The sequence below is a fragment of the Amblyraja radiata genome, chromosome 2, assembly GCF_010909765.2.
Source record: "Amblyraja radiata isolate CabotCenter1 chromosome 2, sAmbRad1.1.pri, whole genome shotgun sequence".
NCBI classification, from domain to species: domain Eukaryota; kingdom Metazoa; phylum Chordata; class Chondrichthyes; order Rajiformes; family Rajidae; genus Amblyraja; species Amblyraja radiata.
This window is the reverse complement of record NC_045957.1, coordinates 121,498,338-121,558,139: the sequence shown is the minus strand read 5'-3', so window position 1 is coordinate 121,558,139 and position 59,802 is coordinate 121,498,338. Positions and strand designations below refer to the sequence as shown.

General features: G+C 46.4%; 2 protein-coding genes across 3 annotated transcripts; one reads left to right on the top strand and one right to left on the bottom strand.

Moving 5' to 3' along the window:
- The first annotated feature begins 6,877 nt into the window (after positions 1-6,877).
- LOC116985324 lies at positions 6,878-8,989 on the top strand. Its single transcript, XM_033040049.1, has 4 exons — positions 6,878-6,989; positions 7,032-7,466; positions 7,615-8,025; positions 8,493-8,989. The coding sequence occupies exons 1-4, from the start codon at positions 6,878-6,880 to the stop codon at positions 8,987-8,989; spliced, it is 1,455 nt and encodes a 484-aa protein (XP_032895940.1).
- Positions 8,990-18,275: 9,286 nt separating this feature from the next.
- rpp40 (ribonuclease P/MRP subunit p40) lies at positions 18,276-44,101 on the bottom strand. 2 transcript variants are annotated; one of them, XM_033014619.1, is made up of 8 exons: positions 43,954-44,101; positions 38,310-38,454; positions 35,720-35,788; positions 32,423-32,518; positions 29,331-29,456; positions 25,787-25,988; positions 23,701-23,835; positions 18,276-18,624 (listed from the first exon to the last, which is right to left on the bottom strand). In XM_033014619.1, exons 1-8 carry the CDS (start codon positions 44,071-44,073, stop codon positions 18,426-18,428), a joined length of 1,092 nt encoding a protein of 363 aa, XP_032870510.1. In that variant the 5' UTR covers positions 44,074-44,101; the 3' UTR covers positions 18,276-18,425. The 2 variants fall into 2 exon arrangements, with proteins under 2 accessions (XP_032870510.1, XP_032870516.1); XM_033014625.1 differs by having other exon boundaries at positions 25,787-25,985.
- Positions 44,102-59,802: the final 15,701 nt, after the last annotated feature.

The following is a 59,802-nucleotide window of genomic DNA, read 5'->3' as shown; positions in this document are numbered from 1 at the left end:
AAGAAAACTCGTAAATTGACAGAAAGTGGGAACAGAAAGGTTTGTGTCCTCCAAACACCATACTAAAAGTCGTAAAAAATCCTAGCATGGGAAAGTGGCGTAATTTGCATAATTTGCATAATATGCAAATTAGCTACTGCCATGAGAGAAAATTCATAATTTCACTATAACATCGTGAGTGGCGTTGTTGCACATGGAAAAGTGAATGTCACCAAGGCAAGATGTGTCGGCCAGGGGATTCTAGAGTCAATGGTTGGGGAAAATGTGAACGAGTACTCTTTCCAAAGGACAAATCAAGCAGTCCCACTTGGATCCAAGACAACTGTTGTCAATGGCGGAGATTCAGTTCAGGTCGATCCACAGTTGCTTTTCCAGCTGCTGAATGTAATCGCCAGCCGGGAAGATCAGGAAAATCCGGCAGCCGTGTTTCAATACGAGTCATCCCACAGCGTTATTTGAAAACGTTGGGCTGCCAGGAGAGCCAAACAAAGCGGCACTAGGTGATGCCCTTTGGGAGATGGTGAAATGGGATCAGACAGACCCTACTGGTGATGATCTATCTACATTACGTGCTTGACGGTGGTGCACTCTTGCAACGTCTACCATGGTCAAGAGGTCAAACCTTTGAGAGTATTTGTCATATGTATGTCGCATACGTGACAAATCGGTACGGAAAGTTAGAACGGGGACGAGGAAACACTTTTTCTCACAGAGAGTGGTGAGTCTGTGGAATTCTCTGCCTCAGAGGGCGGTGGAGGCAGGTTCTCTGGATGCTTTCAAGAGAGAGCTATATAGGGCTCTTAAAAATAGCAGAGTCAGGGGATATGGGGAGAAGGCAGGAACGGGGTACTGATTGGGGATGATCAGCCATGATCACATTGAATGGCTCGAAGGGCCGAATGGCCTACTCCTGCACCTATTGTCTATTGAAAGTCTTCAATGTTTACGAAGATGGGTCTGCCATCAAGGATGCTACACATGCAGACGCACTGGCAGCTCCAAGGGACCAAATGTGATATTCACTGGAGAGACTTCGCTGAAGCTGAAGAAAGTCTTCAAAGTAAACAAAGGTTTCTTCATATAGAAACATAGACAATAGGTGCAGGAGTAGGCCATTCGGCCCTTCGAGCCTGCACCGCCATTCAATATGATCATGGCTGATCATCCAACTCAGTATCCTGTACCTGCCTTCTCTCCATACCCCCTGATCCCTTTAGCCACAAGGGCCACATCTAACTCCCTCTTAAATATAGCCAATGAACTGGCCTGAACTATGCTGGGTTGCTTCCCTGAGAGGGCGGGCTGCACAACGATTCATGCCGAAGGAGACGCAGACATCCTGATCGTCAAGGCAGCAGTAGTCAGTGAAGGTTGTTGACACCATTCTCATTGGTGATGATGATACAGATCTGCTAATCTTGTTGTGTTACCATGGAGACGCCATCAAGAAGGAGCTAGTCATGAAACCTGAAACCAAAGCCAACACCAAAAAGCACAGGGTATGGAACATAAGGAAGACAATGAAGATCTTGGGAAAGAATATGATGCCCCTCGCTCTCAGGATGAGGAGCTGCTGCACGGTAACGATGCTGGGGTGCCTGTCGCATCTGTGGGCGAGGACGGGATGAAGGCCAGCTGTTCCGCTGGGAGCGACAAAACGTATTAAATGCATGTTGTTTCATACAACACTCGCGGTTTGCGAGTAGGACATTCTGCTACTGATAGATCCAGACGTTTGGTGGTGGACACACTGCTGGACCAATGTGACATTCTGTGCCTGCAAGAAACTTGGCTGGCGAAACAAGATCTGGATAAGTTGAACACTCTACACATGAACTTCCATGGGGCTGGAGAGTCCACTACCGACCTCAGTACGAGGCTGGTTCGGGGTAGGATAGCTGGTGGTGTAGCTATACTGTGGAACATCAAATATGACTCACTGGTGAAGGTGGTGCGTCTAAATGTTGACTGGGCCATAGGGCTGGAGTGTAATTATAATGAAAAGAAATTTACAGTCTTAAATGTTTATACACCGTATGAATCATATGAGCATGAGGACGAGTTTCTGAACAGGTTAGCTTTTATTCAGTCCTTTATAGAGGACAACAGCTCATCTTGTGTCTACGTCATGGGTGATTTTAATGCTGACATGTCAGATAGCAAATCTTTATTTGCAGCACACCTGCAGCAGATTTGTAATGAGTCTAAATTAATTCTATCGAGTAAAGCTCTGTTGCCTGACACAAGTTTTACCTATATTAGTGAAGCGTGGCACACAACATCCTGGTTGGACCATATTGTGACCACAGCTGATGCTCATGCCTCACTGGAAAAGGTGGAGATTTGTTATGAACTTGCCACCTCTGATCACATACCTATTGCTGCACGGTTAAATGTTGAGAATGTCCTCCTGCTGTCCAGTAATAATAATGCTGCTTCCTCAAGTAAACTGGACTGGTCAAAACTGAGCAGAGAGGTTATGGCTGGATACTCACTGCGAACGGAGAGTTTTTAAAATAATATTGCATTGCCTCAAGAGGCCCTAATGTGCTCAGATATGAATTGTAAGGACGTGCAACACGCTGAAAAACTCTGTGCCATGTATGATGTTATTGTGAAATGTCTCAATGCCTCCAGTGATCCCTTTTGTAAAAGTAAATGTAAGGTACCCAACATCAGACCTGGGTGGAATGAGTTTGTGGCTGAGCAGTACGCTGAGGCTAGAGAGGCCTTTAGACTCTGGTCAGAGGCAGGTAGGCCTAGACAGGGGGTATTGCTAGATATGAAAAAACGCACAAATGCTAGAGTTAAATATGCACTTTGTTTTATTAAGAAAAATGAAAACACAATGAGAGCAGACTCGCTTGCCAGGAAGCTACAGAACAACAACCTTACTAACTTCTGGAAAGAGGTCAAAGTAATGAATAACAGTAAAACACCCCTACCGTCTGACATTGAAGGTGTTAGTAGCCCAGAAAAAATAGCTGAGAGTTGGCGTGAGCACTACTGTAACCTTTTTAACTGTGTTAAAAGTAACCCAGTTAGAATCAATCATCAACATATTGATCTCTCTGTAGAATGGTAATTAGGGCAGCAGATGTCTATGATACCGTTAACATGTTGGATAACAACAAAGCCTGCGGTATGGACTGCATTACTGCAGAACATCTAAAATATGCCAGCTATAAGCTCTGCCCTTTGCTTTCCATGTGCTTTAATGGTTGTCTGGTTCATGGTGTCTTGCCAAATGCTATTATGTCTGTAATGTTAGTGCCTGTGCTTAAAGATAAGGCTGGTAAGCTCAACAGTATTGATAATTACCGACCTATTGCATTAGCCAGTATCTTATCTAAAGTACTGGAGAGAATAGTGTTGACAAAGCTAGGAATGTATGTCCTTACTACTGACAATCAGTTTGGGTTCAAAAGAAAACATGGAACTGACCTGTGTATCTATGCTCTTAAAGAGATTGTGTTCAGGTACACAAGCCTGAATTCATCTGTATTCCTATGTTTTATTGATGCGTCCAAGGCATTTGATAGAATTAATCATGAACAATTGTTTGTAAAATTGCTAGATAGAGGTGCCCCTAAATTCTTAGTGAGAATTTTAGTGTTCTGGTATGCCCATCAAACGTTTCAGGTTAAATGGGACAATGTTGTATCTGCTCCATTCTGTGTTAGTAACGGAGTGCGGCAAGGAGGAATTTTGTCTCCTATTTTATTTAATGTTTACATGGATGAATTGTCAAATCAGTTAAATAGGTTAAAAACTGGCTGTCTTGTGGGCAACATTATTGTTAATCATCTTATGTATGCAGACGACCTGGTCCTGCTCTGTCCATATAGTGCTGGGCTGCAGCAGATGCTGAAGGTGTGCTCTCAGTATGGCCTTGATTATGACATAAAGTATAACGCTAAGAAAAGCCGCATAATGGTAATTAGAAGCGCTGAGGACAGGAAATCAACTTTTCCGACCTTTTATTTGTCAGACAGTCCTCTTGCTGTGTGTGAGGAAATTAAATACCTAGGTCATGTCATATCCGATGACTGGACGGATGACAAAGACCTCTACCGACAGCGCTGTAAAATTTATCTTCAAGCTAACATGCTTATAAGGAAGTTTTCTATGTGCTCTGACTCTGTGAAGTGTTCCCTGTTCAGAACCTACATCACACCGTTATATACTGCTCAATTGTGGTCTAATTATAAGAAAAAGAGTATGCAGAGGCTCAAGGCAGCATACAATGATGCAATGAGGTTGCTACTTCGTGTCCTTAGGTGGCATAGTGCCAGTCAATTGTTTGTGTCCACTAGGGTGCCAACCTGTGAGGCATTCTTAAGACAGCTGATGTTTAGTTTTATGTGTCGCCTGGACAAGTCAGAGAACCACATAATTGAAGCCCTAGTCAGCCCTCTGAAAAGCTGCTATAGATTCACTTCTAGGCTAAGACGGCATTGGTGCAATAGCTTGTATATCTTATAGGCTAATACGCAATTTTTAATGTATTTTTGTATCTCCTTATACTGTTTGATGTGTTATATGGACCTGTGTCTGAAATAAAGCTTTAATAATATCTGTTCCAGACTACTCTTTGTACAACATCGAGAGTTTATATTGTAGGCAAAGCAGAAGCCCGAAAGCAAGTCCAGAACAATGTTGATTTCCAGCAAGTTGCTGGCCCATAGAAACATAGAAAATAGGTGCAGGAGGAGGCCATTCGGCCCTTCGAGCCAGCACCGCCATTCATTGTGATCATGGCTGATCGTGGCCCGTTTCCAAAAGAGGGTGCTGCAAAGGAAGATATCATTGATGCAGGAGAGAAAGCCCGAGTCTACATCTTTAATGGCAAGAAGGGTGGAGGTATAGGTGCTCTGTGGTACAAGCGTTTCTGTGAGAAGGTGGCAAAAAGCAACACATTCGTGGAGCCTCAGACATTGCCGCCAACATCTGCTGCTACACAGTATCATAGTCTGCGAGTATACTTTCAGATTCAGACCTGGAAAGAGATGACTGGACAACTGAAACCAGAAGAATGGGGATGGAAGATCACTGATGGTCAATTCATGCCAGGACACACACATCTCCCCGCTGCACCAGAGAAGTTGACCAAGATATTCAGGTGTAACTGCAAGACAGGGTGCAGCGCCAGTAGATGCGACTGCATGACTATTCCCATTGACTGCACATGGGTATGTGGAGTGTGTAAAGGTCTAAGTTGTGGAAATTCATCTTGGCTGGAGATAATGACAGCAGTGCTGCTGAGTGATGTTGCCTGAAATTTCACGAAGAACACTAGCCAAGTTATAGTTGTGGTCCACTAATTTGAGGAAGGACATTCTTGCTATTGAGGGAGTGCAGCATTGGTTTACAAGGTTAATTCCCGGGATGGCGGGACTGTCATATGCTGAGAGAATGGAGCGGCTGGGCTTGTACACTCTGGAGTTTAGAAGGATGAGAAGGGATCTCATTGAAACATACAAGATTGTTAAGAGCTTGGACACGCGAGTGGCAGGAAACGTGTTCCCGATGTTGGGGGAGTCCAGAACCAGGGGCCACAGTTGAAGAATAAGGAGTAAGCCATTTAGAACGGAGACAAGGAAACACTTGTTCTCACAGAGAGTGGAGAGTCTGTGGAATTCTCTGCCTCGGAGGGCTGTGGAGGCAGGTTCTCTGGATGCTTTCAAGAGAGAGCTAGATAGGGCTCTTAAAAATAGCGGAGTCAGGGGATATGGGGAGAAGACAGGAACGGGGTACTGATTGGGGATGATCAGCCATGATCACATTGAATGGCTCGAAGGGCCGAATGGCCTACTCCTGCACCTATTGTCTATAAAACGAATGTAAAATATGGCCATTCTCATCTTGATTGGGTGACACCACCTTAAATATTCCAGGTATTGCTGGACTATAGGTTCTTGCTGCTTTATACAATCTTTCATGCTTGCTTTCTTATGGCTTTATGTTTGGATGCCATTTTTTGTATCAGACACACAGAATCAAATATATACATTTTTATTTTCTCTGAAAAAGGTAAATCATGCAAAATGAATTATTAACCTGTTAACATATTAACCTGTGAATATGTAACATGTTCATATGTAATGTTCACAATTTTCACAGAAGTCATGGTTTTGGATACTTGAATTGCTGCATATATTACAAATGACACAGGAAGTTATGAATTCCTGTAATGGCAGAACTAATTTGCATATCATGCAAATAACATTGATACTGTTAATCTGAGAAAATGTCCATCAGGTTCACTCACAACGGAAACATGGGGTTTGACCTGATTTTTTCCCCCATCAGGTTGTTACATGCAAAGTCATAGCAACATTTTGAATTATCTGTTATGGCTGATTTGCATAATATGCAAATTATGTTCAAAATATTGATTCGCCAATGTGTCTGACCATGAAAACATGGGTTTGGATGCTTCATTTGTTTCAATCGGCCTAAAAGTTAGATGCAAATTATAGTGAATTTTCTCTGATGGTGGAAGCTAATTTGCATATTATGCAAATGACACCACTTTCCAATGCTAGGATTTTTTGTCTGGTGTTTAGGGGACCAAACTGCAGTAAAATAAATTATTTTGCAATTAGTGGTGGGTGAAGGTACTGCTTTAATTGGACTACAGGGACTGTGATGTATATGTAATGTAAATGCCAGCGCCCCTTGAGGCCAAAAGCAGAGGCTGGCAAATGTGCCCGTGCCTCATGACTGAGGTCAGGTGACCTTCTAGAAGTTGCCGTTGGTTGTTCAGATTAAATCTTTCTTACAAGATGGCGGACGTGTATACATCGCGCTAGTCACAACAGGGTCTTACAGTGGACATTACATGGTGTCAGAAGAAAAAGACTAAAGAAAAAGAATGGTAGGACTCAAGCCACCGGGACCACTCTCCATGCAAGGGAACTCGTCCAAGAATGATAAGGACTGGATAAGGACATTCCAGCTGTACGAGGCGGCAACAGAACTGACGAGTAAGCCAGAAAAGATTTAGTGTGCAACATTCCTCTATGTAGCCGGGCCGGCAGCTCAGGAGATTTATGAGACCTTTCGGTTCGCCCCGGAGGAGTGTGACAATATACAACCGCTGAAGAATAAGTTTCAGACATACTGTGAACCAAAAAAGAACTTAACTGTCACAAGATACATCTTTAATACACGTAATCAGCGGCAAAGGGAGACCTTCTCCAGCTACCTGACTGCAGTGAAGTCTTTATCTAATGATTGCGAGTTTGACATTATCCATGACTCGTTGCTGCGAGACAGAATCGTCTGCGGCATCAGCAGCCAGCCGCTCCGGGAAAAACTACTACAATGCCATGAGTTAACACTGGAAAAATGCAGTGACATGTGTCTGATAGCTGAAGCAGCAGCCGAACAAATGAAGCAGATTGCCCCAACCGCCATCGACACCGAAGAGACAGTTGATTACGTGAAACGGGACAGCGCCAGTTGGCCATGGGGCCGAGGCAGGGATTCGCGACCCAGACAACCATAGAAAGAAATCCGTGATTCTGGTAAGGATACCGTCTGCTGGTCATGCACCCGCGGGCATAAAGGCTACTGCCCTGCTCAGGACATGAGATGTCACACCTGCAGAGAGATTGGACATCTTTCCAGATCCTCCGGTAAATAGAGCGCCCAACAGCCGCCCACGTCCCCGACAACATGACCGGCTAATCAGACAAAAGGCCGGGGGCTGGAGCCGTGACGTCCGCGACATCGAGTTCCAGATGAACGCTTCACCGCTGCCTGAGCCAGTGGACGACGACGTAGATGTCTTCTACATTGACGCCGTTATAGAGTCGACACATGAAAGGGGACAGATGTGCAGCATCAACAATGTGAACATTGAGTTCAAACTTGACTCTGGCGCTCAAGTCGACATCCTGCCAGAGCACTTGTTCAGAAAGACTGGTCTTGCCTTACTGAACACGAACGTAACACTGAGGTCATTCTCTGGACATACAATGAAGCCTGTGGGGCAGGCAAAGGGGAATGTCAAAGTAGGTAAGAAGGAAGATCGAAGGTACACAAAATTCGATCTTCCAGCATCTGCCGTTCCTTCTTGAACACTTTGTCTACTCCACTGCGATATCTCCTCAAGGTATGCCTACTTTGAAGAAGTTCTCCTCCTCTCTCCGGAGACAGTTTCACAACCTCCTCTCTAACTGCACACCCTCTGTGATCCCCCCTGCCCTCCAACTGTACCTTGTGTCCGGATGGCATTAACATTGAATTCTCCCAATTTTGCTAGCCCTTGCTGTCTCCTCCCCTTCCTTAACCCTCTAGCTGTCTCCTCCCACCCTCCCATCCGCCCGCCCTCGGGCTCCTCCTCCTCCTCCCCTTTTCCTTCCTTCTCCCCCCCACCCCCATCTGTCTGAAGAAGGGTTTCGGCCCGAAACGTCGCCTATTTCCTTCGCTCCATAGATGCTGCTGCACCCGCTGAGTTTCTCCAGCAATTTTGTGTACCTTAGGTAAGAAGGAATATAGGTTTGTCTTTCAAATAGTGAGGAGGAATGTGAAACCCATATTTGGGAAACTAACGTGTGAAAAGTTAGGGCTTCTTGTGCGAAAAGAAGCGGTTGATGGCGTGAGTGCGAGCTCATCATACACTGCGAGGATCATTGAGGAAAATCGCAAGCTTTTCCAAGGGCTGGGAAGGCTAAAAATACATGAGTACAACATAGCGCTGCAAGAGAACGTGCAACCTAAGCAAAACCCGCCCCGCACTATCCCTTATAAGATCAGGGATAAGGTCAAAGCCGAATTAGAGCGCATTGAAAGCTTGGGAGTCATAAAGCCCGTGAGCGAACCGACAGATTGGGTGAATTCAATGACTGTGGTTAACAAACCTAATGGCGAAGTCCGCATATGCCTTGACCCACGTGACCTCAATGTGGCCATTCGCTGGGAACATTTACCGATGCCGACATTCGAGAACATTGCAGGCAGAATGGTTCTCGAAGTTTGACGCTACAAGTGGGTACTGGCAGTTCCCACTGAGCAATGGCAGCTCGCGTCTGACCACATTTAATACTCCCTTTAGGAGATACCGATACCTCGTGCTTCCATTTGGAATCTCATCCGCAAGTGAGATTTGGCAGCGGGCGATGCAGGAAGAGTTTGGCGATTTAGAATGGGTGGAGATAGTCGTTGATGACATTCTCGTTTGGGATGTGAACGCAGCACAACATGATGCAAGGGTGAAAGCCCTACTCGAACGGGTGAAAGAATCCGGCCTAAAGCTCAATCCCTGAAAGTCGGTAACGAGATTGAATATGTGGGACACGTCATCTCGCAAGCAGGCGTGTCACCAAGCCCATCTCGTGTCAGCAGCATGCTACAAATGCCATACCCGACAAACAAGGCTGAAGTGCAAACGTTCTTGGGGATGATGACACACATGGCCAAGTTTATTCCAATCCTTTCGGAGATCACCGCCCCACTTAGACAGCTAACAGAAAAGGGAGTAGCGTGGCATTTTGAGCAGAAGCACAGACAGGCAGTAGACCAGCTGAAGTCTCTACTCACATCGCCACCCGTGCTCAAACTGTACGATGTGAACGCGCCCGTTTCAATTGCCACAGACGCTTCCAACAGCGGATTTGGAGCGGTCCTGATGCAAGACGAGAGACCTGTTGCCTACGCATCACGATGTGTGAACGCGGCCCGGCGCAACTATAGAGAAGGAGCTGTGCTCCATATTGTACGCATGCAGAAAGTTTCATGACTTCATTGTTGGTCAGCGCAGTCCTTACTGACCACAAGCCATTAGTAGGTTTGCTCGACAAGCCACTACACAAACTAAGCCCCAGACTCCAGCGCATGCGAATGCACCTGCTACGGTACAACCTGGAAATACGGTGGAAGCCGGGACGGTAAATGTTTGTCCCCGATGCCCTGAGTCGGCTGCCCGGTGCACACGCCTGCGGGAAGAGTACACCGCCCTGCCGAACGTGATACATGCTGTAGAAGCTATCCTACACGTCAGACGAGCGCCTTGCGCAGTTCAAAGCTGAAACAAAACAAGATCGAACCCTAACACTGTTGTGCGAATATATAAGAAAGGGTTGGCCTAGTAACAGGCGTGATTTGCCCTCGGACTTGACTCCGTTTCAAACATTCCATGACGAGCTGGTTGAAGTCGATGGATTAGTCTTGAGGGAAAACTGAATCGTAGTCCCCCAAAGCATGCGGAGGCAGATGCTGTACGCGCTACATGAATCGCATCTGGGAGTAGTGAAACTTAAACAACGAGCCCGCAATTTATTTATGTTGCCTGGAATGAATGCACAGATTGAGGACACAGTGGGAACTCGCTCGATATGCGTAGTTTTGGTCTCCTAATCTGAGGAAGGACATTCTTGCCATAGAGGGAGTACAGAGAAGGTTCACCAATGGGATGGCAGGACTTTCATATGAAGACTGGATAGACTTGGCTTGTACTCGCTAGAATTTAGAAGATTGAGGGGGGATCTTATAGAAACTTACAAAATTCTTAATAGGTTGGACAGGCTAGATGCAGGAAGATTGTTCCCGATGTTGGGGAGGTCCAGAACAAGGGGTCACAGTTTGAGGATAAGGGGGAAGTATTTTAGGACCGAGATGAGAAAAACATTTTTCACACAGAGAGTGGTGAATCTGTGGAATTCTCTGCCACAGAGGGTGGCTGAGGCCAGTTCATTGGCTATATTTAAGAGGAAGTTAGATGTGGCTCTTGTGGCTAAAGGGATCAGGGGGTATGGAGAGAAGGCAGGTACAGGATACTGAGTTGGATGATCAGTCATGATCATATTGAATGGCGGTGCAGGCTCGAAGGGCCGAATGACCTACTCCTGCACCTATTTTCTATGTTTCTATGCCAGGCGACCAGGAAAGCACAAGCAAGCGAGCCGCTACAACCACACTTCATCCCCAGTAGACCTTGCTTTAAGGTCGGCGTAGACATCTTCCATCTGGATGGAGATGACCATTTGCTTGTAGTAGACTTTTACTCAAAGTACCCAAAAATAGCGCGACTGGCAGACATGATGTCACACTCGGAATGGTATTCCTGACTTGGTGATGACAGACAACGCAAGACAATTTGACTGTGCTAAGTTTCGCAGGTTCCAGGATGACTGGGAATTTGCCCATGTCACCTCAAGTCCTATATATCCACAGAGCAACGGGCAGATAGAGCGCTGTGTACAAACTATATAAAGTATCATGAGAAGAGCCAAACACAGCGGCCATGACCCGATGTACGCCATCCTCGAATACCGCAACACCATCCTTGATGGGACAGGCGGCTATGCCCCCTCACAGTGACTGAGCAGTAGACTGTTAAGATGCAATTTGCCATCGCCTCTATCGCTCTTACTGCCACATCATGTCCCTCCCACGGGACCACAACTGGCCGTCCGGCAAGACAAACAGGCAGCATACTTCAATGAGAAGGCGAGCGCCGAGCCGCGCCTGGAACAACAGGTGTGGTTTCGTGCCAAACCACCCGAGTGGCAACGTGGCCGGATTGCAAGAGAAAACCTGTCCCCTCGGAGCGACGTCATCTCTACACCGAGTGGTACTGAGTTCCGCAGACACAGGAAGGACATACGACCTGCGCACGAAGCAGCTGAGCCATGCCCTGGCAACACGCAGCAGACATGTGTGAACACTCCCCCACAAGGAGGAGCTCCTCTCCCAGAAGGAGCTAGTCTCCCAGACTCAAGAGAACTATCACAGGCCGCATCACGTTTCTGTGGTGGGGGAATCGGCTCAAAGCGAGCCAAGCCACACTCGCACACAACAGAAATACAACACAGAACGAGTTGGAAATATGACTTGCACGAGAAGTGGCCGATGGTCAAAACCCCCAACTCGACTAGTTATGTAAAATAGTTGGGCAATTATTTTATAGTTTTGTAGTATGAAGAGCAATGTGTTATTTGTGGTACTTTATCCACATTAAATTGATTAAAGGTTCAAGATATTAGTGTTGAGCCCAACGTTGAAGGGGGAGATGTGATGTAATTAAAGTGAAGGGGGAGATGTGATGTACATGTAATATAAATGCCTGCGCCCCTTGAGGCCAAAAGCAGGAGCTGGCAAATGTGCCTGCGCCTCGTGACTGAGGTCATGTGACCTTCTAGAAGTTTCCGTCGGTTGTTCAGATTAAGTCTTTCTTACAAGATGGCGGACGTGTATTCATCGTGCTAGTCACAACAGGGTGTAACAGCAGACATTACAGGGACAATTTACAATGATACCAAGCCTATTAACCTACAATCCTGTACGTCTTTGGAGTATGGGAGGAAACCAGTGATCCCAGAGAAAACCCATGTGGTCACACGGAGAATGTACAAACTCCATACAGACAGTATCTGTAGTCAGGATCGAACCTGGGTCTCTGGCGTCCCAAGGCAGCAACTCTACTGCTGTGCCACCCATTGCACCATTGTGCCAACGTGTGTACCAGCAGTGATATCAATAATATTTTCATTTTATTATTGATTCCAATTTAAAATATGTTGTAAGTGTTAGGAGCAGATAGAGCATTCAGCCTATCAAGTAAATAGAAATACAGAGAAATATGTAATTCATAAAATTGGTGGCAATTTAAGCCTTGTTTATTTTTATTCAGTCATAGGGTGAATGTCCGGCACTATTGCCTGTCAACCTGCTGTGTTTCAGAACAAGGGATCACAGTTTAAGGATACGGGGAAATCTTTTAGGACCGAGATGAGAAAAACATTTTTCACACAGAGAGTGGTGAATCTCTGGAATTCTCTGGCCTCTGGCACAGAAGGTAGTTGAGGCCAGTTCATTGGCTATATTTAAGAGGGAGTTAGATGTGGCCCTTGTGGCAAAACGGATCAGGGGGTATGGAGAGAAGGCAGGTACAGGATACTGAGTTGGATGATCAGCCATGATCATATTGAATGGCGGTGCAGACGCAAAGGGCCGAATGGCCTACTCCTGCACCTATTTTCTATGTTTCAGGTGAAATTCCCAGGTGTATGTCCCAGGCTACTAAAAGACTGTGCGGCTCAGCTGGCGGAGCCGCTCCAGACCATTTTCAACCTGAGCCTCCAGTCAGGGAGGGTACCAGGTCTGTGGAAAACATCATGTCTCGTGCCGGTTCCCAAAGCAGGGCGGCCGACCGAGATCAACGACTACAGACCGGTGGCCCTTACATCCCATATCATGAAAACAATGGAGCGGCTATTCATTCGTCTCCTGAGACCACAAGTCCAGCACGCACTCGACCCACTAGTTTGCATACCAGGAGAACATTGGGGTGGATGACGCAGTCCTCTACATGCTGCACCGGATCTACTCCTTTTTGGACAAACCCGGTGGCTATGTGAGGATTATGTTCTTCGACTTCTCAAGTGCGTTCAACACCATCCAACCCCTGATTCTGAATGACAAGCTTAAGAAGATGGGGTGGATTCCACATTTATCTCCTGGATAACGACTACCTGACGGGTCGACCACAGTTTGTCAAGCTGGGGGACAGTGTCTCTGGCACAGTGGTGTGCAATGTTGGAGCCCCACAGGGAACGGTTCTGGCCCCGTTCCTCTTCACCCTGTATACAGCAGACTTTAACTATAAGTCTGACACATGCCACGTACAGAAATATTCAGATGATACAGCGATTGTGGCATGTGTAAGGAACGGGCAGGAGGAGGAATACAGGAACTTGACCAGTTCCTTTTGTGCCTGGAGTGAAGAGAACTGTCTCATCCTGAACACAACTAAGACTAAAGAGATGGTGGTTAACTTTGGCAGGTACAAGCTCCCCCTTCAGCCGGTCAACGCTGCAGGGGCTGACATTGAGGTGGTGCAGACATATAAATACCTTGGAGTGCACCTTGACAACAAACTTGACTGGTCTGTCAACTCTGACTCCCTCTACAAAAAAGGCCAGAGCAGACTCTTTTTCCTCAGAAGGCTCAAATCCTTCAATGTGTGTAATGATATGCTGCACATGTTTTACAACACTGTGGTTGCAAGTGTTATTTTCTACGCTGTTGTCTGCTGGGGCAACAGCATTAGTGCAAAAATGAGGCACAAGTCATCCTGAAAAACCCCGGGCATCCCCTCCATGTAATTCTGGAGAGTCAAAAGAGCACTCGGAACAACAACCGGCTCCTCTCCCTGCCCTGTAGAACGGAGAGGTTCAGGAGATCCTTCACCCCTGCAGCCTTTAGATTTTATAATTCGGACCGCTAGGCTGTAGGGGGATGCATTTTGCAATTTTTAATTTTTATTTGTTAATTATTGGTCTTTTTAAGTATTTATTGCTCTCAGGTAGTGTCCACATTGTATTCTATGTATTTTCTGTCAGCGTTCGTTTTGAATCTGTGGGTTTGTTGGTTGGGGGCTTCTGGACATCTGAATTTCCCTGAGGGGATCAATAAAGTATTTATTATTATTATTATTATTATTATTATTAAATTCATGTTTACTTAAAAAAACCAAGTCTGATCTTTGACTAAGTATTTGTGTAGCTATCATTAAACGTGACCAGGTTTCAGGTGTATTTTGGGACAAGGGTTTTATTTTGGCAGATGAGTTGAACAGGTACTTTGGATCTGTCTTCACTAAGGAGGACACAAACAATCTTCCTGATATAGTAGTGGCCAGAGGATCTGGGGTGACAGAGGAACTGAAGGAAATCCACATTAGGCAGGAAATGGTGTTGGATAGACTGATGGTACTGAAGGCTGATAAATCCCCAGGGTCTGATGGTCTGCATCCCAGGGTACTTAAGTGGCTCTAGAAATCGTGGATGCATTGGTGATAATTTTTCAATATTCTACAGACTCATGATCAGTTCCTGTGAATTGGAGGGTAGCTAATGTTATCCCACTTTTTAAGAAAGGCGGCAGAGAGAAAACCGGGAATTATAGACCAGTTAGCCTGACATCGGTGGTGGGGAAGATGCTGGAGTCAATTATAAAAGATGAGATAGCCGAACATTTGGATAGCAGTAACAGGATTGGTCCGAGTCAGCATGGATTTACGAAGGGGAAATCATGCTTGACTAATCTTCTAGACTTTTTTGAAGATGTAACTAGGAAAATGGACAAGGGAGAGCCAGTGGATGTAGTGTACCTGGACTTTCAGAAAGCATTTGATAAGATCCCAAAAAGGAGATTAGTGGCACATGGTATTGGGGGTAGTGCTGACATGGATAGAGAAGTGGTTGGCAGACAGGAAACAAAGAGTAGGGATTAACGGGTCCCTTTCAGAATGGCAGGCAGTGACTAGTGGGGTACCACAAGGCTCGGTGCTGGGACCGCAGCTATTTACAATATACATCAATGATTTGGATGAATGGATTCAAAGTAACATTAGCAAATTTGCAGATGACACAAAGCTGGGTGGCAGTGGAAATTCTGAGGAGGATGCTATGAGAATGCAGGGTGACTTGGACAGGTTGGGGGAGTTGGCAGGTGCATGGCAGATGAAGTTTAATGCGGATAAATGTGAGGTTATCCACTTTGGTAGCAAAAACAGGAAGGCAGATTACTATCTAAATGCCGTCAAGTTGGGAAAAGGGGAAGTACAACAGGATCTGGGGGTCCTTGTACATCAGTCTATGAAAGTAATGCCCCTGTCCCACTTAGGAAACCTGAACGGAAACCTCTGGAGACTTTGCGCCCCACCCAAGGTTTCCATGCGGTTCCCGGAGGTTTTTGTTAGTCTCCCTAATGATCGAAAGTGGTTTCCGCTTCTTCTATGTTCTGGCGATTATTTAAAAAAATTCAAAACCGGCCGCGACTAAAAATAGGTTGCCGTTTTAAAAATCTGTAATTTTTTAGTCGAAGCCGGTTGCGATGCTAGTTGAAGGTGGTTGCCGGAGGTTGCAGGCAGTGGAAGGTAAGACATCCCTGGGTGAAAAAAATGTCTTACCTTCCACTGTTCTTCAGACTGAAGATGTTTCATATGGAATCAAGAGATATGGGTTGAAAGCAGGAACGGGGTACTGATTGGGGATGATCAGCCATGATCATATTGAATGGCAGTGCTGGCTCAAAGGGCCGAATGGCCAACTCCTGCACCTATTGTCTATGTTTCTATGTTTATCTTAGGAATAAGACATTTTCATCTGTAGCCCCGCCCTCACTGTAGATAGGATTATCAAGAAGGCTTTGCTTTCAGTACATTGGCCTTCATCGGTCAGGATATTGAAGTTGGGATGTTATGTTACAGTTCTACAGTATTATGCTACAGTATTATGTTGTTTTGGATCCCTGATATAGGAAAGATGTTAAACTGGAAACAGTACAGAGAAGATTTAAACAACACCTCCAACAGACTGGTTAACGGACTGTGCCCCCTCCCCATATATCATACACCAACACATCTAACCTCGCCCATACTTTGACAGCTAGGCAACTGTCAAAGCAAAGCCACTGTTCGGTCTGAACGTCTGTTTTTATTTCAATTATTAGGCTTACTTTTAGAAATGGTAATTTTAATTTTTAAAGCTATATGTATTTATTCTGTTTTTATTAACTGCACTGACGGGAACTGATTGAGAAACAATGTTTTCGTTTCATCTGTGTATGTAAGTACTCAGTTAAAATTACATTAAAGTAAATACTGGATACTGAACATCATCTCTCTGAGCACCGGCTCCCCTCAGGGCTGCGTCCTGAGTCTACTACTGTTTACCCTGATGACCCACGACTGTTGTGCCAGGTTTAGTACAAACCACATCATGAAGTACGCAGATGACGCAACAGTGGTGGGCCTTATCCGGGACGACAATGAACTGGCTTACAGGGAGGAGGTGAAACAACTGGTGGACTGGTGCAACACGAACAATCTCATCCTGAATGTTGACAAAAAAAAGGAAGTCATCGTTGACTTCAGGAGGAACCGGCACAGTCACACACCACTTCACATTAATGACAGCGATGTGGAGTTGGTCAGTAGCACTAAGTTCCTGGGGGTGCAGATCACTGACAGTCTGACCTGGTCACAAAATATCGCATCACTAGTTAAGAGAGCGCAGCAGCGGTTGCACTTTCTGCGCCGGATGAGAAGAGCTCACCTCCCCCATCCCGTCCTCACCACTTTCTACAAGGGCACCATAAAGAGCATTTTGACCAGCTGCATCTCTGTCTGGTTTGGGGACTGCAAAGCCTCCGACTGGAAGTCCGTGCAGAGAGTGAGTGGTGAGGACGGCTGAAAAAATCATCAGGACTTCTCTTCCTTCAATCCGGTACATTGCGAGCAAACGTTGCTTGTCCCAGGCCAACAGTATTATAAAAGACCCCACACATCTCCATCATGGACTGTTCACTCTGCTGCCCTTGGGCAAAAGGTATCGCAGTATAAGGAACAGAACGGTCAGGTTTTACAACAGCTTCTTCCCCCGAGCCATCAGACTCTTGAATTCCATATAATGTGCCGCCACTATTATCTATTTTATCTTTTTATCTATTTTATCCTTTTGTTGTTTTATGTTGCACGGTGAGCCAGATGCAACAAAATTTCATTCAGACTTGCATTTATTGGTGTATTTTTGAATGACAATAAAGACTTTGATTGATTGATTGAGAAGATTTACGAGGATGTAGCCAGGACTTGAGGGCCTGAGCTGTAGGGAGAGGTTGGGCAGGCTGTGATTTTATTCCTTGAAGCACAGGAGTGATCTCATAGAGGTGTATATGATCATGAGGTGAACAGATAAGGTCGATGCAGAGTTTTTTGCCCAGAGTTGACAAATCGAGAACCAGAGGACATGGGCATGAGGTGAGAGGGAAAAGATTTAATAGGAACCTAAGGGGCAACATTTTCACTCAAAGGGTGGTGGGTGTATGGAATGAGCTGCTGGTGGAGGTAGTTGAGGCAGGTACTGTAACAACCTTTAAAGGACACTTAGACAGGTACATGGATAGGTAGGTTTAGAAGGCATATGGGCCAAATGCAGGTAGATGGGACTAGTGTAGATGGGACATCTTGGTCAGCATGGGCATGTTTGGTCAAAGTACCTGTTTCTATGATGTATGATAGACACAAAATGCTGGAGTAACTCAGCGGGACAGGCAGCATCTTTGGAGAGAGGGAATGGGTGACATTTCGAATGACGATCCTTCTTCAGTCTGAAGACTGAACCCGACAATCCTACTTGGGACAATTTTACATTGACGCCAGGCCAATTAACCAACAAACCTGCACGTCTTTGGAGTGTGGGAGCAAACCGAAGATCTTGGAGAAAACCCACACTTTCACAGGGAGAACCGTGCAAAACTCCATACCGACAGCACCCGTAGTCAGGATGGAACCCGGGTCACCGGCGCTGCAAGGCAGCAACTCTACCGATGCGCCACCATGGCGCCCATGTCAATTCTTCCTTTCGCCAGGGGTTGGACTTGGGAGCTGGAGGCAGATGGTGTTCAGAGGGTTATGGTGGACAGTCACTCTGTGTGCCCACTGCCATGTGCAACCAGCGATCCTGATTACTGAACAGAACAACATTGTAGAGGTTCTCTCCTCCTCTGTGGTAGCCATGTTCACTCTGACCCCAGGACACTGGGCTGTCTGCAAAGCCGTGCACTGTCATACTGAGCCACTGGGCCAGCTTCGGTTCTTCAAAGTACAGCCTGCGAGGAATGGAAAGGCAGTGATGAATGTCAGAATACGGCAACAATGCAGCTGAGGCAAAAAGAACTATCATTTCAAAATGGGCGGCACGGGTGGCGTTGTTGTCTCACAGCGTCCGAGACTCCCGCTGTACCTCCCCCCTCCCACTGCCGCCAGTTACCCAGCGAGCTACGGGAGGGGAGGGGAGAGAGGGAGCAGCTTGAAGGCGGCGCGAGTACCGGGGCCGTCCCCGCGTGTGGGGACGGGGTCTCTGCGGCTCCCCGGCCTGTGAACCCCCCCTCCTACACCTTGCTTCTTCTCTCCCGGCCTTGGGTTAAACTTTACCCCTCCCCACCCTCACTCGGTTATAGCGGACAAACGGCAATAACATAGACAATAGGTGCAGGAGGAGGCCATTCGGCCCTTCGAGCCAGCACCGTCATTCAATGTGATCATATAACCATATAACAATTACAGCACGGAAACAGGCCATCTCGACCCTTCTAGTCCGTGCCGAACACGTATTCTCCCCTAGTCCCATATACCTGCGCTCAGACCATAACCCTCCATTCCTTTCCCGTCCATATAACTATCCAATTTATTTTTAAATGATAAAAACGAACCTGCCTCCACCACCTTCACTGGAAGCTCATTCCACACAGCCACCACTCTCTGAGTAAAGAAGTTCGCCCTCATGTTACCCCTAAACTTCAGTCCCTTAATTCTCAAGTCATGTCCCCTTGTTTGAATCTTCCCTACTCTCAGTGGGAAAAGCTTATCCACGTCAACTCTGTCTATCCCTCTCATCATTTTAAAGACCTATATCAAGTCCCCCCTTAACCTTCTGCGCTCCAAAGAATAAAGCCCTAACTTGTTCAACCTTTCTCTGTAACTTAGTTGCTGAAACCCAGGCAACATTCTAGTAAATCTCCTCTGTACTCTCTCTATTTTGTTGACATCCTTCCTATAATTAGGCGACCAAAATTGTACACCATACTCCAGAATTGGCCTCACCAATGCCTTGTACAATTTTAACATTACATCCCAACTTCTATACTCAATGCTCTGATTTATAAAGGCCAGCACACCAAAAGCTTTCTTTACCACCCTATCTACATGAGATTCCACTTTCAGGGAACTGTGCAGTTATTCCCAGATCCCTCTGTTCACCTGCATTCTTCAATTCCCTACCATTTACCATGTACGTCCTATTTTGATTTGTCCTGCCAAGATGTAGCACCTCACATTTATCAGCATTAAACTCCATCTGCCATCTTTCAGCCCACTCTACCAACTGGCATAAATCTCTCTGTAGACTTTGAAAATCTACTTCATTATCCACAACCCCACCTATCTTAGTATCATCTGCATACTTACTAATCCAATTTACCACACCATCATCCAGATCATTGATGTACATGACAAACAACAGTGGACCCAACACAGATCCCTGTGGCACCCCACTAGTCACAGGCCTCCAACCTGACAAACATCCATCCACCATTACTCTCTGGCATCTCCCATTCAGCCACTGTTGAATCCATCTTGCTACTCCACCATTAATTCCCAACCAATGAACCTTCTTAACCAATCTTCCATGAGGAACCTTGTCAAAGGCCTTACTGAAGTCCATATAGACAACATCCACTGCTTTACCCTCGTCAATTTCCCTAGTAACCTCTTCAAAAAATTCAAGAAGATTAGTCAAACATGACCTTCCAGGCACAAATCCATGTTGACTGTTCCTAATCAGACCCTGTTTATCCAGATGCTTATATATATTATCTCTAAGTATCCTTTCCATTAATTTGCCCACCACTGACGTCAAATTAACAGGTCTATAATTGCTAGGTTTACTCTTAGACCCCCTTTTAAACAATGGAACAACATGCGCAGTACGCCAATCCTCCGGTACTATTCCCGTTTCTAATGACATTTGAAATATTTCTGACATAGCCCCTGCTATTTCTACACTAACTTCCCTTAATGTCCTAGGGAATATCCTGTCCGGACCTGGAGACTTATCCACTTTTATATTTCTCAAAAGTGTCAGTACTTCCTCTTCTTTGAATCTCATAGTTTCCATAGCTACTCTACTTGTTTCCCTTACCTCACATAATTCAATATCCTTCTCCTTGGTGAATACCGAAGAAAATAAATTGTTCAATATCTCCCCCATCTCTTTTGGCTCTGCAGATAGCTGTCCACTCTGACTCTCTAATGGACCAATTTTATCTCTCGTTATCCTTTTGCTATTAATATAGCTGTAGAAACCCTTTGGATTTACTTTCACCTTACTTGCCAAAGCAACCTCATATCTTCTTTTAGCTTTTCTAATTTCTTTCTTAAGATTAGTTTTACATTCTTTATACTCCTCAGGCACCTCATTTACTCCATGCTGCCTATAATTATTGTAGATCTCTCTTTTTCCGAACCAAGTATCCAATTTCCCTTGAAAACCAGGGCTCTTTCCAATTTTTACTATTTCCTTTCAACCGAACAGGGACATAAAGATTCTGTACTCTTAAAATTTCACCTTTGAATGTACTCCATTTCTCTTCCACATCTTTCCCATAAAACAAACTGTCCCAATTTACTCCTTTTAAATCTTTTCGCATCTCCTCAAAGTTAGCCTTTCTCCAATCAAAAATCTCAACCCTAGGTCCAGTTCTGACCCTCTCCATAATTATATTGAAACTAATGGTATTGTGATCACTGGTCCCGAACTGTTCCCCAACGCATACCTCTGCCACCTGACCCGTCTCATTTCCTAACAGGAGGTCCAGCACCGCCCCTTCTCTAGTACGTACTTCTATGTATTGCTGCAAAAAACTTTCCTGCACACATTTTACAAACTCCAACCCATCCAGCCCATTTACAGAATGTGTTTCCCAGTCGATGTGTGGAAAATTGAAATCTCCCACAATCACTACCTTGTGCTTACTACTAATATCTGCAATCTCCTTACATATTTGCTCTTCCAATTCTCGCTCCCCATTTGGCGGTCTATAATACACCCCTATAAGTGTTGCTACCCCTTTCCCATTTCTCAGTTCCACCCAAATAGCCTCCCTAGACGAGCCCTCTAATCTATCCTGCCAAAGCACTGCTGTAATATCTTCCCTGATAAGCAATGCAACACCTCCACCTCTTGCGCCTCCAATTCTATCACACCTGAAGCAACGAAATCCTGGAATATTTAGTTTCCAATCACAGCCCTCCTGCAACCATGTTTCACTGATCGCCACAACATCATACTTCCAGGTGTCAATCCAGGCTCTAAATTCATCCACCTTTCTTACAATGCTCCTAGCATTAAAATATACACATTTAAGAAACCCACCCTCTCTTATTCTCTGTTTATTGTCTTTTTCTTCTCTCTCCCCTACATTTTGGGTCAGAGTGCTACCATTCTCTGCCTCCTGCCTCACACACTGACTGCTAGCTTTCCCAATTTGAGTCCCTCCCCCCAACCATACTAGTTTAAAGTCTCCCCAGTAGCCTTTGCAAATCTCCCCGCCAGGATATTGGTCCCCCTCGAGTTCAAGTGCAACCCGTCCTTTCTGTACAGGTCGCACCTTCCCCAAAAGAGGTCCCAATGATCCAGAAACTTGAATCCATACCCACTGCACCAGTCCCTCATCCACTCATTTATCCTCCACCTCGCTCCATTCCTACTCTCACTGTCGCGTGGCACAGGCAGTAATCCTGAGATTGTTACCTTTGCAGTCCTTCTCCTTAACTCTCTACCTAACTCCCTAAATTCTTCTTTCAGGACCTCTTCTCTTTTTTTACCTATGTCGTTGGTACCTATATGTACCACAACCTCAGGCTCCTCTCCCTCCCATTTCAGGATTTCTTGGACACGTTCAGACACATCCCTGATCCTGGCACCAGGGAGGCAAACTACCATCCGGGTCTCCTGTCTGCGTCCACAGAATCGCCTATCCGACCCCCTGACTATAGAGTCCCCTATTACTATTGCCCTCTTCTTCTTTTCCTTACCCTTCTGAGCAACAGGACCGGTCTTTGTGCCAGAGGCCCGGCCGCTGTCGCTGCCCCCAGGTAGGCTGTCTCCCCCACCCTTACTCAAACATGAGTACTTATTTTCAAGGTGTACAGGCACCGGGGTACTCACCAGTCCCTGCCTCTGCCCGTTGCCCTTCCTAACTGTGACCCAGTTTTCTGTCTCCCGTGGTCTGTCTCCCGTGATCATGGCTGATCATCCACAATCAGTACCCCGTTCCTGCCTTCTCCCCATATCCTTTGATTCCAGACAGCATCCACCCCCTCCGTGATCTGTTATTGCGAGGGTTTACTGTTGATTAGAGACACAGCAAGGAAACAGGCCCTTCGGCCCACCGAATCCGCGCTGACCATCCACCCACCCGTTCACACTAGTTCTGTGTTTTCATATTTCCTCATCCACTCCCTACACATTAGGAGCAATTTACAGAGGCCAAGTAACCTACAAATCCGCACGACTTTGGGAAGTGGGAGGAAACCGGAGCACTCGGAGGAAACCCATGTGATCACAATGAGAACGTGCAAACTCCACACACAGACAGCATCCGAGGTCAGGATCGAACCCGAGTCCCTGGCGCTGTCAGATAGCGGCTCTTCCAGCTGCACCACTAAAAAGCAGAGAAGAGGGAGAGAGGTTTATGGAGGGAGTTGCGGCGCTGAGGTACATTGAAGGCTAGAACGTGAGGGATGCCCGTGTGCTGACAGATACTCCAGCTGATTCTACAGCAACAGAAGGCTGATTTTCTGCTCCAAGTACAAAGAGGGCAGCGGTAACGTTGCTGCTTTACTGCGCCAGAGAGCCCAGTTCCATCCTTACTGTCTGTACGGAGTTTGCACGTTCCCCCCATGACCACAAGGGTTTTCTCCGGGTGCTCCAGTTCCTTCCCACACTCCAAAGACGTGCAGGTTTGTAGGCTCATTGACTTTGGTAAAAATTGTAAATTGTTCCTAGTGCGTGTAGGATGGTGTTAGTGTGCGAGGTGATCGCTGTTTACCGTGGGCCGAAGGGTCAGTTTCCGCACTGTATCTCTAAACTAAACTAAACTCAGCAGCATTTACAACATGCTTACCGCAGCTGGTCCAATAAGCGATTTATTCCTTCCGGAATGATAAAGCCGGTAATGGTACATAGACATGCCTTATCCACCACGGTGTTGGGTTCAGGGCAACAGTACGTAGACAGGAAGCTGTCTGCCTGATTATTGCTACGAGAAATAGAGATTGATTGAAACACATTTCTTCCTTACCGCTCTTTAAACAATTATTTTACAGAGACACTAAGTAACCCAAGGATGTTGTCAATTTGCAAGATGCACAGGGCTGACTGCGACTGTCATGTATTCCACTCCCTTCCAGACCATGCAGCAAAGATTGCAGATAGAAATAAAATGGAATTAGGAGAGAACATACAGAATGCTGGAGTAAATCAACGGGTCAGGCAGCATCACTGGACAAACTCACACAGACCAACATGTCCCGTCTACACTAGTCCCACCTGCCTGCATTTGGCCCATATCCCTCTAAACCTGTCCTATCCATGTACCTGTCCAAATAGTGACTTTGGGGCCTGGAGCGGGGCTGTACATCGCCCGGCGCGGCCTTAAATGGCCGTGGGACTTACCATCGCCCGCCTGAGGCTTCGACATCGGGAGAGAAATGGTGCAGTGGAGAGAAAAGACTTTGCCTTCCATCAGTGAGGAGGAGATTCACTGTGATGGATGTTTGTGTAAATTGAATTGTTTGTGTCTTGTAGGATTGTTTTGTTTGTATGTGGAAATGGAATAAATATTGAATTGAATTGAATTGAATGTTGCAATAGTACCTGCCTCAACTACCTCCTCTGACAGCTCGTTCCATACACCCACCACGCTTTGTGTTAAAAATTACATCTAAGGTTCCTGTTAAATAGACAATAGGGGCAGGGATAGGCCATTCGGCCCCTGGTTCTGGACTCCCCCAACATCGGGAACATGTGCCCTGCCTCTAGCGTGTCCGCTCTCTCCATCCCTCCCCCATCCTAGTTCTCCAACCAATCTGCCTGTCCTCCTGATTAATTTTAGTTTGTTTGCCTCATTGTCACCTTCCCCATAGCCAATAATGAACCACTCTACATTTCCTTGATCATCGGCTGCTTTGATCTATTGTTTTCACACCCTTCCATATCTCTAGTCTCCCCCACCCCTGACTCTCAGTCTGAAGAAGGGTCTCGACCCGAAACGTCACCCATTCCTTCTCTCCAGAGATGCTGCCTGACCCGCTGAGTTACTCCAGCATTTTGTGTCAATCTTCCGACAATGAAACACTCTTGACTCAGTTTAGTTTATTGTCACGTGTACTGAGGTACAGTGAAAAGCTTTTGTTGCATGCTATCTAGTGAGCGGAAAGACAATATATAATATGAGGCTCTATAAGGCACTGGTTGGGCCACATTTGGACTACTGTGAGCAAATCTGGGCTCCATATCTGAGGAAGGATGTGCCGGCTCTGGAGAGGGTCCAGATGAGGTTTACAGGAATGATCCCAGGAATGAGTGGGTTAACATATGATGAGCGTTTGACAGCACTGGGCCTGTAGTCGCTGGAGTTTAGAAGGTTGAGGGACGACCTCATTGAAACTTACAGAATAATGAAAGACATAGATAGAGTGGATGTGGAAAGAATGTTTCCACTGGTGGGAGAGTCTAGGACCAGTGGTCACAGCCTCAGAGTTAAAGGGCGCTCTTTTAGAAAGGAGGAACTTCTGTAGTCAGAGGGTAGTTAATCTGTGGAACTCATTGCCACAGGGCGAAGTCAGGGGATATGGGGAAAAGGCAGGAACGGGGTACTGATTGGGGATGATCAGCCATGATCACATTAAATGGCGGTGCTGGCTCGAAGGGCCGAATGGCCTACTCCTGCACCTACTGTCTATTGTCACAGTGGGCTGTGGAGGCCAAGTCAGTGGATATTTTTAAGGCAGGGATAGACAAATTCTTGATCAGAACGGGTGTCAAGGATTATGGGGAGAAGGCATGAAAATGGAATTAGGAGGCAGAGATCAGCCATGATTAAATGGAGGAGTGGACTTGATGGGCCGAATGGCCTAATTCTACCCCTATAACTCGTGAACTTGTGAACAATACAATGAGTCTCTAGAGTTCTACAGCTTGCTACTCACCAGTCAATGTCGCAGAAGACTGCACCCAGCCAATCCAGGAACTCGAGTGAGTTGCATGATTCACAGTCTTTCCCATCCAGTTCACTGCTGAGTAGCACAGGACAGGGTGTTCCATTCAATATACGGGTTGACAGCTTGGGCTGGTAAGCCTGGCACTGGTACTGGGTGAAGTAAGATGCCAACGACTCCTCTCTTCCACCTGCTTGCAATGTCGGAAAAATATTATTACAACTGCTCATGATGTTATCGCAGCAAAAACAGACACGGGCAACAGTGAACGGACAAGAGCATAGTGGTAGTTACTGCCTCACAGCGCCAGAAACATAGAAAATAGGTGCAGGTCCAATGTTTGCATGCTGAAGGATTGTGTTTCGTTCAATTTAGAGATACAGTGTGGAAACATAAAAACATAGAAAATAGGTGCAGGAGCAGGCCATTCTGCCCTTCGAGCCAGCACCACCATTCAATATGATCGTGGCTGATCATCTAAAATCAGTACCCTGTTCCTGCTTTTCCCCCATATCATAGAAACATAGAAAATAGGTGCAGGAGTAGGCCATTCGGCCCCGCGGTCCTGCACCGCCATTCGATATGATCATGGCTGATCATCCAACTCAGTATCCTGTACCTGCCTTCTCTCCATACCCCCTGATCCCTTTAGCCACAAGGGCCACATCTAACTCCCTCTTAAATATAGCCAATGAACTGGCCTCAACTACCTTCTGTGGCAGAGAATTCCAGAGATTCACCACTCTTTTGTCTTTTCTTCTCTGACCTTTGTCCAACCATCTGCCAGTCACAGACAGCACCGGAGGTCGGGATTGAACCGGGTGCTGTGTGTGATATAGGGATCACTAGTATCCACCTCTCGCTTGCCAGGTTCAGTCAGCCCCCCCCATCTCCTTTTAGCTTTCTCCCCCTCTTCTACATAAGGTCATGTGGAACAGGAGTAGAATTAGGCCATTCAGCCCATTGTCTACTCCGCCATTCAATCATGACTGATCTATCTCTCCATCCTAACCCCATTCTCCTGCCTTCTCCCCAAAACCTATTACATCCGTACTAATCAAGAATCTATCTATCTCTGCCTATGGACAATGTCCAAAGAAGGGACCCGACCCAAAATGTCACCTATCGAGGTTCTCCACAGATGCTGCCTGACCCGCTGAGTTACTCCAGCACTCTGTGAAACGTCACCTATCAATGTTCTCCACAGATGCTGCCTGACCCGCTGAGTTACTCCAGCACTCTGTGAAACGTCACCTATCCATGTTCTCCACAGATGCTGCCTGACCCGCTGAGTTACTCCAGCATGTTGTGTCTCTTTTTGACAACGAGCATTGCCAGTTTAGTTTAGTTTAGAGATACATTGTGGAAACAGGCTCCTCAGCCCACCAAGTACATGCTGACCAGCGATCTCCCCGTACACTACCATTATCCTACACACTAATGACAATTTACAATTTACTGAAGCCAATTAGCCTACAAACCTGTATGTCTTTGTAGTGTGGGAGGAAACCGAGCACCCGGAGAAAACCCACACAGGTCACAGGGAGAACGTACAAACTCCGTACAGACAGCACCCGTAGTCAGGACGGAACTCGGGTCTCTGGTGTCAGATTAGGAAAAGGGGAGGTGCAATGAGATCTGGGTGTCCTTGTACATGAGTCAATGAAAGTAAGCATGCAGGTACAGCAGGCAGTGAAGATAGCCAATGGCATGTTGGCCTTCATCGTGAGAGGATTTGAGTTTAGGAGTAAGGAGGTCCTACTGCAGTTGTTCAGGACCCTGGTGAAACCACACCTGGGGTATTGTGTGTAACTTTGGTCTTCTAATTTGAGGAAGGACATTATTGCTATTGAGGGAGTGCAGCGTAGGTTCACCAGATTAATTCCCGAGATGGCGGGACTGACATATGATGAAAGAATGCGTCAACTGGGCTTGTATTCACTGGAATTTAGGATGAGAGGGGATCTTATAGTAACATAAAATTCTTAAAGGATTGAACCGTCTATGCAGGAAAAAAGTTCCTGATGTTGGGAGAGTCCAGAACCAGCGGTCACAGATTAGAATAAGGCGTAGGCCATTTAGGACTGAGATGAGAATATTATCTTCACCCAGAGAGTTGTGAATCTGTGGAATTCTCTGCCACAGAAGGTAGTGGAGACCAATTCACTGGGTGTTTTCAAGAGAGTTGCATTTAGCTCTTAGGGCTAACGGAATCAAGGGATATCTTATAGAAACGTACAAAATTCTTAAGGGGTTGGACAGGCTAGATGCAGGAAGATTGTTCCCGATGTTGGGGAAGTCCAGGACAAGGGATCACAGTTTAAGGATAAAGGGGAAATCCTTTAGGACCAAGATGAGAAAAACATTTTTTACACAGAGAGTGGTGAATCTCTGGAACTCTCTGCCACAGAGGGTAGTTTCTATGTTTCTATCTAAAAGTCTGTGAAATAAGAAGAGAAGAGGTTCAAAATTTGAAGTCAAGGGAAGGAATGGAGGTGGAAGGGGAAAAGGTTATTGCTTAGTCACAGAATTATGAGAATTCAATATTCTTACCGTTGGGTAGTAGGCTACAGAAGCGGAATATGAGTTGGATGGTTTGAAAGGGTGGCACAGTGGAAGAGTTGCTGCCTCACGGCGCCAGAGACCCGCGTTCGATCATAACCACGGGTGCTGTCTGTACGGAGTTTTTACGTTCTCCCCGTGACGGTGTGGGTTTGCTCTCACTCTCCAATGTCAGCAAGACAAAGGAGATAGTGATCGGCTTCAGGAAGTGAGTCGGTTCACACACCCGTTTGCATTGACGGCGCAAAAGTAGAGATGGTCGAAAACTTCAAATTCCTAGGAGTCAATATCACCAACAACTTCTCCTGGACCACCCATACTGGAGCAACGACCATGAAAGCACACCGACGCCTCTACTTCCTTAGAATGTTTCGGAAGTTCGGCATGTCCCCAACAACTCTCACCAACTTCTACAGATGCGCCGTAGAAAGCATTTAAATCTGGATGCATCGCAGCTTAGTTTGGGAACAGCTCCATCCAAGACCCCAAGAAATTGTGGATGCAGCCCAGACCGTCACACAAAACCAAACTCCCTTCCATTGACTCCATCTATACCTCACGCTGCCTCGGCAAGGCCAGCAGCATCATCAAGGACGAGCCACACCCTAGCCGCTCCCTCTTCTCAACTCTCCCATGAGGTAAAAGGTACAGATGTGTGAAAACGCACACCTCCAGATTCAGGGACAGTTTCTTCCCAGCTGTTATCAGGCAACTGAACCATCCTACCACAACCAGAGAGCAGTGCTGAACTACTATCTACCTCATTGGTGACTTTCGGACTATCCTTGATCGGATTTTGCTGGCTTTACCTTGCACTAAACGTTATTCCCTTATCATGTATCTATACACTGCGAATGCATTGATTGTAATCATGTATTGTCTTTCTGCTGACTGGTTAGCACACATTATCTTTTCACTGTACCTCGGTGCATGTGACAATAAACTAAACTCAACTCAACTTCAAACCGCTCACCTGAGGAATCGCAGGACATCAAAAGGTCAAAGATTAAAGGCTTCTTCTCTCGCAGTGCCCACAGGACCCGGTCGTACCTCTTTCGACCAGGAACAAAGGAGGCTTCACTCAGATGCACCGTAACAACTGAAAACAAAAAGCTGACGTTAGGAAGGCCAGAGCTCTCAGACCACACGAGGCAGGGACGGGGAGGTGAGACAGCGTCACCTGCTGCAGAGAGCAGCGAGTCTGAAGAGAACTCAGAAGAGGACAACAGCGGTAGAGTTGCTGCCTCACAGCGCCAGAGACACGGTTCGGTCCTGACTACGGGTGCTGTCTGTACGGAGTTTGTACGTTCTCCCCGTGACCTGCGTGGGTTTTCACCGGGTGCTCCGGTTTCATCCCACATTCCAAAGACATGCAGGTTTGTACGTTAATTGTCTTCGGTATAATTGTCAATTATCCCTAGTGTGTAGGTAGGTTAGTGCTAGTGTCCAGGGATCGCTGGTTGGCGTGAACTCGGTGGGCCAAAGGATCTGTTTTCACGCTGTATCTTTAAACTCAAGTAATTTAGAGTTGGACCAGACCAGACTCTTGACCATTGACTCCATTTACACTTCACTTCTGCCTCAGGAAGGCAGCCAACATAATCAAAGACTTGTCGCATCCCAGTCATTCCTTCTCCCCACTGTTCTATGGCTAGATTTCTTAGCAATAAAGCAGACCAGGAGGATTAGATTAGTTGTGATCTTAGTGAATGTGACTGGACACAGTGCTGGAGTAACTCAGCGGGTCAGGCAGCATCTGTGGAGAACATGGATAGGTGACGTTTCACAGAGTGCTGGAGTAACTCAGCGGGTCAGGCAGCATCTGTGGAGAACATGGATAGGTGACATTTCACACAGTGCTGGAGTAACTCAGCGGGTCAGGCAGCATCTGTGGAGAACATGGATCAGTGACGTTTCAGAGTGCTGGGGCAAATCAGATCACATTGCAGGTCGGGATCCTTCTTCAGTCTGACCCATACCATTCCCTGTCCATTCCCTCCATAGATGCAACCTGATTTCCTCCAGCACTTAGTGTTTTTCTTTAAAAAATGTGGTTGCTTTCATTGCATGTTGTTGGATGGCATGGTATTCATAGAAACATAGAAAATAGGTGCAGGAGGAGGCCATTCGGCCCTCCGAGCCAGCACCGCCATTCATTGTGATCATGGCTGATCGTCCCCCATCAATAACCCGTACACAATACTCCAGATGTGGTCTTACCAGAGTCCTATACAACTGCAGACCACATTCACTACCCTACAAGTGTGTTAGACCTTTACAACAAATGAAGCATGGCATTGGAGGTCTGGCTGAAGTTCGGGAAACACTGCTAATGAATAGCAATGCGATAATGTTGGTAAAGATTGGTAGATCAGCAAGGGTGTCAAAGGTTACGGGGAGAATGCAGGAGAAAGGGGTTGAGAGGGATAGATCAGCCATGATTAAATGGTGGAGTAGACTCAATGGGCCATATGACCTAATTCTTACGGGGTTCAATTCAGTGTAGTTTTGAGAGACAGGCTCTTCGGTCCACCTAGTCCGCGCCGACCAGCGGTCCCCTCACACTAACACGATCTTAAACACACTAGGGACAATTTTACAATTATACCAAGCCAATTAACCTACAGATCTGGAGTGTGGGAGGAATCTGGAGCACTCGGAGAAAACCCACGCGGTCACAGAGAGTTCAAGTTCAAGAGTTCAAGAGTGTTTATTGTCATGTGTCCCTGATAGGACAATGAAATTCTTGCTTTGCTTTAGCGCACCAGAACATAGTAGGCATGAATACAGAACAGATCAGTGTGTCCATGTACCATTTTATAAATATATACACACATGAATAAATAAACTGATAAAGTGCAAATAAACAGATTATGGGCTATTAATGTTCAGAGTTTTGTCCGAGCCGAGTTTAATAGCCTGAAGGCTGTGGGGAAGTAGCTATTCCTGAACCTGGTCGTTGCAGTCTTCAGGCTCCTGTACCTTCTACCTGAAGGTAGTAGGGAGATGAGTGTATGGCCCGAACATATAAACTCTGTACAGACAGCACCCATAGTCAGGAATGAATCCGGGTCCCTGGCGCTGTGTGGCAGCATCTCTACCGCTGCATCACCAAGCCGTTCGCCAGTTACTCCAGCATTTTGTGTCTACAGGTTCACAACCTTTAATCCGGAGTTCCGGAAACCGAAAAGCTCCGAAAACCGGACATTTTTTCCAGGATATCGTCTGCACACCAAAGCTCGCGTTTGGCGCCAAACTTGACCCGAAACGACCCACGGTCAACCCAGGTCTGTACTACTGTAGCGGCTGCCTCCTCCCCGGAGACCGGGGAGACACTTAAACATCTGTAAATCATTGCTTAAATGTTAGTCAGTTAGTTTGGAGGGCTTTTATGTGAAGGAGGGGGGGGGGGGGGGGGGTGAAGGGGGAAACTTTAATTCTTAGTCCCCTACCTGGTCGGAGAGGCGGGGAGCGGGCAATGCCTTACCGGGTCGCCGTGCAGTAAGCTCCGGAGTGCTGTGGCCGCCGACTCCCAACATCGCAGAGCTGGGGCTGCGGGCGTCCGGCCGCGGGCGGCGCTGGATTTGGAGCGCCGTGCAGCCAGGGGTAGAGTTGCCCGGACGCCCGCAGCCCCAGCTCCGCGATGTTGGGAGTCGGCGGCCACAGCGCTCCGGAGCTTACTGCACGGCGACCCGGAAAGGCATTGCCCGCTCCCCGCCTCTCCGACCAGGTAGGGGACTAAGAATTAAAGTTTCCCCCTTCACCCCCCCCCCCACCACATAAAATCCCTCCAAACTAACTGACTAACATTTAAGCAATGATTTACAATGATTCCCCGGTCTCCGGGGAGGAGGCAGCCGCTCCAGACTTTTCAAGCCGCCCGCGCTACCTACCTAATCTATGCTAAAAATCTTCCATTCGGAAATCCGAAAAATTCCGAAATCCGAGAAGTGTCTGGTCCCAAGGCTTTCGGATAAAAGGTTGTGCACCTGTATAAACTAAAGAATCTTTTGGAAAGACCAATGTATTCCGTACTGCAAGAAGCGTTTGATAATCTGTACCTACTGTATCTCATCACGGTCCTGTGGGAGTATTTGGATGGTTGTCCTTCCAGCCCCATCTCCTGATACGTGTCCTTGTCTACTGATAAAATCAGCTTCCCTGTGAAAATCCAATAAACATCAAAAAGAAACATCAAGACACGATCTGCCACTACATTCACAAATTCACCACACAAACTGTGACCATATTTAGAACCATACAGCACCAAATAGACCCTTCAGCCCAACTTGCCTATTCTATTTTTGCTGACTAAACTGCTCCATATAAGATAGTTTTATTTTAGTTTTTGCTTAGTTTAGTTTATTGTCGCGTGTACCGAGGTACAGTGAAAAGCTTTTTTGTTGCGCGCTATCCAGTAGCGGAAAGACAATACATGATTACATTTGAGCCATCCACAGTGTACTGATATAAGATAAAGGGAGTAACGTTTAATGCATGATAATGTCCAGTAAAGTCCAATTAAAGACAGTCTGAGGGTCTCCAATGAGGTAAATGCGAGGACAGTACTGCTCTCTAGGTGGTAGGGTGGTTCAATTGCCTGATAACAGCTGGGAAGAAACTGTCCCTGAATCAGGAGGTGTGCGTTTTCACACTTCTGTACCTCTTGCCTGATGGGAGAGGGGAGATGAGGGAGTGACTGGGGTAAGACTGGTCCTTGATGATGCTGCTGGCCTTGCCGAGGCAACGTGAGGTGTAGATGGAGAGTGGGAGGTCCCATTTGGCCGCGTTGGCCCATTTCCCTCTAAACTTTTCCTATCCATGCAACTTGAATACAGATGTGTTATCATTTGTGACTCACGACCACAGCCACGGAGTCTGAAGAAGGGTCTCGACCCAAAACGTGACCCATTCCTTCTATCCAGAGATGCTGCCTGTCCGCTGAGTTACTCGAGCATCTTGTGAAAACCAGCATCTACAGTTCCTTCCTACACAATTCTTTATAACATTTGACCTTGGACAACGGTGACTTATTTTGTATTCATATACCGATCAGCTCAAGGATTATTCTGAATCTCCACCCCACTCATTCTTATTTGAGATTATGGTTTCAGTTTAGTCAATGATATAGACCTCACTGACTGTTTTTAATGTGCGGAAATGTACAGTGTGGGAACTTTTACGACAAGAAGTACAGATTGTGCTTCCTCAGCTGCCGTGGGAAGTACATCCTCTATTGTGCCTTTTTGACTGTGGAGTTGATGTAGGTATGTTACAATACTTGCCTTCAGCGGCGCTGCAATTCTGCCACTGGCCGTGTGCGCGATTTTGGCGCCTTTGAGGGGGAGGGGGGGGGGGGGCGGGGATAAAACGCATTTTTTTTCCTACCTTGTCCTGGATTATATATTGTTGGAGTGCAAGCTTTTGCGGAAGAATCGTTCCGATGGGCGTTCTGTGTATTTTTTTTTTTAAATCGCCCGACTCGTTCAGTGCTGGAGTGATTTTAAAATCAGCTTCTAAAGCCGTCAACGGCGACAACGGGAACGGATTTCAGGTAGGGGACAGGTAAAAGAAAGCTGTTTATTTTTATGTATAAAAGTGGTCCTTAAGATACCTTTAGTTCACATTTTAAGTTGCGAAACGGTGATTTAGTCCCCATACCAACCGGCAGTGTTTTTCATGCCGATATGGGTGTCTAAATCACTGCAAACCGCAACGTTCCAAATGGTCGCGTTCCAGAAAAACCCACTCACAAGATGATTTAAATGGCCATTCATTTACAGGTATTAAACATTAAATTCCTTCCATTTGGCCTATAAATCCGTGACAATTGAGATTTAAAAATTATGTTATATTGTGAATTCTTGTGTGAATGTTATTTGGACACTTAGGCTATTTAAAAATGTTAATCTATTCTTAAGAAATTGATAGATGTTTAGATCTAGTAATTGAATTTTGTAATTAGCTACAATTAGGTAACTAACTAATTATATCCTTTAATTTCAAGTAATCTAAGTAAGATTGTTTCGTATTTGTTTCAGAATGCTTCAATCTATAATAACTGAAAATTTATTTTAGTTCTCTTAATTTTTAAGAAAGTTATGGCCATTTGACTGTCCTCGATCACAGCTTTTGTGTTAAGTCAATGGAAAAGCAATAGAGAACAAGATGCTAATTTCCGAGTATGAAAATGGCCATAACTTTTTTAATACTGAAGATATGAAAGTGAATTAGGTGACAAATTAAACTTCTTTTTATGCTTTATCTGATGGGATAAATTGCAGACTTGATTTTTAAAATCTCAAAATTTTGTAACATTGCTAGTTGATGGTAGCCCCCCACTTAAGGTCCTTGGAGATGATGGTTCCCAGGAACTTAAAAGACTCCACAGATGTGACTGTGGTGTTGTTGATGGTGAGTGGGGTGAGGGGAGGGGGAGCTCTCCTAAAGTCTACATTCAATTCCACTGTCTTAAGAGCATTGAGCTCTAGGTTCATCAACGACTTCTCTTGGACCATCCATATTGAAGCAACAACCATGAAAGCACACCTTCGCCTTTCCTTAGAAGGCTTAGGATGTTTGGCATGTCCCCAACAACTCTCACCAACTTCGACAGATGCACCATAGAAAGTATTTTATTGGGATGCATCACAGCTTGGTTTGGGAACAGCTCCATCCAAGGCTGCAAGAAATTGCAGAGAATTGTGGACTCAGCCCAGAAGATCACACAAAGCAACCTCCCTTTCATTGACTACATTTATACCTCACGCTGCCAGCAGCATAATCAAGGAACAGTCGCATCCTGGCCACTCCCTCTTTTCCCCTCTCCCATCAGGCACGCACACCTCAAAAACGCACACCTCCATATTCAGGGACAATTTCTTCCCAGCTGTTATCAGCTGAACCATCCTACCACAAACAGAGAGCGGTCCTGAACTACTATCTACTTCATTGGTGACCCTCGGACTCTCTTTGATTGGACTTTGCTGGTTTTACCTTACACTAAATGTTACTCCCTTATCATGTATCAATACATTGTATATGGGTCAACTGTAATCATGTATAGTCTTTCCGCTGACTGGATAGCACGCAACAAAAGCTTTTCTCTGTACCTCGATACACGTGACAATAAACTAAACTGAATTGGGTAGTGCTGGTGTAGGGGGCGACACAGACTTGGTGGGCCGAAGGGCCTGCTTCTGCAATGTACCACTAAGCTAAAGTAAAGTAAACTAAACAATATATCTGATAGCATGCAAAATAATGGATAGCATGCAAAACTTGGTACATGGGACAATAATAAATAATAAACCGAAAGTTAGGTCACAGACCTGAATGCTGACTTAGATCACAGGGACTTACCTGTTGGAAGGAGAGCCACTGTATTGTCTTCGTCTATTCTGGTGTTGTACGACAGCGCATAGCATTTACCTGAAATAAATAAATATGAAATTGAGAAAATAAAGAATAAATTAGAAGTGTGATGGTCTGGGCTGCGTCCACAATTCTCTGCAATTTCTTGCCATGTTGGATGGAGCTGTTCCATTCATCTGAAGAAAGATGTATTGGAGAGGGTCCAGAGGTTTACGAGAATGATCTCAAGAATGATCGGGTTAACATATGATGAGCGTTTGTCGGCACTGGGGCTGTACTCGCTGGAGTTTAGAAGAATGAGGGGGGGGGGGACCTCATTGAAACCCACCGAATAGTGAAAGTCCTGGTTAGAGTGGATGTGGAGAGGATGTTTCCACTCGTGGGGGAGTCTAGGATCAGAGGGCACAGCCTCAGGATAAAAGGATTTGCCTTCAGAAAGGAGATGAGGAGGACTTTTTCGTCACAGGGTGGTGAATCTGTGGAATTCATTGCTCCATACAGCTGTGGAGGACAAGTCATTGGGTATTTGTATGGCGGAGATTAACGGATACTTAATTAGTAAGGGTGTTAAGAATGAAGGCAGGAGAATGGGATTGGTAGGGAAAGATAGATCAGCCATGGTTGAATGGTGGAGTAGACTTGATGGGCCGAATGGCCTACCTCTGTCCCTATGACATAATTTTATGGAATAAATTAATAATATTATCTCAAGATTAGAAACTAACTCAATGTAGAATAGAATAGAATGCCTTTTATTGTCATTCAAACAGCTTGGTTTGAACAAAATTGCATTTTCTAGTCTTAACATTAAAAAAAACCCACAAAACCCACACTAAACACAGTTTACACAAACACCCGTCACAGTGAATCTCCAACTAGTTTTATTCAGTAGGTACTGGAGTGTTACAATGGAGGCAGTGCCTTGATGGGCTGCTGCAGCTGGGACTGTGAAACTATGGCAAAACCAGGCGACTCTTGTATGTGGGCTGTCTCTGTACACCTTGTACTTAACCTGGGAATGTGTTCATGTATAAACGGCGCGGCACATTGGTGCAGTGGTAGAATTGCTGCCTTACAGAGCCAGAGACCCAGGTTCGATTCTGCCAACAGGTGCTATCTGCTATAAAATTATGAATATGTGATAATAAAGGGCGGCACGGTGGTGCAGTGGTAGAGTTGCTGCCATACAGCGTCAGAGACGTGGGTTCGATCCCGACTACGGATGCTGTCTGTATGGAGTTTGTATGTTCTCCCCGTGGCTATGTGGGTTTTCGCCGGGATCTTCAGTTTCCTCCCGCACTCCAAAGACATACAGGTTTGTAGGTTAATTGGCATGGTATAAATAAAAAATTGTCCCTTGTGTGTGTAGAAGTGTTAATATGCAGGGATCACTGGTCATTGCGGACTCAGTGGGCCAAAGGGCCTGTTTGCGTACTGTATCTCTAAATTAAACTAAACCATTGAACTGTATTCTGCACTCTGTATCTTCCCCTTTGCTCCATCTAGTCATAGAGTAATACAACATGGAAGGCCATTCGGCCCAACTTGCCCACAGCGGTCAACATATCCCAGCTACACGAGTTACACCTGCCAGCATTTGGCCGAGATGCCTCTAAACCTCTATCCCTCCTGCACCCAAGTTGTACCAGCTTCAAAGTTCTATTGTTGAGTCTCATTGTCTGTAACTTGTTCTCACCAAACACACAGCTAACAATGGCCTGTTTCCCTTATCATCATTACTTTTTTGCTATCCTTCATTCATTCTATATCTCTCTACGTCACCATCTATATCTTTCATTTTCCTTTCCCCTGACTCTCAGTCTCGACCTGAAACGTCACCTATTCCTTTTTCCAAAGAAGCTGTCTGACCCACTGTGTTACTCCAGCTTTTTGTGTCTATCTTCGTTTAGGAGCAAAGAGGTCCCTCTGCAGTTGTACAGGGCCCTCATGAGACCACACCTGGAGTATTGTGTGCAGTTTTTGTCTCCAAATTTGAGGAAGGACATTCTTGCTATTGAGGGAGTGCAGCAAGGTTAATTCCCGGCATGGTGGGACTATATGCTGAGAGAATGGAGCAGCTGGGCTTGTATACTCTGGAATTTAGAAGGATGAGAGGGTATCTTATTGAAACAAATAAGATTATTAAGGGGTTGGACACGCTAGAGGCAGGAAACATGTTCCCGATGTTGGGGGGGGTCTAAAACCAAGGGCCACAGTTTAAGAATGAGGGGTAAGCCATTTAGAACGGAGATGAGGAAACATTTTTTCACTCAGAGGGTTGTGAATCTGTGGAATTCTCTGCCTCACGGCAATGGAGGCCAATTCTCTGGATGCTTTTCAAGAGAGTTAGATAGAGCTCTTAAAGATAGCAGAGTCAGGGGATATGGTGAGAAGGCAGGAACGGGGTACTGAATGTGGATGATCAGCCATGATCACAGTGACCTACTCTTGCACCTATTGTCTATTATCTATAAATCAGCATCTGCAGTTCCTTCCTACACACCCCTCTAAACCTATCTATCCAGTTATCTGTCTAGTTTGAGTTGATTGTATTTACTTATTGTTATGTAAAGATCACCTTTCTTCACAAATGTGTTGATGAATTCAGGAGCAAGCAGTTCATGGAGCGGTAACTGCTTCATTAGATAGTAATTCTCCAACGATTTGCAGATGGCAGTGATGGCTGGCGGCACCATTCCACATTCCGGTATTAAAATAGACACCTGCACACAAACATTCACACAGAAAATTACTAAAAGAACAGAGGTAAGTCATCAGTAAATATGGTAATAACATGTGAATAACGTTTAGTGTAAGATAAAGTACAGTAAAGTTTGATTAAAGATAGTTCAAGGGTCTCCAATGAGGTAGATGGGAGGTCATGACTGCACTCTAGTCGGTGATAGGATGGCTATGGCAAGGACCCAAAACGTCACCTCAGGGCTCTCGCTTAACTTTTTTTCCCTGTTGCCAGCCGGGCAACCTTGGCAGCTTTTTAGGTTGCCAAATGACAGTTTAGGTGTTCATTTAAGATGGCTTGCATGACGCGTGCAATAATGTGCTCGGACGAAGTGCGTAGTTACCAGTCGGAATTATACTCAATGAAGCATTCACATATTATTTCTGCTTCAAATAAAGTCACAAACGGAACATATTCACCAATCAAGACATGATATGTCCCACAATGACATGCAGCAAAATTATAAGACAGTATCTCAACTCTATTTACACATTGCAATGAATGCAATTTCTATTAGTTCTTTCCACTTCCAAACAAAAATGTGGTTGGATTATGCAGCGTATGATCAACCTGTGTCAATAAATCCTGGACCATGGTAACATATATGCGTACGTATAGTTGTGAATGTTGCTCATTAAATAACTACAGTACTGATACTCCATATTAAGAGCATTGATTTGCCGTTAAAATGAATTCTGTAATAACGTGTCAACGGTAGCAGTGACAATCGAACACTGCGGTTTTAATGTTTCACATGTTCACAATTTAATGAATCCATCTTTATGGATTAAAACAAATAATAACATTGGGAATTAAAACACATTTGATTGCATTCCGTTATCAAATATAGTCAATATTCGCTCTGAAGACATTTCCAGGACAATAGGGTCAGGGAGGGGGGTGTGTGTGAAACAGTGCAGGGTGGATAGATGGCAGGGGGGGAGGGGGGTTAGAAGGCAGTCGGTGCAGAATGGATGGATTGAGGCAGGTGAATTAGTACGTGTTGGTTGGAGTAGGTAAAATTGTGAGGGGAGAGCATGGGGGATGTCAGTGGTGTTGAATGGGGGGGGGGGTTCAGTACGGAATGGATGGGGGTAGACAAAAGTGCTGGAGAAACTCAGCGGGTGATGGAGCGAAGGAAATAGGCAACGTTTCGGGTCGAGACCCTTCTTCAGACTGTTCCCCCCATTCTTCTTGAATGGGAGGATCAGTACAGGATGGATGAGGGGGGGGGGGAGATCAGCGCATGATGAATGGGGGGGGGGGGGTCAGTACAGTGTGGATCGGAGGGTCTGTGCAGGATGAATGGGGGATCACAAGAGGATGAATGAGGGGAAGGTGCAGGGTAAATGGAGGGTGGGTCAGTACGGGATGAATGCGTGGATTAGTACAGGATGGATGGGGGATCAGTACTGGATGGATGGAGGAGAAGTGCAGGATGGATGGGAAAGGGGTAAGTACAGGGTGAATTGGGGAACCAGTGTAGGATAATAATAATAATAAATTTTATATTTAATGGGCGCCTTTCATACAAAATCTCAAGGACACCTTACATAGTAAAACATATAATCGGAGTAAAACAAGTAATTAAAGACATCACAATGACACAAATTAAAAACAGAATTCAATCCAAAAACAGGATGGATGGGGGGGTGGCAGGAGAATCAATGCGAGGTGGATAGGGTGATCAGCGCAGGATGAATAGATTGGAGGGGGGGGGGAGATGGGGAGTGGAGCACAGAGGCTGTCAGTGAGGACTGAATAGAGGCGGGAATGGGGATCAGTGCGGGATGTAGAGGAGGGGTCCCCAGGATAAGGGGGAGGGAGTGGAGGGGGTGTACAAGAGAGAGAGAGAGAGAGAGAGAGAGAGAGAGAGAGAGAGAGAGAGAGAGAGAGAGAGAGAGAGAGAGAGAGAGAGAGAGAGAGAGAGAGAGAGAGAGAGAGAGAGAGAGAGAGAGAGAAGGGGGGCGAGGTGGGGAGGAAGGAAGGTCAGCGCTCCTCGGACATCGCCCCGCTGCCTTGGCCGTTGGGATTTCCTCGCCACCGCCTCCTTCCTCCGCCAGTCAACAGCATGGTGCGGGGCCGAGCGATGCAGCTCAAAGATCCTATAGCTATAGTATCTTTGGTGCAGCTGCTTCAGAAGTGTCGGAGCGAATGACGGGTCCCGCACAGCAGCAGCAGCGGCCGCGACAGCGGCTCCATCTCCTCCTCCTCCCTGATAGTGGCCGCTGCTTGCAAACCCGCTATCAGGGCGGGCGGGGTGCGGGAGGAGGAGGAGGTGGAGCCGCTGTCGTGGCCGCTGCTGCCGCTGTTCGGGGCCCGTCATTCGCTCCGACCCTTCCTCACCCCGCACCTAGTTTCTTTCCCACGCAATACAGCCGTCACCGCCGACACAAAACGTCGCGTTCCATTTCTCCAGAGATGTTGCCCGACCCGCGGAGTTACTCCAGTTTTTTGTGTCTATCTTCGGTACAAACCAGTATCTGGTTGCCAAGCCGGGCAAAATGACTCGGTGTTTCGGTTGCCTGGCGGCGCTTTGAGTGGTCAGTGGCACCCGGGCAACCGCTAATTTCGAGCCCTGCACCTGTCCATGTTTTCTGACCAGTTAATTCAGGAAAGAGTGGGTTAACATTTGACGACACTGGGCCTGTACTCGCTGGAGTTTAGAAGGATGAGGGGGTGTCTCATTGAAACTTACCGAATAGTGAAAGGCCTGGATCGAGTGGATGTGGAGAGGATGTTTCCACTAGTGGGAGAGTCTAGGACCAGAGGGCACAGCCTCAGAATTAAAGGATGTTCCTTTAGGAAGGAGATGAAGAGCAATGTCTTTAGTCAGAGGGTGATAAATCTGTGGAATTCAATGCCACAGAAGGCTGTGGAGGCCAAGCCAATGGATATTTTTAAGGCAGAGATAGATAGATTCTTGATTAGTACCGGTGTCAGAGGTGATGGGGACAAGTCAGGAGAATGGGGTTAGCAGCGAGAGATAGATCAGCCATGTTGCAATGGCAGTGTAGACTTGATCGGCCGCATGGCCTAATTCTGCTTCTATCACCAATCAGCAGTAGGAAGATGGGGATAGCATCAAGAAGAAAATTAAGGATGCGTGTAGCAAAGCTACGGCAGTTATCATGGATGACTTTAATCTACATATAGATTGGGCCAACCAAATTGGTAGCAGCCCTGAGTAGGAGGACTTCCTGGAATGTATAAGGGATGGTTTTTTAAACTAATATGTAGAAAACCCGACTAGAGGACAGGCCATCCTAGACTGGGTATTGTGTAATGCGGAAGGATTAGTTAGCAATCTTGTTGTGCAAAACCCCTTGGGCAACAGTGACAATAATATGGTGGAATTCTGCATTAGTGCATCATGACATGATTAATTCAGAGACTAGGGTCCTAAACTTAAAGAAAGGAGACTTGGCGGGACTGACAAGAATGGAGCGGCTCGGCTTGTACACTCTGGAAATTAGAAGGATGAGAGGATATCTTATATGAACATATAAGTAGGTATGTTGCAAAGCGTACCTGAAGCGTCGCTGAAAATCTGTCGCTGCGTGTGTGCGCGATTTTGGCGCCGTTTAGAGGGGGGCGGGTTTAAAACGCGATTTCCCCTAGGCTGTTCAAATCGAGGATGTTCAGCCTAGTTAATTATTAATGAAAAATCGCTGGAAGATTCCGTCGCTTTAGCTGTTATTACTTTTAAGGGCTTTATCTAATTGTTATAGTAGTTTAAAAATTAACCTCTAAACCCCCGACCGCCGGCAACCGGCCGGATCTCATACAGGGGACAACAGAAGGTAGGCTGTTTATTTTTACATTAAAAAGGGCTTCTTAAGATCCCTTTATACAAAGTTTAATGTTACGAGTAGCTAATTTTGGGCCCATTATATCCTGCAGTATTTTTCTGGGCATTTGAGGGCACAAATCTACCGCAATGTGAACGTTCTAAACCAGCGCGTTCACAGCATCCCACTAGAAAGCTGATTTAAATGGACTTTAATTTACAGCAATTGAACACTAAATTCCTTCCATTTGGCCTATAAATTAATGTAAATGAGATTTAAAAATCATGTTTTATTGTGAATTATTTGTGAATATTATTTGGACACTTAGGCTATTTAAAAATGTTAATCATTTATTAAGAAATGGATAGATGTTTAGATCTAGTAATTGAAGTTTGAAATTAGCTACAATTGGGTAACTAACTAATTATATGCTTTAATTTCAGGTCATCCAAGTAAGATTATTTTATATTTGTTTCAGAATGCTTCAATCTACGATAACTGAAAATTTCATTTTTAAGAAAGTTATGGGCTTTTGACTGCACACGATCACAGCTTTTTTGTTATGTCCATAGAAAATCAATAGGGAACAAGATGCAAATTTCAGAGTATGAAAATGGCCATAACTTTTTTAATACTTGAGATATGAAAGTGAATTAGGTGTCAAATTAAACTTCTTTTTATGCTTTATCTGATGGGATAAATTACAGACTTGATTTTTAAAATCTCAAAATTTTGTAACATTGCTAATATAAGATTATTAAGAGTTTGGACACGCTGGAGGCAGGAAACATGTTCCCGATGTTGGGGGAGTCCAGAACCAGGGGCCACACAGTTTAAGAATAAGGAGTAAGCCATTTAGAACGGAGACGAGGAAACACTTTTTCTCACAGAGAGTTGTGAGCCTGTGGAATTCTCTGCCTAAAGAGGGCGGCGGAGGCCGGTTCTCTGGATACTTTCAAGAGAGAGCTGGATAGGGCTCTTAAAGATAGCGGAGTCAGGGGATATGGGGAGAAGGCAGGAACGGGGTACTGATTGGGGATGATCAGCCATGATCACATTGAATGGCGGTGCTGGCTCGAAGGGCTGAATGACCTACTCCTGCACCTGTTGTCTATTGTCTAGCTTCAGGTTCCTGGGAGTCAACATCTCCGTTGTCACTCTACTCAACAACGTACCTCGGTGACTGCCAATCACCCCCCCCCCTCCGGACACTTATTATTATTTATTCAAATCATTTGTCGCTCTTCCAGGGAGATGCTAACTGCATTTCGTTGTCTCTGTACTGTACACTGACAATGACAATTAAAATTGAATCTGAATCTATTGAAGTTCCTTCTTCCACTCGCTCCAGTGCTGGGGCCCTGTGGTCGTCATGGTGACGGCTTGTAGTCCCGCCCCGCCCTCGTCGCCACGTGACCGGTTCCTCCTCCCCCTCACACCCCGCCCCCACCTGCCACTGCCCACGTGACCACTGCCCCGCCTCCTCTCCAGCAGCAGTTTGCCACGTGACCGCGGCCCCCTCCCCAACCGCCCACAGCACGTGACCCCAGCCTCCCTCAGCCCCGCCCCTTCCCCGCAGCAGCCGACCACGTGACCGCCCCCACCCAGCCCCGCCCCCACGTGCCCACCGCCAACCCGCACCCGCCGCCGCTACGCGACCGCCTCCTCCCCCCATTCATTCATTCACTCACGCGGTGGTTGTAGTGATGCGCGTCCACGCGCCGCCGGGTTGAGTCGGGGCCGCGCGTGGCGTCCGAACGCTCGCACACCGCCACGTGCCGCGCGCCGCCGCCCAGCCCGCGCAGCAGCATCTTCCCCCCCGCAACGTGTCCCCGCGCGCTCACGCCTCCGTGACGTCACGTGGTTCCCCTGCGCGCGCGATCCCCGTCTCCGCGACGTCACGTGGTTCCCGTGCACGCGCGCTCCCCGTCTCCGCGAGGTCACGTGGGCTCCACGCGGCTGCTGTTGCCGCACGTGCGGCCGTCGGTGGATTTGCCGCGCCCTCTAGCGGCCGGGACACGCCTCACCTCACCTCCTCCTGCACCACCTGGCGGTAGGAGGCGCCGCCTGCAGGGAGATTAGATGCTGCATTTAAACCAGGATCTACAGTTCTTTCCAAAGATTATATATATATATAATCTTTGGTTCTTTCCTACTGCAGATAGTTATTCGTTCAATGAGGGACACAGTGCTGGAGTAACTCTCAGCGGGTCAGGCAGCATCTGCGGAGAGAAGGAATGGGTCGAGACCCTTCTTCAGACTGGTTAGGATTGAATGAATGAATGAATAAGTTTATTGGCCAAGTATGGACACATACAAGGAACGTGTCTGTTCGCAAGTAACAACACAAAGGACAAAGGACATTTATTCTCGCATATACCAATTGGTGCAGTGAAATTTGAGTTACCATGCAGCACACAAATAGGATAAACACAACATTTAAGATAAATTTAACATAAAACATAAAAACATCCCCCACAGCGGAATCAAAGTTTCATAGAAGCATAGAAAATAGGTGCAGGAGTAGGCCATTCGGCCCTTCGAGCCTGCACCGCCATTCAATATGATCATGGCTGATCATCCAACTCAGTATCCTGTACCTGCCTTCTCTCCATACCCCCTGATCCCTTTAGCCACAAGGGCCACATCTAACTCCCTCTTAAATATAGCCAATGAACTGGCCTCAACTACCTTCTGTGGTAGAGAATTCCAGAGATTCACCACTCTCTGTGTGAAAAATGTTTTCCTCATCTCGGTCCTAAAAGATTTCCCCCTTATCCTTAAACTGTGACCCCTTGTTCTGGACTTCCCCAACATCGGGAACAACTTCCTGCATCTAGCCTGTCCAACCCCTTAAGAATTTTGTAAGTTTCTATAAGTTCCCCCCTCAATCTTCTAAATTCTAGCGAGTACAAGCCGAGTCTATCCATTCTTTCTTCATATGAAAGTCCTGACATCCCAGGAATCAGTCTGGTGAACCTTCTCTGTACTCCCTCTATGGCAAGAATGTCCTTCCTCAGATTAGGAGACCAAAACTGTACGCAATACTCCAGGTGTGGTCTCACCAAGACCCTGTACAACTGCAGTAGAACCTCCCTGCTCCTATACTCAAATCCTTTTGCTATGAATGCTAACATACCATTCGCCTTCTTCACTGCCTGCCGCACCTGCATGCCTACTTTTAATGAATGGTGTACCATGACACCCAGGTCTCTTTGCATCTCCCCCTTTCCTAATCGGCCACCATTCACCCCCCTTTCCTAATCGGCCACCATGGATAGGTGATGTTTCAGGTCGGGACCTCCCTTCAGACTACCCCTGGCATCACAGTTTCCCACTGTGAGGGAAGGCAACTAAGTTCAGTCCTCTTCCTCTTGTTCATCCATGGTCGGGGCCTATTGAGGCCTGCACAGTCGCCACAACGGCGGTCTGATGTTTCAGGGCCTCTCGACAGAATGATGGAGCTCCGGCGTCGGAACGGAAGAACATTCTCGGCGGCTTGGGGTTTCCGAATCGGCCGCTTCCTACCAGAGACCGCGGCTCCCGAAGTCCACAGGCCGAGCTGGGCGGAGCTCCAACACTGGCGATCCTCGGCGAAAGATCCCAGGTCTCCGCGATGTTTAATGTCAGCGCCGCCTGCGGCTGGAAGCTCCGCAGACAACAGACCGCGGCTCCACAGTGTTCAAGTCGGCAGGCCCAACACTCCGGAGCTCCAACACGCCGATCCCGGTATGACATCGTGATGGAATTCAGCGCTGCTCCGCTGCTGAAGCTCGGGCCGGTCTCCGGCAGGAAAGGCCGCACCAATCCAGATGGTAGGCCGCGAGGAGGAGGCGAAGATGTGGCTCGGAGGAATGCTGCATCCTCGACCAGGTAGTGACTGAGAAAAACGGTTTCCCCCTTCCCCCCACATTAAAAAGACTAAAAGACCTCCAAAAAACAAACTTTTTGACGGACTAAAAATAACAAAAAGGATGAAAGGGCAGACAGCTGCTGGCGAGGCTGCCACACTCAATGGCGCCTCCACTCGAAAATCATGGTGATAAGTGAAACAGGCCATTGTTAGCTGTTGGGTGAAAACTAGACAGTTGTTCAGGCAGCATCTGTGGAGAACATGGATACGTGACGTTTCACAGAGTGCTGGAGTAACTCAGCGGGTCAGGCAGCATCTCTGGAGAACATGGATAGGTGACGTTTCAGGTCGGGACCTCCCTTCAGACTACCCCTTGCATCACAGTTCGGATTCTTGAGTCTGAAGAAGGTTCATTCGATAAGGTTCCGCATGTTAGGCTGCTCTGGAAGGTTAGATCGCATGGGATCCAAGGAGAGATAGCTGAATGGATAGAAAATTGGCTTCATGGAAGGAAGCAGAGGGTGATGGTGGAAGGTTGTTTCTCAGACTGGAGGCCTGTGACTAATGGTGTGCCTCAGGGTTCGGTGTTGGGCCCGTTACTGTCATCTGCATCAATGTTTGGATGAGAACATACAGGGCAAGATTAGCAAGTTTGCAGATGATACAAAAGTGGGTTGTATTGTAAATAGTGAAGATGGTTGTGAAAAATTTCAGCACATAGAAGCATAGAAAAAATAGGTGCAGGAGTAGGCCATTCGGCCCTTCGAGCCAACACCGTCATTCAATATGATCATGGCTGATCATCCAAAATCAGTACCCCATTCTGGCTTTCTCCCCCATATCCCGTGATTCCCTCAGCCCTAAGAGCTAAATCTAAATCACTTGAAAAGATCTTGATCGGTGGTCAGATGGGTTGCGTAAAGAGTCAAGAGTGTTTTATTGTCATATGTCCCAGATAGAACAATTAAATTCTTACTTGCTGCAGCACAACACAATATGTAAACATAGTACACTGTAAACAATATGATAAACGAAGGAGAAAAAAAGTTCAGTTACTCACAAGTACACACACACACGCACACACACACACACACACACACACTCATACACACACACATATACACACACACGCACACATGCACACACATACACACAGACACACACACGCACACATGCACACACACACACACATACACACACATACACACACACACATACACACACACACATATACACACACACACATACACACACACACATACACACGCACACACGCACACACACACACACGCATACATACACACACACACGCACACACGCACACACACACACATATATATATGTGTATAGAAGTTGGGATGTAATGTTAAAATTGTACAAGGCATTGGTGAGGCCAATTCTGGAGTATGGTGTACAATTTTGGTCGCCTAATTATAGGAAGGATGTCAACAAAATAGAGAGAGTACAGAGGAGATTTACTAGAATGTTGCCTGGGTTTCAGCAACTAAGTTACAGAGAAAGGTTGAACAAGTTAGGGCTTTATTCTTTGGAGCGCAGAAGGTTAAGGGGGGACTTGATAGAGGTTTTTAAAATGATGAGAGGGATAGACAGAGTTGACGTGGAAAAGCTTTTCCCACTGAGAGTAGGGAAGATTCAAACAAGGGGACATGACTTGAGAATTAAGGGACTGAAGTTTAGGGGTAACATGAGGGGGAACTTCTTTACTCAGAGAGTGGTAGCTGTGTGGAATGAGCTTCCAGTGAAGGTGGTGGAGGCAGGTTCGTTTTTATCATTTAATAATAAATTGGATAGTTATATGGATGGGAAAGGAATGGAGGGTTATGGTCTGAGCGCAGGTATATGGGACTAGGGGAGATTATGTGTTCGGCACGGACTAGAAGGGTCGAGATGGCCTGTTTCCGTGCTGTAATTGTTATATGGTTATTATATGGTGATATATATATATATAAAACATGGTTAAATAACTCTGTTCATAAATGTAAAAAATCATGCAGAGTAGCCCAAAGAAAGTGGAGAAAAACAGGACTAGAAGTACATCTTGACCACCAGGGGGCCAGGGAGATGGCAGCCCTGCCGGCAGTCTGTTCGTTTTTTCATCTTTATGTTACTTTTAGCGTTTGTTAAAAGTTTGTTTTAATGTACTTCGGTTTGTTTTGTGGTGGTGGGGGGAGGGGGGAGGGGATCGGGGGAAACTTTTTTTCAGGTTCTTACCTTCCCGGAGATGTGATCAATTTTCGGATCACATTCTCCGGGCGCTCTGCAGCCTACCATCGCTGGAGCTGGAGGCCTCCTCGGACTGTCGTGATCCCCACCGCGGGGCGCGGACTTATCATCGAAGCGGATCCCTTGCCTGGGATCGCTCCCACCGCGGCCTGCGGACTTACCAACAAGGGCTCGCAGTCTTGGGAGAGGCGAGTCGGGAGCTCCAAAGCTGCAGAATGTTTGACCAGCCCCCGATACGAGGTTCGATCACCCGGCGCGGAGGAGATGACATCCCCCCCCCCCGATGCGGGAGCTGAACGCCTCGACGCGGAGGGCCCGAACGGCTGCCGGCTACGGGTGTCAAGACCATCCCATCAATAGAGGCCCCCGACCGAGGAAGAACAAAAGGAAGGACTTGAACTTTATTTCGCCTTCCATCACAGTGAGGAATGTGTCGGAGTCACTGTGGTGGATGTTCATGTTAAAGTGTGTTTTTGAGTGATCTGTTGCTTTTAATTGTATGACTGACCTGGCCAATGAAATTAATAATAATAATAATAATAAATATTTTATTGATCCCCTCAGGGAAATTCAGATGTCCAGAAGTCAACAACCAACAAACCCACACATTCAGAACGAAAGCAGACAAAAAATACATAAAATACAATATGGACAATACCTGAAAGCAATAAATACTTTAAAAGACCCAATACTTAACTATTAGAAATGCAAAGCATCCCCATGCAGCCTAGCGGTCAGTATTATAAAATTCTTCGTATGTTTCAAAAACATACTTGGCGAATAAAATCTGATTCTGATTCTAAAGAAACCATTGCTACTTATAATATGTTGTAAGATCTGCAAGGAGGAGCCAATTTTCTCAAATTATCGCAGAATGTGGTGGAAATAGTAAGATTTTGTTCTCCACCATTGACAGATTACTAAACTCTGCTTCACTGTCATATGTTGATAGAATGGAGCGGCTGGGCTTGTACACTCTAGAATTTAGAATGATTAGAGGGGATCTTATTGAAACATATAAGATTATTAAGGGCTTGGACACCCAGAGGCAGGAAACGTGTTCCCAATCTTGGGGGAGTCCAGAACCAGGGGCCACAGTTTAAGAATAAGGGGTAAGCCATTTAGACTCACACAGAGAGTTGTGAGTTTGGAATTCTCTGCCTCAGAGGGCGGTGGAGACTGGTTCTCTGGATGCTTTCAAGAGAGAGCTAGACAGAGCTCTTAAAGATAGCGGAGTCAGGGGATATGGGGAGAAGGCAGGAATGGGGTACTGATTGTGGATGATCAGCCGTGACGGCCATCATTGAGTCTGTCCTCACCTTCTCCATCATGGTCTGGTTTGGCTCAGCCACCAAGCACGACACCCGGAGGCTGCAGCGAATCGTCCGATCAGCTGAGAAGGTTATTGGCTGCAACCTTCCCTCCATTGATGAACTGTACACAGCAAGGGCCAGGAAGCGAGCGGGCAAGATCATCTCTGACCCCTCTCACCCTGGCCACAAACTCTTTGAATCACTTCCCTCTGGAAGGCGACTCCGGACTGTCAAAGCTGCCACAGCCAGACATAAAAACAGCTTTTTCCCACGAGTAGTAGCTCTACACAACAACCAAAAATCTAGCCTCCCTTTGCTCTGGTATTTTATTTAATGCACTTGCTTAATCAATAATGTTTCATTATTAATGTTTAATTTTTTATGTGTCATTCCTAACTGTCACTGTACGTCACGTTGTCACATGCGGGCGGAGCACACAGGCAAATTCCTTGTATGTGAATACTTGGCCAATAAACCTACTCATTCATTCATTCATGATCACATCGAATGGCGGTGCTGGCTCAAAGGGCCGAATGGCCTACTCTCCTGCACCTATTGTCTATTGTCAGACTATCATAGCTGGTATCCCTTTAGATTCCACTATCCTCTACTGCTGACTTAGTAAGGCAAAATTGAACAGTTTCATAAGTATTTCTACCTCAGAACTTTGTAAACTTGTGGCTGAAAGCAAATCCACTACCTGTCACTTCGACTGCAGTTACTACAAAGTTTTTAAAGAATGTTTTGAATTGAATAGAATAGAATGTCATTTATTGTCATTTAAACATACAAGGTTCAAACAAAATTTCGTTCCTGCAGTCATAACAGCAAAAAAAACAAAACACACAATTCCACACAAACATCCATCACAGTGAATCTCCTCACTGTGATGGAAGGCAAAAGTCATCTCTTTCCTGTTCTCTGTTCTTTATTCTTCTCCCGCAGTCAAGTAGTGATACTGTTGCATCGAGCTGATCGAGGCTCTTGATGTTAGAGCCCCCACGGGCGATAGTAAGTCCCGTGGCCGTTTAAGCCGCGCCGGACAATGTAAGGCCCCGCTCGATTTAAACCACTTGATTCGGGCGGGCGAAGTTACCGTTGCGGGAGCTCCGAAAAGCGGTCTCCCACTAGGGACCCGCGAGCTCCCGATATTACCGTCCACAGGGCCTGCAGCCGAAGCCTCCGAAGCTCCAAAGTCGGGTCGCAGCCGTTTATCCAGTTAATGCAGTTCTGTTCTTACAATCTCCCTTGAGACTGTAACTTTCCCAGATGCTTATAAAACCGCTGCGGTAAAGCCTATGTTAAAGAAACCAAATTTAGACATTGGGCTACTGAGTAATTACAGACCCATATCTAGTCTACCCTTTATCAGCAAAGTACTGGAGATAGGGGCATTCAATCAAATACAATACTTTCTGAATCAAAATAACATTTCAGAGAAATGTCAATCTGGTGTCAGAGCAAATTACAGCACTGAGACTGCCCTGATAATAATAGTCAGTGACCTTAGAGTTAGCTCTGACGAGGACAAAGTCTCAGTGCTGATCCTCTTAGCCCTCACAGCAGCTTTTGACACCATAGATCACAGTATTCTTATAGATTGCCTAGAAAACTTGGTTGGCCTGTCAGATCAGTTACTAAGTTGGTTCCAATCAAATATAAGTGGAAGGAAGTACTTTGTTAGCCTTGGGGACTATGTGTCACAGTTGCATGATATACCCTTTGGTGCAGCAAAAGGTAGCTGCTTTGGCCCGTCACTCTTTTCCTTGTATATGCTGCCACTAGGAGGAGTTATCAGACAGCATCATGTACATTTTTTAAGTTATGCCGATGACACTCAGTTCCACTTCTTTGTCGAACCCACTGATGCAAATCCCTTAAGTTCTTTGACCTCCTGCCTATTTTCCATTAAAAAATGGATGAATGCTAACTTTCTTAAACTCATCGATGACAAGACAGACATTTTATTACTTGGATCAAAAGCCAAGAGTGAGATGTCACTCGGTAAACTGGGAAATTTGACTGCCGATGTCAAACAAGAAGTCACAAGCCTGGGGGTAAAAATTGACAACAACCTATCACCTCAGAAATATTGCTAAAGTACGGCCTTTCTTAACTCAACATGACTATAAAAAACTCATACATGCTTTCATATCAAGCACACTTGATTACTGGAATGCTTTATTAACTGGTCTGCCTTCAGCAGTTATACAGGACCTTAGTGAGACCACACCTGGAGTACTGCGTGCAGTTTTTGTCCCCTAATTTGAGGAAGAATATTCTTGCTATTGAGGGAGTGCAGCGTAGGTTTACAAGGTTAATTCCTGGGATGGCGGGACTGTCATATGCTGAGAGAATGGAGCAGCTTGGCTTGTAAACTCTGGAGTTTAGAAGGATGAGAGGGTATCTCATTGAAACATATAAGATTGTTACGGGTTTGGAAACTCTAGAGGCAGGAAACATGTTCCTGATGTTGGGGGGAGTTCAGAACCAGGGGCCACAGTTTAAGAATAAGGGGTAAGCCATTTAGAACGGACACAAGGAAACACTTTTTCTCACAGAGAGTGGTGAGTCTGTGGAATTCTCTGCCTCTGGAGGCAGGTTCTCTGGATGCTTTCAAGAGAGAGCTAGATAGGGCTCTTAAAGATAGCGGAGTCAGGGGATATGGGGAGAAGGCAGGAACGGGGTACTGATTGGTGATGATCAGCCATGATCACATTGAATGGCGGTGCTGGCTCGAAGGGCCGAATGGCCTACTCCTGCACCTGTTGTATATTGTCTATTGTCTACTGCCTTCAAAATCCACCAACAAGTTACAGCTCATTCAAAATGCTGCTGCCCGGCTCTGAACAAATACCATGAAAAGGGAACATATCACGCCAGTATTATACTCCCTTCATTGGCTCCCTGTGAGATCTGGGATAGACTGTAAAATCCTCCTTTTATCTATAAAGCCCTAAATGGCTTAGGAGCAGCATATTTTACACTCCCTCCTTCCCTATGCCCCTACGCGAGTGCTCAAGTCTTCTGATGCCGGCCTGTTAGCCTCTCAATGCTGCAGCAATAAGAAAATTGGTGAAGCAGCCTTTTTCAATGATGCCCCCGAGCTGTGGAATACCCGGCCCAGGGCAACGAGAGACGTCCACTCAGTTGGCAACAAAAAAACTATTGCAATCAAGCTCTTAACTGATTTTACTCTGTATTTGACCTCAGTGTTTTTGTTTTTGTGTCTTTTTACATTCTCACTTTTATATTTTTAATATTTATATAAATCTGCGCTTTTTAACTGCCTATGTCCTTCCTGTTTTAAATTGTATTTGTGTTTAGACCAATGTTTTTGTGGAAAGCACTTTGGGTTGCATTTAATTGTCTGAAAAATGCTATACAAATAAAGTTAGTATTATCTATATTACTAAAAGTCTGTTCTTGACCGGTTTTGGCCATCTGTGCTGCGATTTCCGAGAGAACGCCGCCACCTACGGCCGTCATTATTGGCCACCTTGCTCAGAGCCCCCCTCCGCCATATGGGTGCCGAGGATTTTTCCTGTCGATGAAAAATGACATGGATATTAATGTTTTTACAAAATTCCCCATTCTCTCTGCTGCCCCCGCTGGAGGCAGGGGAAGGGACTATAACACCAGGACGTGGTGTGCCTCAATTAGTCTCTGCAAGCTGGAGCTCTGTCAATTAGTCTCTGTCACTCTGAGCTCTGAATGACTGAACAAATGTCTACAACACTGTGAGCACCCTTAATTTGGTTTGAATATGAAAATATAGTTAGTTTGAAGTAAAAAAGCACTGCCTGCAAATGGTTGTTTGGGTTGAATTAAAAAGGCACTCTCTCTCCCTCCTCCTCTCTCTCCCCACCTCTCTCTCCCTATCCCTCTCTCTTTCTCTCTCTCTCCCCCCTCTCCTCTCCCCCCCTCTCTCCTCTCTCCCCCCCCTATCCTCTCTCCCCCCTCTCCTCTCCCCCCGCTCTCCTACCCCCCCCCTCTCTTCCTCCCCCCTCTCCTCTCCCCCCTCTCCTCTCCTCTCCCCCCTCCTCCTCCCGCCCCTCCTCCTCTCCCCCCCTCCTCTCACCCTCTCCTCTCCCCCCTCTCCTCTCCCCCCTCTCCTCTCCCCCCCTCTCCTCCCACCCCCTCTCCTCTCTCCTCCCACCCCCCCTCTCCACTCCCCCCCGCCCCCCTCCCCCCCCCCTCTCCCCCTTCCCCCCTCTCCCCTTTTTTTCCTCCCCTCCATCCCCTCCCCCACCGTCCCTCCCCTAAACCCCCCCTCCCCTCCACACACCCCTACCCCCTTCCCTCCACCCTCCCTGCTCCCCACCTCTCCCCTCCCCTCATCTCACCCCTCTCAGCACACCCTTTCTCCCCCTCCACCCTCTCTCTCCCCCTCTCTCTCTCTCCCCTCCATCCCCTCGCCCACCCTCCCTCCCCTAAAACCCCCTCCCCTCCACACCCCCTACCCTCTTCCCTCCACCCTCCCCCTCCCTGCTCCCCCTCACCCCCCTCTCAGCACCCCCTCTCTCTCCCCCTCACTCTCACCCTCTCTCTCTCCTCCCCTCCTCCCCCACCTTTCCCCTCTCACCCACCCTCCCTCTTATCCTCCTCTCCACCCCCCTATCCCTCTTGCCCCTCTCTCTGTGTCTCTGTCTCTGCCCCTTCTCTCTCTGCCCTCACTCTCTACCCCCGCCCGCCCCATCCGCCGCTCTCTAGATGTGACTGCAAGTTGTGGGCTATGCGTCAGTAGATAGGGTGGTTATGGGGTAAAAGGAGCAAATTAATAATATGAATATAATATCAAGGGGGGTAATTAGCGTGAGTGCGGGGGGGGGGGGGGGCGGGGGATAGTTAGTGTGTGACGCTGCATGCCGCCTCCCCCCCCACAACCGCACGTTGGGGGAACAGACCCAACGGGTCTGCACTTGGTCTAGTATATATATATATATATAGATATATATAATAACTTTATATATATATCTATATAAATAAAAGTCCCATCTTGACCACTTCCTCTATGCACTGTGCTTTGATTTTAGAAAAATCGCTACCACATATGGCTGTGATTTTTTGGCCATCTTACTCAGTCTTCCTCCCGAGGATTTTTCCCATCGATGAAAAATAAAAGACTTATTAGTGTTTAAAAAATCTTGAGATTCTCTCTCCTGTCAATCACCGCCATGAAGGCCACGCCCCTTCCGGTGGGATGGGAAAGGATCTATAAAACCCGGAAGTATGGGCGTGGCTCAGTCTGTCTGCAAGATGGCGAGGGAGAGGTCACGACTCTCTGAGCTGGGAAACTACAGAACACTGTGAGCATGCAATGTACTTGAATAAATGATTTGTGAGCCCTGAATGAAAATGAAATGTGTTGTTTGGACTGCCCTGTGCTTGAAAGTCCAATGGCAATGGAAGTGATGTGAAAATGCAATCAGCTGTTTGGCTTGGGCCTGCCCTGTGCTTGAAACTGCAATGGCAATGTAAATGAAGTGAAAATGCAATAAGCTATTTAGGTTGGGCCTGCCCTGTGCTTGAAAGTGCAATGTCAATGGAAATGAAGTAAAAATGCAATCAGCTGTTTGGCTTGAGCCTGCCCTGTGCTTGAAAGTGCAAGGGCAATGGAAATGAAGTGAAAATGCAATCAGCTGTTTGGCTTGGCCTGCCCTATGCTTGAAACTGCAATGCAATTGGAAATGAAATGAGTTGTTTGGCCTGCCTGAAACCACTAATTTCGGCCCACAAGGCCCCTATTAGCCGAGAAACCAGCCCCTTTTGCCCAAAATGCCCGTGTTAGCCCCGGGGGAGCAATTTGGCCCAAAAGGCCCGTGCCAGGCCAGGAAAAGTTTAGATAAAGTGCCCTTCACTGAGATTTCACTCCGATTTTTTTTTAAAGAGCCCCCCCTTCGGCCCATTAGGCCTGTACTAGCCCAAGTCCATTCGGCCCATCAGTAAGTATTCCCCCTACAAATATTAAACCTCACCCCAGTATTTTTCTCCCTCCCTTCATTTGTTCCCTGTGTGATCCAGGCCAGGATAGACTTTCCTCCTTCATTGCTGTGAAAAATGTCTCAAATTGATTTCCACTCTCTCCCCCTTCTCTCTCACAGTCTCTCACCTGTTTCGGGCAGAATTTCTGGCAGTTTCTGAGCTCCCAGCCCACCAGGCCTGAGTGACTGAGCTGCCAGTCCACCAGGCCTGAGTGACTGAGCTGCCAGCCCACCAGGTCTGAGTGACTGAGCTGCCAGTCCACCAGGCCTGAGTGACTGAGCTGCCTGCCCACCAGGCCTGAGTGACTGAGCTGCCAGCCCACCAGGCCTGAGTGACTGAGCTGCCAGCCCAAGAATCCATTCGGCTCACAATGTCCATACTAGCCCTCTGGAAACCGGTCCCTTCGGCCCACAACACCCTTACTAGTGCTCCATAAAGCCCCCCCCCCCCCCCCTCACTGGTCAGCAATATTGGAATTGGTGGAAGGGTGGAATATTGCGTTGGGGGACCAGCCCTCCCGTGTGAACATGGGACCCAATACCCTTAGTCTAGTATATATATATATATTATACACACACACATACTTAAAAAACAAACAATAGTAGTAGAAATAATAATAATAATAGTTTATTATAGTTCAGAATAGTTGATGGAGTTGAATACACTTGATAGAGTTTAATACAGAGAAATGTGAGGTGTTGCATTTTGGGAAGTCTAACAGGGGCAAGAGCTACACAGTGAATGGTAGGGCTCTGGGGAGTGTTGTAGAGCAGAGGAATTGAGGAGTGCAGTTTTCTGAAGTGCTTTCAAAACCTGCATGGTCACCTTGTAAGGTTTCACCCATACATACACACAGCACTGATGAATGGAAGGATCTTGGGCTCCAGGTCCACAGATCCCTGGAAGTGGAAGCGCAAGTACAAAGAGAGGTACAGAAGGCAGGTGGGATTCTTGTCTTCATAGGTCAGGGTGGAGTATAAGAGTCAGGAAGTCATGGGTGAATGGTTCTATGGTGATTTATTTGCCTCGTGTAACTGCACAGCAAAATACTTTTTGCATATTTACACATGCATGTTTTGGCACCATTTACAAAGTGCGGTCCTCCCACGCGTTTGGTCTACTGGAACTGCTCCCAATCTAGATATGCCCCAGGCTCCCACACTCCAAAGACGTAAAGGTTTCACAGAGTGCTGGAGTAACAGCGGGTCAGGCAGCATCTGTGGAGAACATGGATAGGTGACGTTTCACAAAGTGCTGGAGTAACTCAGCGGGTCAGGCAGCATCTGTGGGGAACATGGATAGGTGACGTTTCACAGAGTGCTGGAGTAACTCAGCGGGTCAGGCAGCATCTGTGGGGAACATGGATAGGTGACGTTTCACAGAGTGCTGGAGTAACTCAGCGGGTCAGGCAGCATCTGTGGGGAACATGGATAGGTGACGTTTCACAGAGTGCTGGAGTAACTCAGCGGGTCAGGCAGCATCTGTGGGGAACATGGATAGGTGACGTTTCACAGAGTGCTGGAGTAACTCAGCGGGTCAGGCAGCATCGTTTCTGGTCGGGACCTTTCTTCACACCTGGGATACAGTGCAGGACAAGTTTGCCCAGGTAATACAAAGCTCTCAGTGCCGTCTGAGGGAGAGGGGATGAGTGTCTGCTATTATTGCAGAGCGATCTGGAGGAGGTTTGTACATGGAGATGATTGAGAGCAGACGAAGAGAGAAGAACAATATGTTGGAACATTGAGCCGTTGCACACAGCAGCTGCTGCAGACCCAAAATAAAAGCTAAAGCTGTAAATATGCAACAGCTCTGGGGGAATCGACAAAGAGAGTAAAGTGGAGTTAATGTTGCCACTGGATTTCCAAAAAGTTAATTTACAAGGTGAACCGGTAGTAAGGAAGGCAAAAGCAATTCTAGCATTTACTTCGAAAGGGTTAGAATGCATAAAAAGGGATGTAATGCTGGTCAGACCATATATGGAGTATTATAAGTAATTTTAGGCCATTTCCAAGGAGGATGTACTGGCTCTGGAGATGGTTTACAAGAATGATCCCAGGAAACATAGAAACATAGAAAATAGGTGCAGGAGTAGACCATTCGGCCCTTCGAGCCTGAACCGCCATTCAATATGATCATGGCTGATCATCTAACTCAGTATCCTGTACCTGCCTTCTCTCCATACCCCCTGATCCCTTTAGCCAAAACGGCCACATCTAACTCCCTCTGAAATATAGCAAATGAACTGGCCTCAACTACCTTCTGTGGCAGAGAGTTCCAGAGATTCACCACTCTCTGTGTGAAAAATGTTTCTTATCTCGGTCCTAAAGGATTTCCCATTTATCCTTAAACTGTGACCCCTTGTCCTGGACTTCCCCAACATCGGGAACAATCTTCCTGCATCTAGCCTGTCCAACCCCTTAAGAATTTTGTAAGTTTCTATAAGATTCCCCCCTCAATCTCCTAAATTCTAGCGAGTACAAGCCGAGTAGCCAGTCTTTCTTCATATGAAAGTCCTGACATCCTAGGAATCAGTCTGGTGAACCTTCTCTGTATGGCAAGAATGTCTTTCCTCAGATTTGGAGACCAAAACTGTACGCAATACTCCAGTTGTGGTCTCATCAAGACACTGTACAACTGCAGTAGAACCTCCCTGCTCCTATACTCAAATCCTTTAGATTGAGTGGGTGAACATATGATGAGCTCTGGGCCTGTACTCATATATGTTTAGAAGGAAGATGGAGGACCTCATTGAATCTTACCGAATAGTAATTCTAGGGCCAGAGGCCAGAGCCTCGGAATATAAGGACGTACCTTTAGGAAGGAGATGAGGAGGAATTTCATTTGGTGGTGAGTTGGTGGAATTCATTGCCACAGAAGGCTGTGGAGGCCAAATCATTGGGTATTTTTAAGGCAGAAATTGACAGATTATTGATTAGAACGGGTGTCAGGGGTTACTCCAGCACTCTGTGAAACGTCACCTATCCATGTTCTCCAGAGATGCTGCCTGACCCGTTGAGTTACTCCAGCACTCTGTGAAACGTCACCTATCCATGTTCTCCAGAGATGCTGCCTGGCCCGCTGAGTTACTCCAGCACTCTGTGTCTTCTCTTGGCTTAAGTCCATATTTGCAGAGATTGGATGAATGTACCTACCATAGGATCAACATTGTAAAGTGCATAGTATAAACACATGGGTCCATTTCATAAATAGGCTGCTGTTATACTGCTGTTAATATTTGTAGAGATTACACTGGGACAATATATAAGCCAAGAACACACTTCATCGATGTTTTTCTTATTCTTTTATTGATTGTGCAGAAAACTAATATTTAACCATACATTTTCACTGCACATTAGTCTGTGCAATATTGAAAATTACACATTGCATGGGGATTATAAAAAATGCATTTTTAATTATATAGCTGACTTTCACCATTGCTGCAGTAATAGTTATTGCAATTTTGCAGTACAATTAAATGCATGGATTACAGTGTTGTGCAAGCCTTGCTTCCACAATCTTTTACAGTTTTGTCAAACCGTACTGGAGAGAGATCTACATCGTGGAGGCCAGGCACCAACAGGGATTGACGGAGCCCTTCCAATTATCACTTTCACTGGCCTTCAATGACGAGCTTCTGTGCCGTGTACAAATGGCCAATGAGGACCTAAGAAGAAAAGAGACATTAGTACGGGTGTCAGGGGTTTCGAGGAGTAGGCAGGGGAATGGGGTTGAGAGGGAGAGATAGATCAGCCATGATCTATCACTGTGCACAGAGTCTCTTTGCCCAGAGGAGGTGAACCGAGGACCAGTTTCACGTTGAAGGGGAAAAGATTTAATAGGAATCTGAGGGGTAACTTTTTCACACAAAGGGTGGTGGGTGTATGGAACAAGATGCTGGAGGAAGCAGTTGAGGCTGGGCCTATCCCAACGTTTAAGAAACACCTGGACCATTTCCGACACTTCCCTACCATTTATCGCAGTCGCTGCCTCAAAAAGGCTGGCAGTATCATCAAAGACCCACACCATCCTGGCCACACACTCATCTCCCTGCTACCTTCAGGTAGAAGGTACAGGAGCCTGAAGACTGCAACAACCAGGTTCAGGAATAGTTACTTCCCCTCAGCCATCAGGCTATTAAACCTGGC

Excerpts from the sequence above, each read along its gene's own strand:
- LOC116985324 (XM_033040049.1), top strand. The coding sequence starts at position 6,878 with ATGGTAGGACTCAAGCCACCGGGACCACTCTCCATGCAAGGGAACTCG. Across the intron at positions 7,467-7,614 it reads CGTGAAACGGGACAGCGCCA|AGAGATTGGACATCTTTCCA; the intron begins GTTGGCCATGGG and ends TCACACCTGCAG. Across the intron at positions 8,026-8,492 it reads AAAGGGGAATGTCAAAGTAG|GTAAGAAGGAATATAGGTTT; the intron begins GTAAGAAGGAAG and ends TGTGTACCTTAG.
- rpp40 (XM_033014619.1), bottom strand. The coding sequence starts at position 44,073 with ATGCTGCTGCGCGGGCTGGGCGGCGGCGCGCGGCACGTGGCGGTGTGC. Across the intron at positions 29,457-32,422 it reads CAGGACCGTGATGAGATACA|TTGTTACGGTGCATCTGAGT; the intron begins GTAGGTACAGAT and ends TTTTGTTTTCAG. Across the intron at positions 23,836-25,786 it reads GTCTTCTGCGACATTGACTG|CAATAATCAGGCAGACAGCT; the intron begins GTGAGTAGCAAG and ends TATTTCTCGTAG.